Source organism: the organism of the source record quoted next, unplaced genomic scaffold (assembly GCF_019419815.1).
Source record: "Pyrus x bretschneideri cultivar Hongxiangsu unplaced genomic scaffold, Pyrus_bretschneideri_v1 Contig11, whole genome shotgun sequence".
NCBI lineage: Eukaryota > Viridiplantae > Streptophyta > Magnoliopsida > Rosales > Rosaceae > Pyrus > Pyrus x bretschneideri.
Window position 1 is genome coordinate 1235081 of NW_025999402.1, and position 69714 is coordinate 1304794.

At 36.5% G+C, this 69714-nt stretch overlaps 8 protein-coding genes and 1 pseudogene across 9 annotated transcripts; 7 read left to right on the forward strand and 2 right to left on the reverse strand.

The window, feature by feature from the left end:
• Nucleotides 1-9098: 9098 nt before the first annotated feature.
• LOC125473482 lies at nt 9099-20741 on the forward strand. Its single transcript, XM_048576350.1, has 5 exons — nt 9099-9793; nt 10273-10569; nt 19715-19791; nt 19912-20379; nt 20724-20741. Exons 2-5 carry the CDS (start codon nt 10407-10409, stop codon nt 20739-20741), a joined length of 726 nt encoding a protein of 241 aa, XP_048432307.1. The 5' UTR covers nt 9099-9793; nt 10273-10406.
• On the forward strand, nt 11232-14119 carry LOC125472401. Its single transcript, XM_048573770.1, has 2 exons — nt 11232-12731; nt 13039-14119. The coding sequence occupies exons 1-2, from the start codon at nt 12410-12412 to the stop codon at nt 13710-13712; spliced, it is 996 nt and encodes a 331-aa protein (XP_048429727.1). The 5' UTR covers nt 11232-12409; the 3' UTR covers nt 13713-14119.
• Nucleotides 18352-19390, forward strand: LOC125472403 (metallothionein-like protein type 2). Its single transcript, XM_048573776.1, has 3 exons — nt 18352-18518; nt 18627-18707; nt 19011-19390. The coding sequence occupies exons 1-3, from the start codon at nt 18451-18453 to the stop codon at nt 19102-19104; spliced, it is 243 nt and encodes an 80-aa protein (XP_048429733.1). The 5' UTR covers nt 18352-18450; the 3' UTR covers nt 19105-19390.
• Nucleotides 20742-24027: 3286 nt separating the features above from the next.
• LOC125472404 (metallothionein-like protein type 2) lies at nt 24028-25063 on the forward strand. The gene is made up of 3 exons (XM_048573782.1): nt 24028-24192; nt 24301-24381; nt 24682-25063. The coding sequence occupies exons 1-3, from the start codon at nt 24125-24127 to the stop codon at nt 24773-24775; spliced, it is 243 nt and encodes an 80-aa protein (XP_048429739.1). The 5' UTR covers nt 24028-24124; the 3' UTR covers nt 24776-25063.
• A 3317-nt stretch (nt 25064-28380) lies between these two features.
• On the forward strand, nt 28381-29414 carry LOC125472409 (metallothionein-like protein type 2). The gene is made up of 3 exons (XM_048573788.1): nt 28381-28546; nt 28655-28735; nt 29033-29414. The coding sequence occupies exons 1-3, from the start codon at nt 28479-28481 to the stop codon at nt 29124-29126; spliced, it is 243 nt and encodes an 80-aa protein (XP_048429745.1). The 5' UTR covers nt 28381-28478; the 3' UTR covers nt 29127-29414.
• A 712-nt stretch (nt 29415-30126) lies between these two features.
• Nucleotides 30127-34195, reverse strand: LOC103941804 (kinesin-like protein KIN-10B). Its single transcript, XM_048572382.1, has 13 exons — nt 33885-34195; nt 33604-33772; nt 32809-33202; nt 32486-32691; nt 32068-32381; nt 31920-31983; nt 31577-31664; nt 31251-31471; nt 31116-31162; nt 30992-31013; nt 30841-30903; nt 30655-30693; nt 30127-30567 (listed from the first exon to the last, which is right to left on the reverse strand). Exons 1-13 carry the CDS (start codon nt 34106-34108, stop codon nt 30475-30477), a joined length of 1944 nt encoding a protein of 647 aa, XP_048428339.1. The 5' UTR covers nt 34109-34195; the 3' UTR covers nt 30127-30474.
• A 1385-nt stretch (nt 34196-35580) lies between these two features.
• LOC103941806 (mitochondrial import inner membrane translocase subunit Tim9-like) lies at nt 35581-36454 on the forward strand. The gene is made up of 2 exons (XM_009352004.3): nt 35581-35742; nt 36055-36454. Exons 1-2 carry the CDS (start codon nt 35645-35647, stop codon nt 36239-36241), a joined length of 285 nt encoding a protein of 94 aa, XP_009350279.2. The 5' UTR covers nt 35581-35644; the 3' UTR covers nt 36242-36454.
• A 2249-nt stretch (nt 36455-38703) lies between these two features.
• Nucleotides 38704-42802, forward strand: LOC125472410 (annotated as a pseudogene).
• A 1922-nt stretch (nt 42803-44724) lies between these two features.
• Nucleotides 44725-57481, reverse strand: LOC125472415 (E3 ubiquitin-protein ligase PRT6-like). 2 transcript variants are annotated; one of them, XM_048573797.1, is made up of 15 exons: nt 57033-57481; nt 55594-56694; nt 53663-54900; nt 51524-53524; nt 49949-50000; nt 49226-49853; nt 48475-48683; nt 47843-48378; nt 47640-47744; nt 47469-47535; nt 47267-47344; nt 46181-46249; nt 45705-45792; nt 45481-45578; nt 44725-45329 (listed from the first exon to the last, which is right to left on the reverse strand). In XM_048573797.1, the coding sequence occupies exons 1-13, from the start codon at nt 57090-57092 to the stop codon at nt 45718-45720; spliced, it is 6219 nt and encodes a 2072-aa protein (XP_048429754.1). In that variant the 5' UTR covers nt 57093-57481; the 3' UTR covers nt 44725-45329; nt 45481-45578; nt 45705-45717. The 2 variants fall into 2 exon arrangements, with proteins under 2 accessions (XP_048429754.1, XP_048429760.1); XM_048573803.1 differs by having other exon boundaries at nt 45432-45578.
• Between the last annotated feature and the right edge of the window lie 12233 nt (nt 57482-69714).

Here is a 69714-nt window from a genome sequence, read left to right on the forward strand (position 1 = left end):
TTCCCTGTCTTTTCCTTTGCCTTTGCTATTACTCGCATGGCAAAGTAAAAAGAGCACTCAGCCGGCACTTGGAGTCAGTCTTTCGATCTACCCTCTTCAATACGAATTGGAAAGATTGAACAAAGAAACAGTTCATCACCTCCACCTTGTGCTTGCCTGCCATGTGTAAGAATCCTGCTGCCCAGTTCAAGAGTAGCACAAAGGAAAATCAACGATGAGAGGAAACCAAAAGAATCTTCAGCCCAGTTCAAGAGTAAGCCTGTGGAATCACCAAGATCATGCCCATGCATTCAACAAAGGAAGGCCGAGAAAGCACTCCAATTCCAGATTTGCATTCCTAAACTCTTCTTTTGTTGATTTTGTTTATGCCATGTTAGGTTGTTAGATGTTGTTTTGTTTGTTTGTTTGTTATTTGTGTGAGTCTATACTTGAAACATTGAGGACAATGTTTGATTTAAGTGTGGGGGGGGGGGGGGGTAACTAAGTATATTTGATGCAAATTCATGGGATTTTATCACCCATAACTTCAAATGTTGTTCTTTGTTGTTTTAAGGTGTTTTTAAGATGTTTTAGAGTGTTTTGAGTCGTTTTTGTGTGTTTGTGTCGTAGGTCACCTTCCAACACAATGATGAGGATTTGGTTTTTAATTGCATGACTGTTAAAAAGAGTTATAAACATGGAGAAAAGTTTGATTTACTCTTGGTGTATGCTTGGTTATGGTTATAATGTATGACTTCACATGCAATCATAAAAGAAAAATTGGTTTTTGTAACATGCTTGAAGGAAGGAACTCAAACAAACGCTACAACCTTGTGAGGCTTGAGCCTAAACGTTATTTAAAGAGTTAAAATCTGTGCATTATTGTTTTCCAAAGTCGTTGCATGATCTCATTATTCTTTGCTTGGTTACTACTTAGAAGGCGTTTCATCATATAGTTCCAAATGCTAGAACTCATGCCCATTTCATTCAAAGCATGTTATTGATTTGCATAACACATATTCAAGAAGAAGTTGTGTAGTGACCACCACCAAAGCCAAATTGCCATATTTCCCTATTTCATTTGTTTTGTAGGATTTAACCCCGTTGAGCCTTGTGTAGCCTACTTTCTTTGTTAACCCACAATTATCCTCACCTAGCCTAAAGTAGGACCACCCATACCTTTGTTCTTGAAGCATAGTAAAAGCATAAACTCAAGATGAATTCCTTTTGATCATTGCATTGCAGAAAACAAGTGTGGGGGAAGGATTCTTGATATTTGGGTGTGCCAAAAATCTTGAATGAGGCACGGCAAAAGAAAGAAAAGAAAAAAAAAAAAAAAAGAGTTGAAAAGATGTGTTGGGGAATTCTCAAGTGTTATTTGTTGAAGGAAGGGTACAAAACGTTGAATTCGGCCCTAATTGATTGCTTGAACCTTCCCTTTGAGATTAAAAGTTGATTTCTGCATTCTAAGGGGAATTCTAAGTTCAATTTCATTATGGTGCTTACTATTGCTTTAAAGAACGTTTGTTTTCCCTATCCTTTCGTTGTTAGCAAACACCCCAAGCCCCATTACAACCCGTGACTTCAATCTTGAGTGTTATGTGTTTCAATTTGTGGAGTTTGAACTTGGTATGAGCATATGGTGTCACTGGTTCTCGCATCTAAGTAGTAGCATTCCATTCATGAGATCATATCTAAACATGCTTATTAACTCCAGAAATTGCTTTCTTTGTGATACATATATGTGAGTGTTCGTTTTCATGTTTACATCAATCTTCTCACATATGACGAGATTAGGGTGTGTAGTTAGAAAATCTGAGTGAAAATCGAGTGCATATCTTGTAAGGAATTGAGCAAATTCTCTAAGGCATGTTACTACATTCAAAACATGGTTTTAAATGCTTAATTGTGAAATAGTATGTGGTGACTATGATTAAAAATGTACTTAAGTGTGAAGATGACTAAAATATGTGGGAATGATGATTTTTAACATGTCATGTGCATTGGAAATCCCTAAGACGGTTGTTGGAAGGTTTAGGTTGTGTTTTACTTGTTTAATGTCGTTTTGTTTGTTTGTTATTATCTTGTTTTGCTCGAGGACTAGCAAAAGCTAAGTGTGGGGGAATTTGATAGGAGCATATTTAGGCGACTTACTTAGCTTGTTTTCGTGCATCTATGTTGTTAATTCATAGTTGTTTTAGTAGTTTAAGCCATTTTCGTGTGTTTTTAGGTTCATATGGCTAAGGAAGCAAAAAGATGCATTTTGGAGCATTTTGGAGCAAAATTGGGCTTGGAATGGATAGCATATGTTTGGAGCCAAAGTGTTGGACGAATTTGAAAGCCTTGTATGCACTTTGGACATAAAACAAAGGGTCTAGCCCAATCAAACAATCATTTGAGCCATGCAAAACCTCTAGCCCAATCAACAAGTCTTAGCCACATGCATTCACATGCATCACAACCCTAAAACCATCAAGAAACACCCATTCACACACACATGCACTCACATGCATTCACATGCATTTCCACCTTCCTACTTCATCATTTCACCACATTCTCCCTCTTTAACTCACATGCACCCAAACAAAGCCAACCTAGCTAACCCTACATGCATTATTTATTCACTCTTCATCATTGCATTCATCACCAAAGAACTTCCCACCATTGCCGTGCATTCCCCCTAATTCCATCCATCTTCCACACCTTTCCAACCTAGACACACCCTTTAATCATCCCCCCTTTAAGTTATGATTTTATTTCCTAACCCTACATGCATTATTTATTAACTCTTCATCATGCATCCACATTTTAAATAATCAAAAACTTCCCCCAAAGCCGTGCATCCCTTATGCCATTTTCAGATTTCCACCAACTAACCTAGTTGTCACTCACATGCATTCATCATAATTCACCCTAGCTACCATCATTCACACACACATGCATTCACATGCATTTCCAACCTAGCAACACCCCTTTAATCATTCTCCTAGCTATCATTCACATGCTCTCCCATCCATTCTCTCCCTATATAAACCACACACACTTCATTCATTTGTCATTCAATTCATCCCACACCTCATTTCATACACAACACACCACAAACACACCATTTCATCCCTTTGTCGTGGCCTTTTTTGCATTTCCAGCATCATTATCTTCATTTCCACCACTCCCCATCCATCCAAAACACTTCCCAACCATTCCTCCATACAAACACCAAACCAACAACATCCCTTAGACCTTATGCTACAACGAAGAGGAGGAGAAGAGTGCCTAAACGTTCATACAATTCAAGTTTGAGTTGTTGGAATTTTTAGGTGTTGCTTTTCCTCGATTCCAATGTTTAATTTCAATTCTCTTTGCCTTGTACGTATGAGGAACTAAACCCCCCTTTGGCTAGGGGGTATTCGAAATACATGTTTATGCTTGCAATATGATTTGATTACTTCTAATTGTGTTTCATAAGTTGTGAATTCAATTTGTTTAACTATTTGATTGATAACCTATTTATGTATGTTTATTGAGAGTGCATGCTTAATTTTCATGCATGAATATGACGCTAGAATATAAGTGAGTTTCACGTAATAGTTATGAACTTATATTCACAAGTAGTGGAGGTTGCTTATAAACAATCGCGTTAAATAAATTCTTGGCATAAGTTTCATGCAATCATAGTAACGAATGCCTCGTCAACACTTATAGTTTTCAAAGAACTTAATGATTCTTGCTTGTATCTCTATTATGCAACTCATGTAGGGAACTTGTGGGGAATGCTTTGGGTTGTCGTATGCAATCATCCAATTCATTAACTTAAGGAAAACTTGACGGTTAATTTAAGCGTACCTAATTAACCCGGGGTGTTGAGAATTCATGGTTTATTGAAAAGCAATTAGAAATCGTTTTGTATGCAAGTATAACATGTGTGGAGATGAACCCCTTAGCTAGCTTCCCATCCATTCATTTCCGTCAAATTCGTATTTACAATTTGTTTTCTTTGCAATCTATCCACTTTAGTTTAATCTCGTCCAAACCTAAATCTCCCCCCATATTTTGTTTAAGTCTTAGTCTTAATCTTTCTTATTTTTAGTTTTGCATTCTTCGCATCAAATAGTGTTTTAAACTTGTTTTTACGTTTTTGAAGTCAAATCCAAGTGATTAACAATCCCTCCTAATCCCCAGTCCAGAACGATCCCTACTTACATATTTACTACAATTGACAAAAAGAGGGTTTAATTTGTGTGCGTATAATTCTCGCATCATGTACTTAACATACGAAGTTGACCTTGTTGCAAGTGGAGTGGGGAGTTTGAGTTTAGGGTACTTTTTGTTTAAGATGAGATTAATTAGCCTGTATCTTGCATCCAAAATATTGACAACCAAACAAAAAGAATAAAACGACAAGATTTTCCATAACTATATTAGAAATTAAAATAAAAGTTAAGGATTTTGTCATTTGGTGCTAAAGAGCAACTCCATTGGTGTCTTGAGCCCGATGGATCAACGACATAAATAACTCAATAGCCTTAGCAATTTGCTCTAGCCCATGCGGGCAATGGGGCTTAGGGGAAGCCCGAGTAAGAGGCCCAGCTCGAATTGGTGGCCTAAGAGTCTGATGCCACATGATGCAAGGCTGACATCAACCACATTATAAAATTAATTAAAAAAATAAACAATTAATAAAAAATTCCAAAAAAATTTAAAAATTTTAAAAAAATATTAATTAATTTTTCTATAAATATCTTGTCATTATCTTCCACCTTACACCACAATTTTATATTTTCTCAAATACTTTGAGTTGTAATTTTTTATTTAATGAAATGTGGTACAACGAGACTGATTAAAAATCATAAACGAAATTTGAAATAAAACTATTTTTTATTATTTTATAAAATAAAAAATAGTAATATTTTATTGTCTATTGCCATGGCTATTTAGTTTAGGGGTGGAAATGCAAAAAACAGTTACTGTTCACTGTGGGGATTCAATAGTTAGTTGTCCTAGGGGGCCCTTACAACGCTGGAGTTGCTCTTATGGGCGCCTTAGTGAACAGTAATCGTTGGAGAATTTTACCATTTGGTACTAAAGAGCAACTCCACCCCTTAGGGTGCCTTAGACCATCTCCAACTGAAGGGTCTAGAAGGCCAGAGGGCCGAAAATAGCCCGAAAACCGTCTCTAACCGAGGGCTAGGCCAGAGGGCTAGGCCAGAGAGCTTGTGGAATCTGAAAGGGCCCCACAGAATTTGAAAGGGCAAAGGGCTGCTGCAGCCCGGGGCTAGCCAGGAAAAACATTAATCTTGTCGGTTATAACTGACAGGAATGCTTAAAAAGAAATTTGAATCAAACGGCTAGCTGGCACCAGTTACAGTTGGATTCAATTTTTTTTTTTTTTAATTCTCAAAAATTCTAATTTTTTTCCTATAAATACCTAAACCATTCATTCACTATTCCTACACCATTTCAATTCTCATATTTTCTTTCCTTTTTCAAAAATCTATCCTTTAATTTTTTTCAATAATTTTCAAATGGCCTCGTTTGCAATGAAAGGTAAGGTTTGGACCTGAAAAGAAGATGAAGCTCTTTGCAAGGCTTATAGATGGGTGCAGGAAGATAGTGTGAGGGGGAATTGTAAAACAAATGACGGTGTTTAGACTTGCGTGTCCAAAAATACTTAGAGTTCTATGAAGGCATCACTCTAGTGAATATTCGAAATCAAGAGAGTTGTTCTTTAAGATGGAAGAAACATCTTCAGCCAAGTTTGAACAAATGGCATCAAGCATTGTTAGTAGCCGTAAGTAGACATGAAAGCAGCGCTAATTACTACGACGATGTAAGTGTTTTCACAATTTATTTTAAATATTTAATTATATTACATTTAATTTCATAAATTAATTTTCTTTAATTTTTTTCTAGGTACGCCAAGCGAAGGATTTGTATATGGAGAGCAGCTCGAAACCCTTTCAGTTGGAAATTTGTAAAGGGTGGGTGTTATTTGAAGATCCACCACATAAAGCTCATATGCCAGTGTTCGGAACTGCATCCTCAGCTGCAGATATGGATGAAGATGGATCTCCAACCATTCAACAAACAAGGGTAAAAAATCCGTTTTCGGGTGAAGGTTCATACCTAGGGCTATGGGACGAAACAAGGCGCGAAGGTTGAAGGAAAAAGGCAAGGCAAATGATGATTACACCACTCAACATGAAGCAGCGGCCTCATTGCGATTAATGGCGGGGCAAAATGCCCTTGAGGCGGAAGAAAGGAAAAGTAGGCATGAAGAACGGGCCAAACAAATACAAGAAGAGATGGATGATAAGAATATGGAAAGGAACACTTCGAATTACACTCCAATGAGTAAGGCCTATTTTGATAGGAAAAAAAGAAAAAATTATGATCCGGCGGCTGTTATTTACCTATGACTATACTCCTACAATGGCGAATGATGAAGATGATGTTGATTATGGATATTAAATTTAAGTTGTTGTTGGATTTGAATTTAAATTGTTGTAGTTTCTAAATTTAAATAATAAATTATGTTTGGCCTTTTGGCCCTCGGTTGGAGATGGTTTTTTGTGACAGGGTTAAAACGAGTCCTATGGCCCTTTGGCCCTCGGTTAAAGACGGAGGCAAACATAGCCATGTATTGTTCATTAGAATATTAATATCTTTGAGGGCCAAAAGGCTAAAACGAATCATCTGATCAGCCCTTGGTTGGAGATGGTCTTAGTGAATAGAAAGCACACCCATCCCCTCCCTCAGCCCCAACCCTACCCCCGCTGCCGCCCCCGCCAATAAATTATCCAGGCAATTCACATTAAAAAATTATTTTTCAAAAAATAATAACAAAGAAAATTAGAAATTAATATTACTTTATAAAAAGAATATTAATGTTCAGGAACCGTTTCTTTCTGGAATCATCCACTCTCTCCCTCTTTTTCTCCTCAATTCCTCTGTCCTTCATTTCTCCTCCTCTTCCCTCGACTTCGCGCTCACCGATGACAGGTCCTGATACATAAGGCCATGTCCCACGACTGCAGCTCCTGCTACGTATGTCCCCCTCTCCCTCTTTTTCTTATTTTTCTTCGTCCTTCCCTCCCTCGATTCGTCTGTCCCTCCACTTGCTCCGTCCCTCCTCTCTCTCCATCCATTCCTTCACTTCATCTTCAAAGAAGGATTTCTCGACCGTAGAGAAGGCGAAATTGTCCCTTGACCACGTCTCATGTTGCACCTTCTCTTGCAAATTGTTTTTGTCATGATGATGTTACATCACCTTAGGCACAGAGGCAGGCGAGAATGGCCCAATTCCTGAGTCTGGGCAAGTTGGGACCGAATGGCAAGGGAGACTTGGGTGTGATGAAGCAATTTTTGTTGGGATAGGAGGATTGAATCACCCAATTGCAAAAGGGATTTGCAGGGGTGGACTTGCTCTAATACGGACACTTCGTTCCATGGCCATATAATCACACACACACACACACACATGTATATGCATATGCTTATTTTATAGTTCTTATCAAAATTGTTCATGCTTATTTTATATTTGTCCAATTAAATGTCAGTAAATTAATATTCGAATATCCGGACTGACATGTCTGTCATTTGTTTTAAATTTTACCAAATGAAGCTACTGATGTTTAACTTGGGATTTACTCTGAGTTTGATCCAAGTTCATGAATGTTGTTAATCTAGCTCTCATTGTGTTTTAAAGCAGATATATAAAAGTCTGTTTGGTATCCAATTAAAAAAAATTACATCATTTCTCAAAACATTTCTTTAGAATATCTTCTTGAAACAGATTTCTTTAATACTCAAAAACTTGTTTGATATGAGATTTAAAAATTTTAAATTTTAAAACTTAAACTGGACAAAGAGATCCAAAGAGAGTGGATCGCATGAGAAGGAGAAAGATTAGAGAGGATCAAATGAGAGAGAAAGAAGAGAGGTTTGGAGGAGAGAAGAAGATAAGAGGATTGGAGGAGAGATAAAGAAGAAGGAAATGAAAGAAGGAAGAGAGATAAAGAAGAAAAAAGAGATAGACTCGGGGTGACAGGGGAGGAGAGACAGAAAAGAAAGAAATGAGCTTTATGTTTAAAAACTCTAAAAACTCAGTTTTAATGTTTTTAGAGAATATGCTATGTTTTAAGTTAGTCTTGAATTCAGTTTTTGAAAATAGTCATACCAAGCAAGTTTTTAAGGCCTAAATTTTAAAAGAGTTTTTGAATTTAAAAAGTTGGATTCAAGTATAGTACCAAACAGACTCTAAATTTCTTCCGATAACAAACAATAATATGCTTGTTATTAGACTAGTCGATTATGCATTTAGTTGAGACGAGTGATTCCAATTAAATTTAGTAATTTAGTTAGTGTTTGGCTAGTCAAAATCACTTATGTAACAATTCATAATATATGTTCTCAAACCATTTCAGATATACCATATTTTGTTATTAATATATACTCCTATATATATATATTGGAGCAGATCAGATATTAAGATGGATCAATGACACAACTTTTTTTACACAACTTTAAGTTTTTGTGGAACCCACTCAGTAATGTATTTTGACGATCTAAACCGTCTATCTTTTATAATATCATTCATAGATCATCCTTGCAAAAAACTAGAGAAATCTAAACCATTAAGACATTTGTTGATGCATAAAATTAGCGAGACTTTGAAACAACGTAAAGCGTTAAGTTTGTAATCTTCGCAAGGTTGCTCCGGTCACCTAGTTAGGATAATATGTAAAGAGATAAAGATAGGGAAGCAAATACAAGATATACGTGGTTCATCCTAAGTTGAGCTACGTCTATAGGGTCGAGGAGTTCTCATTAATAGTTAAGGGTTTACGCAATACAGTGAGTTTAATGACAAACTTAAGTATAATAGTGGAATTAATTGTAGGAGAACGGTTTCCTTTTATAGTTGGTGAGAGTTTTCAGCTCCCGTCCACGGTCGATGTGGGACTTTAGGAGCTTTATTCTGATTTGACACTTGTTGTGTTGTGATTGGTCTCTTGATTGGAGAGGAATTCATGTGCTTTGTCAAGGGTGCCTCAACATGAACCCTTTAGTGGGTCCTTAAAGGTATGGAGTTGATTGGTATTTAGTAGTTTTGAGATTGGTGAGGTGTGGTACAAACAACAATCATTTGTAGTGAAAAAAATATACGAATATGGTCCTACAAAGAAACCATAAACCCATAATCCAACCGTCTATAATTTTAGATTTGAGTATTTTTGGTACACATGATCTTTGAGGAGTGACATAAAAAATAGACAACTCAGATCGTCACGTCAAATTCAAATTTACTCTCATTGTGTTTCTAACTAATCTACTCTTATGTCAAATTCAAATTTTTTATTTATTTCTATCATATTATTCAATACAAATGAACTGTTACGATTTTTTCCGACCATAGAATTTTATTGATGATTAAAGAGCATTACAATCTTCAAAAGGAACATCCTCAATAATGTAAGTTCGTTAAACCAATAAGTATCGGACATATTGGTCTCGCTGTTAAGTGGTAAAGGGTGAGGGTTAAGGCTTTAAACACTGGCTGATGTGGAGTAGTTGAGGCCATTGGTTCCCAAGTTCCCAACCCGAAAACACAGGAGGAGGGCTGAGTTCCCAATACTTTGGGGATCTTTCTTATAATTTCTCTCCTCGCACCATGTACTTCTCAACCTACGGACAAACAAACAAACAAACAAACAGACGAGCTTCTCTTCAACGTACGTTCATATGGATGGCTGCCGCAAAGAGGTGCATGGATTTTCTTTTAGCTCTCGATCATGAACCATGCATTCGATCAATGGTACGAAATATGGTTAATTATGAATTTGTTATAGTTGTTGTTGAATTGTTTTAATTCCAGAATATTATCCTTCATATCCTTTTCCTTGTCCTCTACTTTTGCTTGAGAATCAGACTCCCATATATTTCCAACGAAAATTTATCTGGGAAATAATAATGCTTCCTCAAAATTAATTTAGATGAGGGAAACAAAGAAAGGAAATGCTGCTCTGATTTGTTCTTGGGGGTAGATTACGGGCATGTTTGAGATTGCTTTTGGAATGGTTATTCTGACAATCAAATAGCGTTTACGAGAGCATTTGATAGTAAAACTTAAAAATACTAGGTGGTTCTCTTCCAAGTGCTTTTCTAGGAAGCATTTGAAGTGTTTCTTCGATGGTTGGATGCATTCGCCATTGTATGTGTTGGGGACTCCATAGATGTCAAGCATTGTGAATTTGATACGTAGTGTACAATATCTGATCCATGTTTTGTTGCCAGTGCAATGGAATTCAGATTCCTTGTCCGGGGTGATTCATGTTTGCTGGTGACTTGAAACATAGGTTTTACGAGCTTGTAGCTGAATCCGTCATTTGTCATTCAAAGTAGAATTGGGGAGGTAAATTTTACCAACCATGGGAAAGAATTTGAGAGACAAAAACCCTAACAATTCATCAGGGAATGAGCATTCACCAGGTTGCGTTTGGGGATTACTTCATATGATGAAGTATCACCACTGGCATTATGTCAAGAAAAGACTTGTGCACAAGAGGCATCGCGGTAATAAACATGCTGTTGGTAAGTAAAATGACTCTATACTATACGAAAGTTTTATTTTCCTGCGTTGGCCATATACGCAAACTTTGCGGATAAAATCTACCTATGTGCATAATAATTGTCCTTGTATAATGCACCGGTGGCCCAAATTTCGTTCATTTTTGTAAGCAGTTCAATGGAAAGGCTGGAACTTATGATTATGCCATGATATGTGATGTAAAATCATATTACATTTTATTAATTTATGTTGGAATTTGTTTTCTTTGGGTCTGCTACGCTGCAGGAGTTGGGATTCCGGGAAGCTGTACTGGAAATGCCTGTATGCCAGAAGACACTGATGCGAAGAGTGACAAATCCAACGTAAGTTTGAGCAAAAGAATTTCTGACAGTGCATTATTGGATATTAATTTCTTTTCGTGTTCAAAAATTGTACTTGAATGAGTGGATAGACAAAAGCAGCATTTGGTTTGATTTTATCAGGGTGAAGAAAAGACGAGGCAGTTCATTCCAGCAGGCATACATTCCGTCAAGGCCCGAATAAAAGCACGGATTGCTGGAGAAATGTCAAAGAATAAGGGTAGGCATAACCGGGCCTCAAGCTGTCCTGTACGATCACAATTGAAACGAACAGAATCCATGCATCGTTTGGAACCACCACCTAACCTGTACCCGATTGCCTGAAATGGTATTGAATGAGACTAGTCCTAGAATTGTTCACCACGGCAATGAAAAATCCTGTGCTACAAGCAATCTGGCATCACTGTCCGCGACATCATATGAACGACCAATTAGTGGCAATAATGATTGTTGTGGAGATAGTTGTCCACTAATCACTAGAGATCGTACCGTGCATGACAAGGTTAATGAGAATAAAAAAGATCACACATTTATTGAAGAAAAGCTGGATGATGACAGAATGCAAGATATGTTCGAGAAGAAGTTGATACACGTAAAAGAACTCAATGCAGATGTTTCCCTACACCATCCAAAGGAGTATTTGGAGGCGTTGGATATAATCAATGTGAACAAGGAGTTATTAGTAAAGATTTTACATGATGCCGGCTCTCCTTTAGCTGCGCACTTCCATAATCAGCAAGCTTTCATTGCTAAAATGGGTTTAACTAAGTCAGAGTCATTCCCTATCAAGCTCAGGCACAAGCATGAATTCACAGGGTCTCCTTAAAAGAGGAAAGCAAGTCGAAAAACAGTAGCAAAACAAAGAAGTTAGCAGGGTCGTCTTCTTTGAAATATGCTGGTGAACGCTCAATTCCATCGATCACTGAGCACAATGCAGATGGGATTCTAAAGCTAAATCAAACAATTGCCGATAGTTCTGCTTCTGGTTCTTCCGAAAATTTGAGGAACCAAGGTGAGAATCAAGTGGCAATTAAACGGTTCAAGGATCTGAGGCAAAAAATAAAGCATGTAATCAAGGAGAGCAGACAAGAGAGACATATGATTGCCATGGATGCCATCCTTCACAAGGTTCCTCATGGCCAAAAGCTTACTAAAGAAATGGAGCAAGAGATCATTAACCATTTGAAGGACCCTGCAATGAACAGAGAAGGTAAAGACAGTCCAGCAAGCAGTTATGATAGCGATCATTCGGTTTCTACCATCAAGAAAAAGCAACAGCACCACATGAGAAGAGCGTCATCACTCAATGCATCGCTAGATAAGTACTGTGAGTTGTACGAGACTAGTTGCAACAGAGAAGCCAAATGCCAAACAACATCCGAGAGATTGAAGTTGAGAAATGAAAGGGTAGGCTCACCATTACGTTCTGTTCCAAAAACGCTGGGGAGGATTTTTTCGTTACCTGAAATTAAATCATATAATTATCAGAACGAGGAATCTTCTGATGTGTTTTCTTCTGGAGCTCCAATTAGGGCTCTTGTGGATGGAAATGCAAGCAGAAGAAGTAGCTTTGATGAACAAAACAGTGTACACCATAGTCATAGGTTCAGAAAATCATATGCAGCTCGCTGCGCCTGTAGAAAGTGAGATTAAAAATTTCGCTGGCGGTGGTGAATTCAAGGCAGTTTCCAGAGATAAGATGGCATCAACATCAGTTGTAAACAGTGAGAAAAGTGCTCCGGTGGATTCAATTGTTAACGATATTGAAAGCTTGATAGAACCATTTCCAATCTCTTTGCCCGAGTTCAACGTTTCCCTCTCTGAAGGTATGTCTTTAATTTTCATTGATAAGTTTTAACTTAAATTACAACATCTCAATCCAGGTGCATGCATTCTTCAAAACTTTTAAGTTTTTGTTGCTCTACGACCGTTATCATCAATGAAAGTTATGAAATTATCAGATTTGCTAGTTTTAAATCTTGGCACTTAATGATCAAGCCAACTTTTCTTAGTGTAGAAAATGTGAATTATGTTTCAAATTTAAGCCATTCCTCATATTTTTCATGCATCGATCACTAATTTGTGAACTTTAAGGCTGAGGATTCATCGTGCTTATGGATATTGGTTTTATAGGAGCAGAAATTGAAGTAAAACCTCGAGATGGAATAGAAAGCTTGGCCAAGCTAGAGCATGATTCTCTTATTGATACACCTAAACCGGTTCACATGGATACGGAGAAGATAGGAAGTCCAATGAAGCACTTGAGGTACGAAATGACTCATGTCTGCGTTGATGAAAGAGACATGGCTGAATTCAATTATGTGCGAGATGTGTTGGAGCAATCCGGATTCAGTGGAAATGAGTCCCTCGGGACATGGCATTTGGATGAGCAGCCTGTTGATCCTTTGATGTATGGAGACACTGAAGGCTGCTTGGTGCATGATCCTGATTGTTCAGGAAACGAAGAAGGCGGGAAATGTGATCACTATCTTTTGTTTGATCTGATCAATGAGGTGCTGATGGAGATATATGGGAGATCATACAACTACTGTCCGATGGCGTTGTCTTCCTTATGTCACATTCCTCTAATGCCGGCAGGGCACCATGTTTTGAAGGAAGTTTGGGCCCTTGTGAGTTGGAACTTGAGCTTGATACCTGAGGTCGATCAATCACTGGATTATGCTCTGAGTCGAGACCTGGACAAGAACGACGGATGGATGAACCTCCAGTTTGATTCGGAGTGCATAGGGATTGAGCTGGAGGACTTAATTTTTGATGAACTTTTAGAGGAAGTTCTCTGTGTTTGAGCTTGTGGATGGATCTGCCAACAGTTATCCGATATGCTGCCGAATTTTAAAAGATGATATATGTTCTAAACTACTGTCAACGTGCACGGAGGGGGGGAATCCGATCTTGGGTGTAGATAATTGAGTGCCTAGCCCTAGCTAATTGGCCTAACCCACATCTACATCTAATATCGTACTATGAACTTCACGAAGAACATAGGGAAAAATATTAGGAAGAGATAGAATTCTTTTGATAATATTCCCCAAATACTTTATGTGAAATATGAAATTTGGTGTATATATTTAAAATTAGTGTTTTTGTGTCCCTCCGTTCTGAATTTTGTGAGGAGATTTGCTTGTAATAGTATACTTTCTACAAGAATCAGACAGAAAATATTATATCAATGGTGTTTGGCATCTTCTATCTACTTGGTCAGCTTTAATGCTTTTCAGCTACGGGTGGTGGGGGGAAGGAAAAGGCTGCAGAGCAAAACCATGCTTGTACTGAGATACATGATGCATTATGCATTGCCTAAAAGATGCAATGGACTTATATAGGCATGGGTACACTGTTACAGTGGCGTCTCGTGCTAATAAAATAAAATTGAACTTCATTAAGCGCACATGACATATATAAAACAAAAACGTCAAAGTGACAATGTATCAAACCAAACAAACGACATGTGAAAAATTAAAACACATAGTTACGCATAATAGGTATGAAATATTACTGCATGTGATGTTTTGAGGATTAGGGCTGTAAATTACCTCAAAATAGTTTGAACTTGCACTGGGTTTTGGTCATGTTTGGTTCAGGGAAGCTCGGCTAGTGAAAGAACCAAGTCAAGCCTAATCCGACTCGATTAAAAAACAAGTCAAATTTGAATATTAGTATGTTCAACTTGTAAAGTTGGCAAGCAGCTTGAGATTGTTTTATGAGGCGACTCGAATTAGGCTTGAGATCAGCTCAATCATTCAAACTTGACAAGTAAGAGTAAAATACGTGTCTTCAACTCTAGATTAAATGTTTTGTAATATAATATATATATATATATATATATATATATTTAATTTCTTATCATATGCATATTTGGAGGTTCAAGTCAAACTAATTCAATTAGCAAAACGAAGACTTTTTTTTTTTTTAAAAAAAAAACGATATTATCTGCATTAAAGGGTAGGAGAGTGGGTAAAGCTTTATAATAAGCTGACAATAATGTGGTTCAAATTCGCCTTTGACGAGAATTGAACCTAAAACCTCTTACTTACAAGTGAAGAAAAATATCTCTAAATTATAGTACTATGTGATAACAAAACAAAAGCTTAAAACAATAGTTTAATATTGTTTTTTCTTTCTTGTGGAATTAGGGGGCAATAGCCGAATAAGACTTCAAGTTGCCGCTCAAAGAACCCTAAAGAGTACTGCAAATTTTGAAAAGCCAAAGTCCATTGGGCGAATTATTCATTGCCAATACTATCATCTACTTCAAAACTTTTTAAGGGTACAAATATTGTAGTAAACTTATGCTCGTATTTGTATAGTAGACTAGTATACAAAACATTATATCTTCCGCTTACTACAATCTACAAAAACTATATCATGATTTTTTATATAGGCCACTGCCAAGTTGTAAAAAAAATTATAAAACAAAATCAACTTATTATAAGAAATGGCTCGAAACAATTTGAGCTCGGTATCGGGCTCAAACTTTTAAGCTTGCTTAAGCTTGACTCGTATGTAAGAGTAAACCAAGTTTAATCTAAGCTCGTAAAGAATTAAACAAGTCAAACTTAAACACATTGATATTCGGTTGAGCTCGATTCGTTTATAACCCTTATGAGAGGATGTGTGTATCCTTCGCCATTCTTTATCAGAAAGGGACTCCAATTGTCCCCCGTCCAAAGCAAACGAACGAATTGCATTTAGAGAGATTTTTTAGTGTTACCGGCACATGAGATGGTATATCACGTGTTATTATACAAATGATGAGATATATGTGTTAAAAAGTGAATAACTTAAAAAATAAAATTTCTCACCATTTACATAAAAGTATATGGTGTATCATCTGTATTCCCGTCGTAATGAAAAAAATTTCTTCCGTGCCTACCACAATATACTGCCCATTACTGAGAAAGAGTGTGGGCCCAACTTTTGTCCACTCTTGTTTGAAGGGCCTTCCCCTTCCCAATGTAAAAATAGAAAACGCACGGGGCACTAACAATGACAGGTCTTTTGGCCCATGTGTTGACTTTACACCCTTAAATCATGTTTTAAACCGCTTAGTACTATGATTTAATAGTAATTCTCTTCATTTGTAAATAAGAAGTTTTAGGTTCGATTCTCGTCAAATATGCATTTAAACCACATTATTACTAATTCATTGTAAGGCTAAACCCACCGTCCTCTCCTTAGTATAAATAATATTGTTTATTAAAAAAAAAATCATGACTTACTACCTTTTTTTTTCTCTCTCTTTTATATACATGAGTATGAGATCTGAATTCGAAACGTCTCTCAATAAGCGAAGTATTACCAGATTAAGAGCTAGTTAATAAAATTTCCGAGTGAGTTTGAAACTGAGAGTGCAATTATATGAAAATGAGGGTGAAAGAAGTACAATCATAGAAGCAGAGACAACCATTCCTTTTATGATCATAGTGATTGAGAGAATATTTGGTACCATGAATTGGTTCGTTCACTTTATGACTCCTTAATGACAAATTTTAATTGATCTTACTTTAGACAAACTTAAAGAAATGATGGGTACATAAGATACTTCCTTGTCCCCTAATTATTTAATCAATTTAATTTAATTTAATTATATTGATTTAATTTTTCACAAGTGATGTCACTTAATACTACGGTCTTGTAGTATTCTTCTTCACTTATAAGTGAGAGATCTTAATTCAATTATTGCCAAATGAGAATTTGAACCGGATTATTATGGCAAGCTCATTATAAATATTAGTCAACTTCCTCATCCCCTTAGTGTAGATATTATCGATTATTCAAAAAAAGAAAACAATTTCATGCCACTTAGTACTACGGATTAGTGGTATTCCTCTTCACTTGTAAGTGCCAGAGACGAACTTGACTTAAATTATTGCTAGCCTATTACGAGGCTTAGCACACTCATTCACCTCCTTGGTATAGATAATATCGTTAGGACAAAAAAAAAAAAAAAAACAATTTCACAAGTGATAGTATAGAAAAGAGAAATATCTAGGATTTTAGGTATCCTTTCGGTGGACGAGGGGACATGTTTCATAACTTCTTCTCGAGAGCCCCCACTTCCCTATTCTATTCGATCTAGACAAGATATTAAATTCCCTGTCATGGTGCAATAATTTAAAGTGTGAGGTTCCCATGCATGTAGATGTCGAGTTGAAGAACCCACCACTAGTTATCTTTTAACATCATAAACTTAAAGACTTTACGCGCAACCGGTTGTTTGTAAGCGTATGCATAGAAGATAGCAAAGTAGGACTCACTAGTCACAAAACATTTGTTTGCATGAAATTTGTATTTAAAAATGGCTACGTATCATGCGAGCCTCACGCGACTACAATGTGAAATACACACTTCCCGCTTCGAGTGCATGAAGAATTTTCTTTTCCTACGTAATCACAGCTGAATCCTACGACATCATAACTTGTAAATGGGTACCAAAATTTGGATTGTCTGCCCTCTCCATCCCATACGATTCTTATCCCTTTTTATTTATGCGGTCACGGTTAAGCCACGTCAATATTTTATATTCTTATTACTTTTTGTCTTATTATTTTTATAAAAAAATCAATATAAAATATTGATATAGCTTAATCGTAACCACAAAATATAGAAAGCGATGAAAAATGTATAAGATAGAGCGGACAGACAATCCAAGTTGCAGAATTTTGTTGTAGTGTCTGAACGTTTCATGACTGGTGAACAGAGATTAGATTGGGTTAGGTAACAAGTCATTCTCATAGACTTAAAATGTCGCACTCGCTTTAATTAATAATGATTAATAATAATTACTTTTGACTAATATAAGCACCCGTTTACCAACATAATCCACATACAAGCATATGTCATTACTGTTTTACTTTTACCGCACCAAAATTACTTTTTTTTTTGAGCAATCCATACTGTTTACTTTAAGGAGGAGGAGAGTGAGCTTAGTCTCACATTATATTAGTAATAATGTGATTCAAATTCTCTACTGACGAGAATCGAACTAAGACCTCTCACTTACAAATAAAAATGACTACTACTAGATCGTAATACTAAGTAGCCCAAAGTTACTATTTTCTCTCTACAATCATTATGGCTTCGCTATATGGTAAAAAAATAAAAATATTTCTAAGTATATATTGTAGAAACTGTGAAGAGACTATTTTTCTTTATTATATTTTTTAAACCACAAGATGTGATTGATAATTGAATTTTATTTATAACGATTTAAAGAATGAATCTAATTTTTAAACGACAATTCATGCATTTTACAAAATACGATCTAAAAGAAGGTATATATATATATATATATATATATATATATATATATATATATATACCCTAAATGCATGGGATAGACATGATGTACGATCGCGCAACGTGGACGGTGGATATCAACCAATCTTTCCTTCCCTGCGCTATAAATTGAGGGTCATGGGCTCCCCTGAATACTCATTCAAAACAGAGTTGTGGTTTTCTGCTTTATTGTTATCAAATCAATCAAACTTTCCCTTCTGAATTTGTTTACCTCCAATCCCAAAAATGTCGTCGTGCTGCGGTGGTAAATGTGGTTGCGGGTCCAGCTGCAGCTGCGGCAGTGGCTGCAACGGGTAATCTTTCTAACTTTCTGTTTGTTTCCCGAGAATCTGGAAAAAGAAAATCCCAGAAAATATATCTACTCTGTTTTTGGTTTTTGATTATGCGGATTCTTATTTCAGGTGTGGGATGGCACCCGATCTGAGCTACATGGAGGGGTCCACCACTGAGACCCTTGTCATGGGAGTTGCTCCTCAGAAGTCGTACGTATCTCATCTCTCAGAAAAATGAAATCCTAAATTATATTTGAAATTTGTAAATTGCAGATGTTGTGGTTATAATCTTGAAAATACGGAGAAACAGAACTGGATGGACGCTAAACAGACAATAAAAATTATAAAACAACAATAAAGGAGTAAAAAATCGTGACTTTTGTACGGCTTATTGGCTGTTTTGCATGATCCAGTTCTTTTTTTTTTTAGATTAGAAGTTTGTAACCGGTTCTATTTACGCTAATCGGGCTAACCATTTGTTGATTAATTTGTAAATTGGGCTCTGATTTGCAGGCACTTTGAGGCATCTGAGATGGGAGTTGCTGCTGAGAACGGATGCAAGTGCGGGGATAGCTGCACCTGCAACCCCTGCAAGTGCGGCAAGTGAGTGACAGATGTCACCTTCTGACGAAGCAAGAGAATTGTGGGGCTTCTATGTTTAGCAGTAGTAATCTATGTGTGTGTCTGGTAATTATGATCCTAATGTACCAAGGTCGTGTTGTTAGAATAAAGTAGCCATGGCTTGCCCTCTGACCTGCAGATCCACTAGGCTAGGATCTGGTGAGGATGATCCCAGGTTATGGCTGCTTGTGTCTGTTTTCTATCATGTGTTGTGTAGAGTTGGATCATGTTGTGTGATGAAATGAATGAAAAACTTGCTTTGTTTACTTTAATTTTTGGAGTCGGTTTACTTTTTAGATTCGAACTCTTAGTCGATCTGATGCGATATTTTTTTTTTGTTTGGGATTCAAGAGGAGAGGAACCACCACCCAATGGTACTTTTACAAAACCGTAGTCACTGGTGCCCTCCACCTTCTCAGTACTATCGAGCCGCAAATCCACTCTCAATCCTTATCGAGGAATTTTTTGCCATTTTTGTAAGCAGTTCAATGGAAAGGCTGGAACTTATGATTATGCCATGATATGTGATGTAAAATCATATTACAGTTTATTAATTTATGTTGGAATTTGTTTTCTTTGGGTCTGCTACGCTGCAGGAGTTGGGATTCCGGGAAGCTGTACTGGAAATGCCTGTATGCCAGAAGACACTGATGCGAAGAGTGACAAATCTAACGTAAGTTTGAGCAAAATAATTTCTGACAGTGCATTATTGGATATTAATTTCTTTTCGTGTTCAAAAATTGTATTTGAATGAGTGGATAGACAAAAGCAGCATTTGGTTTGATTTTATCAGGGTGAAGAAAAGACAAGGCAGTTCATTCCAGCAGGCATACATTCCGTCAAGGCCCGAATAAAAGCACGGATTGCTGGAGAAATGTCAAAGAATGAGGGTAGGCATAACCGGGCTTCAAGCTGTCCTGTACGATCACAATTGAAACGAACAGAATCCATGCATCGTTTGGAACCACCACCTAACCTGTACCCGATTGCTGAAATGGTATTGAGTGAGAATAGTCCTAGAATTGTTCACCACGGCAATGAAAAATCCTGTGCTACAAGCAATCTGGCATCACTGTCCGCGACATCATATGAACGACCAATTAGTGGCAATAATGATTGTTGTGGAGATAGTTGTCCACTAATCACTAGAGATCGTACCGTGCATGACAAGGTTAATGAGAATAAAAAAGATCACACATTTATTGAAGAAAAGCTGGATGATGACAGAATGCAAGATATGTTCGAGAAGAAGTTGATACACGTAAATATATATATATATATATATATATATATATATATTTAATTTCTTATCATATGCATATTTGGAGGTTCAAGTCAAACTAATTCAATTAGCAAAACGAAGACTTTTTTTTTTTTTTTTTAAAAAAAAAAACGATATTATCTGCATTAAAGGGTAGGAGAGTGGGTAAAGCTTTATAATGAGCTAACAATAATGTGGTTCAAATTCGCCTTTGACGAGAATTGAACCTAAAACCTTTTACTTACAAGTGAAGAAAAATATCTCTAAATTATAGTACTATGTGATAACAAAACAAAAGCTTAAAACAATAGTTTAATATTGTTTTTTCTTTCTTGTGGAATTAGGGGGCAATAGCCGAATAAGACTTCAAGTTGCCGCTCAAAGAACCCTAAAGAGTACTGCAAATTTTGAAAAGCCAAAGTCCATTGGGCGAATTATTCATTGCCAATACTATCATCTACTTCAAAACTTTTTAAGGGTACAAATATTGTAGTAAACTTATGCTCGTATTTGTATAGTAGACTAGTATACAAAACATTATATCTTCCTCTTACTACAATCTACAAAAACTATATCATGATTTTTTATATAGGCCACTGCCAAGTTGTAAAAAAAATTATAAAACAAAATCAACTTATTATAAGAAATGGCTCGAAACAATTTGAGCTCGGTATCGGGCTCAAACTTTTAAGCTTGCTTAAGCTTGACTTGTATGTAAGAGTAAACCAAGTTTAATCTAAGCTCGTAAAGAATTAAACAAGTCAAACTTAAACACATTGATATTCGGTTGAGCTCGATTCGTTTATAACCCTTATCAGAGGATGTGTGTATCCTTCGCCATTCTTTATCAGAAAGGGACTCCAATTGTCCCCCGTCCAAAGCAAACGAACGAATTGCATTTAGAGAGATTTTTCAGTGTTACCTGCACACGAGATGGTATATCACGTGTTATTATACAAATGATGAGATATATGTGTTAAAAAGTGAATAACTTAAAAAATAAAATTTCTCACCACTTACATAAAAGTATATGGTGTATCATCTGTATTCCCGTCGTAATGAAAAAAATTTCTTCCGTGCCTACCACAATATACTGCCCATTACTGAGAAAGAGTGTGGGCCCAACTTTTGTCCACTCTTGTTTGAAGGGCCTTCCCCTTCCCAATGTAAAAATAGAAAACGCATGGGGCACTAACAATGACAGGTCTTTTGGCCCATGTGTTGACTTTACACCCTTAAATCATGTTTTAAATCGCTTAGTACTATGATTTAATAGTAATTCTCTTCATTTGTAAATAAGAAGTTTTAGGTTCGATTCTCGTCAAATATGAATTTAAACCACATTATTACTAATCCATTGTAAGGCTAAACCCACCGTCCTCTCCTTAGTATAAATAATATTGTTTGTTAAAAAAAAAACCATGACTTACTACCTTTTTTTTTCTCTCTCTTTTATATACATGAGTATGAGATCTGAAACGTCTCTCAATAAGCGAAGTATTACCAGATTAAGAGCTAGTTAATAAAATTTCCGAGTGAGTTTGAAACTGAGAGTGCAATTATATGAAAATGAGGGTGAAAGAAGTACAATCATAGAAGCAGAGACAACCATTCCTTTTATGATCATAGTGATTGAGAGAATATTTGGTACCATGAATTGGTTCGTTCACTTTATGACTCCTTAATGACAAATTTTAATTGATCTTACTTTAGACAAACTTAAAGAAATGATGGGTACATAAGATACTTCCTTGTCCCCTAATTATTTAATCAATTTAATTTAATTTAATTATATTGATTTAATTTTTCACAAGTGATGTCACTTAATACTACGGTCTTGTAGTATTATTCTTCACTTATAAGTGAGAGATCTTAATTCAATTATTGTCAAATGAGAATTTGAACCGGATTATTATGGCAAGCTCATTATAAATATTAGTCAACTTCCTCATCCCCTTAGTGCAGATATTATCGATTATTCAAAAAAAGAAAACAATTTCATGCCACTTAATACTACGGATTAGTGGTATTCCTCTTCACTTGTAAGTGCCAGAGACGAACTTGACTTAAATTATTGCTAGTCTATTGTGAGGCTTAGCACACTCATTCACCTCCTTAGTATAGATAATATCGTTAGGTCAAAAAAAAAAAAACAATTTCACAAGTGATAGTATAGAAAAGAGAAATATCTAGGATTTTAGGTATCCTTTCGGTGGACGAGGGGACATGTTTCATAACTTCTTCTCGAGAGCCTCCACTTCCCTATTCTATTCGATCTAGACAAGATATTAAATTCCTTGTCATGGTGCAATAATTTAAAGTGTGAGGTTCCCATGCATGTAGATGTCGAGTTGAAGAACCCACCACTAGTTATCTTTTAACATCATAAACTTAAAGACTTTATGTGCAACCGGTTGTTAGTAAGCGTATGCACAAAAGATAGCAAAGTAGGACTCACTAGTCACAAAAAATTTGTTTGCATGAAATTTGTATTTAAAAATGGCTACGTATCATGCGAGCCTCGCGCGACTACAATATGAAATACACACTTCCCGCTACGAGTGCATGAAGAATTTTCTTTTCCTACGTAATCACAGCTGAATCCTACGACATCATAACTTGTAAGTGGGTATCAAAATTTGGGATCTGGATTATCTGCCCTTTCCATCCCATACCATTCTTATCCCCTTTTATTTATGTGGTCACGGTTAAGTCATGTTAACATTTTATATTTTTATTACTTTTTATCTTATTATTTCTATAAAAAAATTAATATAAAATATTAACGTGGCTTAATCGTAATCACAAAATATAGAAAGGAATGAAAAATGTATAAGATGGAGTGGACAGACAATTCAGGTCGCAGAATTTGTTATAGTGTCTGAACGTTTCATGACTGGTGAACAGAGATTAGGTTAGGTTAGGTAACAAGTCATTCTCATAGACTTAAGAGTCAACATAAAATGACGCACTCGCTTTAATTAATAACGATTAATAATAATTGCTTTTGACTAATATAAGCACCCGTTTACCATCATAATCCAAATACAAGCATATGTCATTACTGTTTTACTTTTACCGCACCAAAATTACTTTTTTTTTTTGAGCAATCCATACTGTTTACATTAAGGAAGAGGAGAGTGAGCTTAGCTTCACATTAAATTAGTAATAATGTGATTTAAATTCTCTTTTGACGAGAATTGAATTAAGATCTCTCACTTACAATTGAAAATGACTACTACTAAATCGTAGTACTAAGCAGCCCAAAATTACTATTTTCTCTCTACAATCATTATGGCTTCGCTATACGGTAAAAAAGCAAAAATATTTCTAAGTATATATTGTAGAAACTGTGAGGAGACTATTATTCTTTATTATATTTTTTAAACCACAGGATGTGGCGATTGATAATTGAATTTTATTTATAACAATTTAAAGAATAAATCTAATTTTTAAACGACACGTCATATATTTTACAAAATACAATCTAAAAGAAGGTATATATATATACAATCTAAAAAGAAGGTGTGTGTATATATATACCCTAAATGCATGGGATAGACATGATGTACGATCGCGCAACGTGGACGGTGGATATCAACCAATCTCTCCTTCCCTGCGCTATAAATTGAGGGTCATGGGCTCCCCTGTATACTCATTCAAAACAGAGTTGTGGTTGTCTGCTTTATTGTTATCAAATCAATCAAACTTTCCCTTCTGAATTTGTTTACCTCCAATCCCAAAAATGTCGTCGTGCTGCGGTGGTAAATGTGGTTGCGGGTCCAGCTGCAGCTGCGGCAGTGGCTGCAACGGGTAATCTTTCTAACTTTCTGTTTGTTTCCCGAGAACCTTGAAAAAGAAAATCCCAGAAAATATATCTACTCTGTTTTCGGTTTTTGATTATGCGGGTTCTTATTTCAGGTGTGGGATGGCACCTGATCTGAGCTACATGGAGGGGTCCACCACTGAGACCCTTTTCATGGGAGTTGCTCCTCAGAAGTCGTACGTATCTCATCTCTCAGAAAAATGAAATCCTAAATTATATTTGAAATTTGTAAATTGCAGATGTTGTGGTTATAATCTTGGAAATACGGAGAAACAGAACTGGATGGACGCTAAACAGACAATAAAAATTATAAAACAACAATAGAAGGGTAAAAAATCGTGACTTATGTACGGCTTATTGGCCATTTTGCGTGATCCAGTTCTTTTTTTCAGATTAAAAGTTTGTAATCGGTTTTATTTACGCTAATCGGGCTAACCATTTGTTGATTAATTTGTAAATTGGGCTCTGATTTGCAGGCACTTTGAGGCATCTGAGATGGGAGTTGCTGCTGAGAACGGATGCAAGTGCGGGGATAGCTGCACCTGCAACCCCTGCAAGTGCGGCAAGTGAGTGACAGATGTCACCTTCTGACGAAGCAAGAGAATCGTGGGGCTTCTATGTTTAGCAGTAGTAATCTATGTGTGTGTCTGGTAATTATGATCCCAATGTACCAAGGTCGTGTTGTTAGAATAAAGTAGCCATGGCTTGCCCTCTGACCTGCAGATCCACTAGGCTAGGATCTGGTGAGGATGATTCTAGGTTATGGCTGCTTGTGTCTGTTTTCTATCATGTGTTGTGTAGAGTTGGATCATGTTGTGTGTGATGAAATGAATGAAAAACTTGCTTTGTTTACTTTAATTTTTGGAGTCGGTTTACTTTTTAGATTCGAACTCTTAGTCGATCTGATGCGATAATTTTTTTTTTTGTTTGGGATTCAAGAGGAGAGGAACCACCACCCAATGGTACTTTTACAAAACCGTAGTCACTGGTGCCCTCCACCTTCTCAGTACTATCGAGCCGCAAATCCACTCTCAATCCTTATCGAGGAATTTTTTGCCATTTTTGTAAGCAGTTCAATGGAAAGGCTGGAACTTATGATTATGCCATGATATGTGATGTAAAATCATATTACAGTTTATTAATTTATGTTGGAATTTGTTTTCTTTGGGTCTGCTACGCTGCAGGAGTTGGGATTCCGGGAAGCTGTACTGGAAATGCCTGTATGCCAGAAGACACTGATGCGAAGAGTGACAAATCTAACGTAAGTTTGAGCAAAATAATTTCTGACAGTGCATTATTGGATATTAATTTCTTTTCGTGTTCAAAAATTGTACTTGAATGAGTGGATAGACAAAAGCAGCATTTGGTTTGATTTTATCAGGGTGAAGAAAAGACGAGGCAGTTCATTCCAGCATTTGGTTTGATAATATCTTCCGCTTACTACAATCTACAAAAACTATATCATGATTTTTTATATAGGCCACTGCCAGGTTGCAAAAAAAATTATACAACAAAATCAACTTATTATAAGAAATAGCTCGAAACAATTTGAGCTCGGTATCGAGCTCAAACTTTTAAGCTTGCTTAAGCTTGACTCGTATGTAAGAGTAAGCCAAGTCTAACTTAAGCTCGTAAAGAATTAAACAAGTCAAACTTAAACACATTGATATTCGGTTGAGCTTGATTCGTTTATAACCCTTATGAGAGGATGTGTATATCCTTCGCCATTCCTTATCAGAAAGGGACTCCAATTGTCCCCCGTCCAAAGCAAACGAACGAATTGGTACATCACGTGTCATTATACAAATGATGAGATATGTATGTTAAAAAGTTAATAACTTAAAAAATAAAATTTATCACCACTTATATAAAAGCAAGTTGTGTACTATTCGTATTCCCGTCGTAATGAAAATTTTATCTTGCATTTGAGGCCTACCACAATATACTGCCCATTACTGAGAAAGAGTGTGGGCCCAACTTTTGTCCACTCTTGCTTGAAGGGCCTTCCCCTTCCCAATGTAAAAAAGGAAGACGCATGGGGCACTAACAATGACAGGTCTTTTGGCCCATGTGTTGCACTTTACACCCTTAAATCATGCTTTAAATCGCTTAGTACTACGATTTAATAGTATTTCTCTTCACTTATAAATAAGAAGTCTTATGTTCGATTCTCGTCAAAAATGAATTTAAACCACATTATTACTAACTCATTATGAGGTTAAACCCATCGTCCTCCCTTAGTATAAATAATATTGTTTGTTAAAAAAAAAATCATAACTTAGTACCTTTTTTTCCTCTCCCTTTTATGTACATTAGTATGAGATCTGAATTCGAAACGTCTCTCAATAAGCGAAGTATTACCAGATTAAAAGCTAGTTAATAAAAATTCCGAGTGAGTTTGAAACCGAGAGTGCAATTATATGAAAATGAGGGTGATAGTCAACTTCCTCGTCTCCTTAGTGTAGATATTATCAATTGTTCAAAAAAAAAAAAAATTTCATGCCACTTAGTACTACGGACTAGTGGTATTCGTCTTCACTTGTAAGTGCCAGAGACAAACTTGACTCAAATTATTGCTAGCCTATTATGAGGTTTAGCACACTCCTCCATCCCCTCAGTATATATAATATCGTTGGTTCAAAAAAAAAAAAAAAACAATTTCACAAGTGATAGTATAGAAAAGAGAGATATCTAGGATTTTAGTTATCCTTTCGGTGGACGAGGGGACATGTTTCATAACTTCTTCTCGAGAGCCCCCACTTCCCCATTCTATTCGATCTAGACAAGATATTAAATTCCTTGTCTTGGTGCAATAATTTAAAGTGTGAGGTTCCCATGCATGTAGATGTCGAGTTGAAGAACCCACCGCTTGTTATCTTTTAGCATCATAGACTTAAAACTTTACGTACAACCGGTTGTTTGTAAGCGTATGCATAAAAGATAGCAAAGTAGGACTCACAAGTCACAAAACATTTGTTTGCATGAAATTTGTATTTAAAAATGGCTACGTATCATGCAAGCCTCACGAGACTACAATGTGAAATGCACACTTCCCGCTACGAGTGCATGAAGAATTTTCTTTTCCTACGTAATCACAGCTGAATCCTACGCCATCATAACTTCTAAGTGGGTACCAAAATTTGGGATCTGGATTATCTGCCCTCCCCATCCCATATCATTCTTATCTCCTTCTATTTCTGTGGTCACAATTAAGCCACGTCAACATTTTATATTCTCATTACTTTTTGTCTTATTATTTTTATAAAAAAATTAATATAAAATGTTAACGTAACTTAATCGTAACCACGTAATATAGAAAGAGATGAAAAGGGTACAAGATGAAGTGGACAGACAAACATGGTCGCAGAATTTGTTATCGCGTCTGAACGTTTCAATTTCATGACTGGTGAACAGAGATTAGGTTAGGTTAGGTAACAAGGCATTCTCATAGACTTAAGAGTCAACATAAAATTTCGCACTCGCTTTAATTAATAATGATTAATAATAATTACTTTTGACTAATATAAGCACCCGTTTACCATCATAATCCAAATACAAGCGTATGTCATTACTGTTTTACTTTTACCGAACCAAAGTTACTTTTTTTTTTTTTTTGAGCAATGCATACTGTTTACATTAGGGAAAGGAGAATGAGTTTAGCTTCTTATTAGATTAGTAATTATGTGATTCAAATTCTTTTTTTGCGAGAATCGAACTAAGATCTTTCACTTACAAATGAAGATGACTACTATTAGATCGTAGTACTAACTGACCCAAAGTTACTATTTTCTCTCTACAATCATTATCGCTTGGCTATATGTTAAAAAAGCAAAAATATTTCCAAGTATATATTGTAGAAACAGTGAGGAGACTATTTTTCTTTATTATATTTTTTAAACCATAAAATACGGCAATTGATAATTAAATTTTATTTATAACAATTTAAAGAATGAATTTAACTTTTAAACGGCACATCATATATTTTACAAAATACGATCTAAAAGAAGGTATATATATATATATATATACACACACACACACACAATCTAAAAAGAAGGTGTATATATATACCCTAAATGCATGGGATAGACATGATGTCCGATCGCGCAACGTGGACGGCGGATATCAACCAATCTCTCCTTCCCTGCGCTATAAATTGAGGGTCATGGGCTCCCCTGAATACCCATTCAAAACAGAGTTGTGGTTGTCTGCTTTATTGTTATCAAATCAATCAAACTTTCCCTTCTGAATTTGTTTACCTCCAATCCCAAAAATGTCGTCGTGCTGCGGTGGTAAATGTGGTTGCGGGTCCAGCTGCAGCTGCGGCAGTGGCTGCAACGGGTAATCTTTCTAACTTTCTGTTTGTTTCCCGAGAATCTGGAAAAAGAAAATCCTAGAAAATATATCTACTCTGTTTTCGGTTTTTGATTATGCGGGTTCTTATTTCAGGTGTGGGATGCCACCTGATGTGGGCTACATGGAGGGGTCCACCACTGAGACCCTTGTCATGGGAGTTGCTCCTCAGAAGTCGTACGTATCTCATCTCTCAGAAAAATGAAATCCTAAATTATATTTGAAATTTGTAAATTGCAGATGTTGTGGTTATAATCTTGGAAATACGGAGAAACAGAACTGGATGGACGCTAAACAGATAATAAAAATTATAAAACAACAATAAAGGAGTAAAAAATCGTGACTTTTGTACGGTTCGTTGGCTATTTTGCGTGATCCAGTTTTTTTTTTTTTTTTAATTAAAAGTTTGTAACCGGTTCTCTAATCGGGCTAACCATTTGTTGATGAATTTGTAAATTGGGCTCTGGTTTGCAGGCACTTTGAGGCATCTGAGATGGGAGTTGCTGCTGAGAACGGATGCAAGTGCGGGGATAGCTGCACCTGCAACCCCTGCAAGTGCGGCAAGTGAGTGACAGATGTCACCTTCTGACGAAGCAAGAGAAGCGTGGGGCTTCTATGTTTAGCAGTAGTAATCTATGTGTGTGTCTGGTAATTATGATCCTAATGTACCAAGGTCGTGTTGTTAGAATAAAGTAGCCGTGGCTTGCCCTCTGACCTGCAGATCCACTAGGCTAGGATCTGGTGAGGATGATCCTAGGTTATGGCTGCTTGTGTCTGTTTTCTATCATGTGTTGTGTAGAGTTGGATCATGTTGTGTGTGATGAAATGAATGAAAAACTTGCTTTGTTTACTTTAATTTTTGGAGTCGGTTTACTTTTTAGATTCGAACTCTTAGTCGATCTGATGCGATATTTTTTTTTTTGTTTGGGGTTCAAGAGGAGAGGAACCACCACCCAATGGTACTTTTACAAAACCATAGTCACTGGTGCCCTCCACCTTCTCAATACTATCGAGTCACAAATCCACTCTCAATCGTTATCGATGAATTTTTTGTGTATCCTGGACTTAAGGGCAAAAAGTGCCCCACTTGTGGGGATAGCGCAAGTTGTTCGTTTTCAAGTCAAGCCTAGTGGAAAAGGATCCTCGCCTGATCTATTTTCTAGAAATCCTATAGATTTCGTGATCATGGTTGTTCATCGTACATCGTGCGATCAATTTTCGTTATGTATTATTTATATTTAATTTTAAATTTTAAATTTTAAAATGATTTCTAGGTATTATTTATATTTAATTTTAAATTTTAAAATAATTTATGATCTCACGATGTACGATGAACGGTCATAATCACAGGATTTCTAAGATTTTCAAGGAAAAGAATCTTCCTTTTCCAAGCCCAGTATCCCTATCCCCATCCTTAACCGTCAATAAAAATTCTATGGTGCTTTGGTGTATACGGTATTTGATATGTGTTAATTGTCAGATTTTAATTTCTCTTTTTGATAAAAAAATTAATGATTAAAAGACCTGAAAAACCCGATAGTCCAGAATATTATAGAAAATCGTATATATGAAGAAGAAAACACAAAAGAAGAATTAGATTAGAGTTGTAAATATGACATTACATTTAACTGATTGTGCACTACAAAAAAGGGTCTGATGAACGCTACACAAATCGACACAAACATGTTCTTTTTGTCTTTTACAATCACATGTGCAATCCAAATCAGTAAGGAATCTGATGGGCCAATGTTACAGAGTCTGCTTCACAAGACTATAAATCTCCGTAGGGCTGCCGCCTCTCATCGGGTCAGACCAACGTGCGGTTGGTGGATTACAATACAAGAGGTTTCCCAATGATTTTTGTGAGAGGTGCTTTAGAGTTGGACGTTGTCGGACACCCCTACCCGAGGTCACGCTTACTTGACCTGTAAAATATCTGAGCAGCTGGGTGTTGCCTTTATTTGCTTATCAAGTACCCCTACTGCAGCTTTATTAAACAGGTTGACAATCTGTAGGAAAAAAAATTAATTAGAGCAGATTAGTAATCAGTCATTCATCTTTTAATGGGAATTGTAGTGAAACTCTCTTAGGATCACCTGCTTAGTTGAGAGACCTATTTTCTCCAAATCGTTCAGCTGAAACATGCAACATGCAACATCAGAATTACTCATTTAATGCAATTCAAAATTTCTCTGTATCGTTCCAATTTTATCAGATATCACCCGAAGGGACAAGTGTATTTCGAAATTCATCTATGCCTAAACCTTACGAAACTTGCTTACCGATTTTAAAGGGCTTGTTTCTCTGAGCTCAAGTATGTATTCAGCCATTTTGGCTCCTATTCCCTGGACGATGATGAACACAAGAAAAAGAAAATTTTAGAAGGCAACAAGTTATTTTAAGAACACGGAGATGCAGTGTTACGATACCAACCCTCAACTCTAGCAGCTCTTCCCTGCAGTTGCGAAAACCAGTCGAAATATTAGGTTCATTTTGTATGATTGAGAGTGCAAAATGCAAGAAACGATGAAGTTTCAAATGAGGATAAGGATTTTACCTTTTGGCTGTGTTCAAGAAGTCAATATACTCTTGAAGTAGGAAATTCTGCACAATTATTAAAAACCAAAAACATAGATGAAAACTCACATTATTGAAGCGCTAAGACTTATCGATTTGTATGCAATGAATGTACCTTTATGTTTGATCCGCAAGCAGTGAATTTATCAAGTGGGGTGCCTGTTATTTGGAACATGTTTTTCGTGCAGGTCGCTAAAGAGGGAGTTTTCGGAGTGCAATCTCCATTTGTGACTAGAGGTTCATTGAGGGGCTTTTGATTTATATTGGTGTTGACTGGGGAGAGAGCTTTTCTCAAGGAACTTCCCGGCGAGTTTCCCTCCTGGTTTGATGGCTCACCTACGCATATATACAATGAAATATTACAAATATTCAATTTGTTTAGATTGTTTGAAATTTTAAGTAGCATAGTAAGTAATAAATCCATAGAGAGTGGAAAAGTACCATGTAAACTTGTATTGGATTCGAATATGGATCCACCACCTCCAGCATTGCCCTCTTGTTTATTATCCTTAGCGGCGAATTGGAGGTTCTGGAAAGCAATTCCAACTCATAAATACACATCAAACACAAGATAAACAAACTCAAAAAGAACTTAGCAGCTTCTCATCCCCAAGTGGAGCTGCAAAACTCAAACTTTCAAATAATATGCCATTTCATGAATTGTCGTAAAAAACAAAGTTTCACAATACATGGTAGAGTAAGAATAAGAATGTATCGAATATGCTATAACGTAGTTCTAACTTTATCATTTCCATCTATGTACTCGCTAAAATTTAGTAATTACCTCCAAATTGGAATCAACTACACTTTCATTGTCAAATATGTTCCTCATAGGCATAGTGATTTTCCTGCAAAAAATTTTAACAATCAGACAAAAGTGCCTAGTGCATAGGATGAAGATATACAATTCAACTAGTTGCTAGTTGTTGTACCTTTCTTTTGCAGTACAGGCACTTCTGTTTGTATTAACCTTGGATTTCATAGAACTGAGGTTGATGTTGGGTCTCTTGACATTGGCAATAGAAGAACCACGAGTTTTCCCCAACAAGGGAGAACTGAATGCTTCAATTCTTCGTGCACTCTTCGTCTTTCCTCTTGATTCAAGCCAAGCACGAAGTTTGGCTTCCATGTCAACTTTAACCTTCGGTGTCTCTAGCTTGTGAGCTGAAGGAACAAAGTTGGTAATGTGACGTGACCGAGCTGCCAAGCTGACAGTATGAACAGACTCTTGGTACTCTCCTGGATTCTATTATCAAAGAAAATTGTTTCCAATATAAGTTCCAAAGTAATAATAATAAGAGCAGGCCAGATGAAAGCACTTCTATTCAAATGCGAATTCAAACTACTCACCAAGCAAGTAATCATCAAAGCCTGACTCATCCCACCTAATGAGTCTTGCAAAATACGAGTCAATTTACTCTCTCTATAGGGCACTCGGGATAAGTTGTTGTTCAGTGCATAAATGACATTCGATAATGCAAACAAGGACTGGTTAATCTTCGCACTCTCTTGGAGACGAATCCCTTCGTTGAAAGTTCTTCTATTGTCTTCATTGCCTGGGTGAAATACACATGTAGATTATATAAAAGAAAGACAGACCATAAACAAATCTAATTTCCAATTGATTTTTACTTACGTAAGCTACAGGAAAAAGGTTAGAAGTAAGAAAAGACCTGCTAGATCAATGAGATTCAACTTCCCAGTAACGAAATCCCCAGAACCATCATCATGAGGAGTGGAAACGGCGATCACAAGGACCCCATGGCTCCTACTAGAGACATCATTGAGACCCGTATGTGCAGTTTTCCGCCTCTGAATCCCACAAGAAAAGGCCTCGTAAAACTCAGACATGGACTTTACAGGCACCCGAGAAAGTCCCCTGAGATGAATCTGCCCATCTTTGTCATCCAAAACCGTAATTTCCTTGGCTTTGATCTCTAACAGGTCATAACACCTGTCCATATAGACCTCATAGTATGAAAGCTCTACTGAGCTTCCTGTGCTCAGGCACATAGACAGGATTTTGGACATGGCCAGTGGCATTAAACCCGGCATCTCATCCGTTCCCTGGAACATAAATCACATGCTGAAATTAAGCATTACAGAAGGAAATGCTTCAGAACAACAAGCTACATTTAGTTACTCAAACCTATCATAATTCAGAATTTTCATTTCTTTTCGGGGATAATTACAGATAAAGTTCAGTATTCATTGATCCTAATGCATTTAAGTTCCATAGGCAGAATTATCCAGATTAATGCAATTACTAAAGTTTCATATGTGGGCAGACGCTGGTGTAGCCACATTGGGTAGAGCAGATGTGGTCCCCCTCCGCGCAATTTAATTAGTTTAAAAAATAAAATAGAACATCGATTATATAAAAAGAAAAGATTTTTTTTTTCTTCATATTTCTGGATAATTCAAATTCAAAATTGATTTTTTACCAAAAGAAGCAAAAAAATTCAAACCTGCATAGTGTAAGTCTTTCCACTTCCAGTAGCTCCGTAGGCAAACACCGTCGCATTGCAGCCATGAAAGAGTCCCGGAATCAAAGGGAACACTTCTCTACTGAAGATCCGGCCAACATTGTTGTCCTCTTGGGCAAAGAAGGAGTCCAACCGATAGCACTCGTTTCGGCTACACCTCGAAAGGAAAAATCAGCACCCACCATCAAAACCCAGCTCCCCTAATAAAAAAACCCAAAAATATGCTTCCAATTTATCTGACTGAAAATCAGAAAATTCATCACCTTGTATCTTTATCTTTGAGATAAACGACCACTTCTTCGGCAGAGGAATCGGATTGTTGTTCGACAACAGAGGCGCACGGCGTCTGATCTCCGTTACCTGCAGCGATCTCTCGGAGAAGAAAAGGGCGCACCCGCACGATGACTCTGACCTTCGAAATTGAATTGGGGTTCGCGGATTTTACTGGAGTTGCAGAAGTACTGTCAAGTAATCGACCAACCTCCATTGGAACAAAGGAAAGAGCTCAGCTTGTATTTCAAGAGGGAGAATTGGGAAATTGCAGAACGGTCTGTAACTGAAAGATGAAGACTTTGAGGGAAGAGGAGGTTTGAAACTATTAATCGAACGTTGGGCCTTTTTCAGTTTGAATTTTTGGGATTTAGATCCTCTCCAGATCCCCTCCCTGGGGATCTCGGGGATCAAGACACAACGACCGTTCATCAACGATCGTGCGGCCATAAGTAGATTCTTTTTAGGCAAATCGAGATTGCTTTATTTTTAAAAATATAAAAATCATTTAATTATGACCGCACGATCTTTGATGAACGGTCCTTGTGCTTTGATTCCCGGCATCCCCAGGGAGGGGATCTGGAGAGGATCATAATCCGAATTTTTGGATTAGGGTGCGGACTTGGCCGGTGGGCCTCGTCTGTGGTGGGGCCTATTTCTTACTCTTTGAGAAATGTTTGCCGTTTGGAAACTGCTTTGACAGGATAAGACGATGTATAAAGAAATGTCAAATTATAACAGTTAAATTACGGTTAATGATTGATGTGATAACCTAAGGTTTTATGTAAAATTTTGTAGCTAACTAAATTGTCAAATGTTATTTTTTTATTAATATAAAGCTTTAAATAGTTGTATTTATTAAAAAAATTGTTGAAACAAAATTTTCATTGGTTGAAATATTAGTAGAATAAGGGACTTACTACTAAAATTAATTTAAAAAAGTTTGACATTGATGTCAAATTTGACTCATAATAAAAAAAACTTTCAAATCTAGTCAGCAAATAACATTTTAATTGGAATGTTTTTTTTGTTTTTTTTTTAATTTTTAAAATAAGGTTAGAAATGCTTTTGATTATTTAAAATGAATTCTTGTGTTTTGACCGTCAAACATGATTTGTACCCGCGTAGAGTTAAGTGACATCGAAATATAGGAATTCTATTTCTTTCTGAGCAAGTCGAATAGTCCACTTAATTCAACTATCGGACACAAAAAAATACTGTCTAAATGGTTGTATGGCTCTATTGGTTTAGCCGACCGCAAGTTATAATTTCCTCCCAAATAGGAGCAATTATATTGTACACCCGAACGTAAACTTCATTAGTCCAACCCATCCACACACAGAGGCAGAGCTAGTCCCAACTCATGTCGTATAAGGAAGGCGTACAACATAAGCAATATGGTCATCATTTTTGCATGAAAATTACTTCCATCGATTTCAAATATCAAAAATTAAGTGAAAAATTACTTTGTATCATTAACACCACAGGTTGATAATATAACCGTACCATCAAGTTGCTCTCATGGATTTGCTTTGTCTATGGGCTCTCTCCGTGGACCCGCAACTCGTGAGACATAGCCGCATACGACTGGCACAGGCCCAAATGGCCGCATGGTCAGAATTTCAATTACCCAAAAGTTTGATGACCTGTCAGCAAGGCGGCGTAAATATGTGAAGGGTTTAAGACGGGCCGTAATTGGATATGCATTAAACCCTAAATCCCCAAAATTCTGGGAAATTGAACGAAGACGAAGATGGAGAAGGGCATGCTGTCCGCAGACTTGGAGGGTCTTCCCGAAGAAGACAAGCACAGAATGGCCACCTTGATCGACCAACTCCAGATTCGCGACAGGTTTTCTGATTTTTTTTTTTTTTTTTTTTTGGAATGCAGTGTTTTTGTTTATTTTTCTGTTTTCCTGAAAATATTGAATTTATTCTCAGTAATTTGTAATTAGTGAGGCATGTTCTTGCTGTTGTGCATGATAGATTGAAGTTTTAGAAAAATACCCACAAAATTAAGTTGTTAATTGTTAGCAGGAAAGTTGGAATTAGGATGTGATTCAAATGTACATCTTCAGTTCGGCTCACGGTTTTGATGGTGAGCTGGGCCAAACCGAACCATGCCCGCCCCTGCTGATTTCTGTGACTTTTGTTGAAAATGCAGTCTGAGGATGTACAATTCATTGGTGGAGAGATGCTTTACCGACTGCGTGGACACCTTTCAGCGCAAATCGCTGACGAAGCAAGAGGATACCTGTGTTCGTAGGTGTGCTGAGAAGTTCCTAAAGCACTCGATGCGCGTTGGCATGAGGTTTGCAGAGCTTAATCAAGGAGCAGCTACTCAAGAGTGAGCTAAGCTCTATGTATGACTCATTTTTGGTATGGAAGTCCTGAAAACTGCTCGAATTGGTTTATGGAAGTTGCAATTTGTTTAGCATTGGTTCTTGAATTATGTTTCTTACACTGAATATATTTGTACCTTTTCAAAGAAGAAATATTGTTCGTGAGGTTTTACAGTTAAGCTGGAATTAGACATGAATTAGTATGATTTACGATTTTCCTTTTTTCGTGCGTATCATATCGGATTATCTGGTGGGGTAAAATGTCAAGTGAATTTACAATAAGAAAAAGTGATTAACTGGGTTTGTGTTATTAGCTTGATTAGCTTGCTTTTCAGGAAAGGAAAATACTTGGTTTCGTACTTCTCATTCATGTTTACAATTAAATCTCTGTTTGGTGCATGCAGAAACTATTTCTTGTGTGCATTTTATGAGTCAAATTTGTATACGTGTTAAACTGCGATTGACAGTTGGGAAGGAATGGCTCATTTACCTATATAGAAACTTAGATTGTGTGGTTTTGTTAATTGATAAAGTCCTCAACTGAGAAAAAAATGAGTATACGATTTGGAACTGATAGACCCTGATGCATCCTCTTATTCTTGATACCCAGATCCTTTTTTACCTTTTTAAGTTAGAACTTGACTTTGGTTGGCAGTGATCTCGATAGTGAGCCAACAAAGAGATTTAGATTATTTGAGAAGAGAATTGGTTGGTAAATCATTGACTTCTGAGCTTCTTCTCCTTTGTGCTAAAGATGATAAAGATTACGATATGATTGTGAAAGTCTCTGGAGGACTAGAATAGGTAAACTTGAAGGGAGAGTACCTAACAGTAGACCTGTAAATGAGTCGGGTTTACAGTGACTGAAGGAGTTACTAGTTGGTCTCCCAGGCGTGGAGGTTCCAGCTTGACCTTGATGAGCAATCAGGCAGAAATGTGTTAAGGATAAGTATGATATCTGCCCAGTGTTGGATGCATTATGTAAGGAAGAAGGTGGTTGTTTGTAAACATTCCAAATGATGCTTTGTGGGGAAGCACTAGGATAGAAAGCTGTCAAACGCTTCTGGTTTGGAGTTCAAAAAAATTACATGGAGGTGACAAAAAAATCACTAGGAGAATGTGTTTCTATAGAAAAATCACTTTTGAATTTAAAGCACTTTTAAATTTTTGCTAAACATTCAAAAGTCTGGAGAGGCTTCTTTGGTGTCTATGAGTGGCTTGGATACCATAAATCGTTAGATTCAATGAATGCTAAATGAAGATTGGATGCCCGCTTACATTTTTTTTTTCTTTCGAAAGATGGATAAGCTATGGTGAAAACTTATCTCGACCAATTCTATTATTTTTGTAGGGATTAAGAGAGATCTGTTTCATATCTAATCCATCGTCTGCTGCACTTGAACAAAAAATGTAAATGACATCTGTTTTTTCATTCAATATCCATTAAAATTAGTGAGTTGTCCTATTTGAGGCAATCCTAAACGCAGGCAGATTTTCTGCCCTCTCACTTCCTGTGCCTTCTTGTTTTGTGTGGTTAAACCATGTCAACATTTTATATTGTTTTTTTATAGAGACAAAAGGACAAAAAAAAAAAAATAGCAATATAAAATGTTGATGTGGCTTAACCGTAACTACACAAACAGAAAGGCACAGGAAGTGGGAGGGCAGATAATCTACCTCTATCCTAAAAATTGCTTTTTATGGTTTCCAAAAAAAAAAAAAAAAAATGAAAAACCCCCTTTTTATATGTATATCTTAACTTGCCTTAATTTTATTCACCCCTTTTTATATGCATATCTTAATTCGTCTTAATTTTATTCAATTCAAAAGTTGTAATATAAAAGCTGTGTTCAATTGTAAGTGACTCTTTACCACAGTAGTTAAAAGAAGTTGAGTTCTTGCATGTCGGTATAGGTTTGAATTCCGTCATTGATGGTTAATCTAATAAAATCTATCGTTTGACAAAAAAAAAAAAAAAATTGTAAAAAAAATTAAACATACGTCTTGTTGAGAGTTTTTCCCGCCAACCAACGGTCCAGATCCACAAGATCAATACAATCACCCGGATAAAAACACCATCTCCACCGTCCAACGTCACCCATGATATGACGTTCCAGCCAACATGAATAATTTAATACCCTAAACCGCAATTTAATAATTAAAATGTCCCCTTCCAAACCACGAACCACGAACGCCTTTATTCCCCAATCCAACGGTCCACAAGTCCCCGCGCAACTAACCCCCCATCCAACTGCTCCAAACCCAGTTCAACATTAACAGAGGGCCTCAGAGTGCCGTTTGAGGTTCAAACTTTGGGTTAACGTTCTCAACGCGCCGTCATCCGCCGTTAACCGATAGGGTTTCCTAAACCTCGCAAAAGCCCAAATCTCCTTCGGTAACGGTAATTAACGGAGACGTCGGTGCACATATATTCGTTTAAAAATTTCTAAACTTTTTTTTGTAAGTATTTATATTATTTCCTCTACCCTCTGTCTCTTTCTCTCTCTTCGTTTCAACGGGCGAGGATTTTTCGAAACCAAAAAGCTCTCCTCTTTCTTTCATGTTTCAGAGAAGAAGGGTTCTGAAAATTCTATTGGGTTTAATCGATGAGCTCTAATTCAATTCCCGTCACTTCTTCGCAAGCAGAGGTATAACTCTCTTACTTTTTTCAGAAAATTGTTTTGTGTTTTCGAAAACTCTCGTTCTTGTTTTTGTGTTTTTGCTTTTCAATGGTTTTGCTGGGTTCGATCGAATTTTCACGATTTCTTAGACTTCAAGTTGCTTAGATTTGTGTTGAGTTTTCGATAAAAGCCCTAGAATTGTGTTTAATTTGCAGTTTTTTGATCTGAAGACGAGTTTTTAAGATCCGGGTCTTGCTTGTCTGGGTCTATGGCGGTAGGGTTTTGGAGATTTTGGAGTGAAGTTGGGGTCATTTTTAGGGTTTTAGGTGTTTTCGATCTGGTTTAGGGGTTTCTCGTGGAGGCTTTTGTTTTGTATATTTTTTTTTTTGGTATCTATTTATTGATAGGGATATTGGATTTTGGAGATTATTTATAGGAGGAGATGGCTGGGGCAAAATTAGAGGAGTGTTGCCTTGAGAATAAGCAATCCACGGCTGCTTCAAGCTCGTCTGTATCCCAAGGCAGTGGCAGTGGCAGTGGCAGTGCTATTATCAAGTCCCCAGGGGCTTGCAGCCCAGCATCTGCTTCTCCAACTCAACGGTACCTTCCCTCAATGCTTGACAGCTTTGATTTCGTTATAACTGTAGCGATATTCTCTATTTGAAAACCCTTCTTTTCATTAGCAGGTTCAGATTATGATTTCGGTGTTAATTTTTAGTTCCATGCATCTGCTTTTAGACATTATATAGTTTCCAATGGATATTTGTATCCTTACCGGATCAGAAATCGCTATGCTAGTATAATATTCCGTTTGACCAATTTGGATAGCTTATAATTGTCATCGACAGTGTTGTGGTAGTGAATTGACATATTGGTATTGATCTTTCAGGAGGACTAGTGGTCCTATTAGGCGAGCCAAAGGTGGTTGGACTCCTCAAGAGGTCAGCATTCATTTTGTACTTATGTTCACTTGTTTGTATTATCAGCCTGAAGCATGAATGGTTTTCGTGTTTGTTACTGAACTTACTGGGGGAGAGGTTCATAATTTTCAGTCATTAAATAATTAAAACTCTTAATGCCTGAAAAAGTCGCTGCTTTTAGACTAACTGGTTGTATTACTTATTTTATCAGCACTATCTCCCATTTTCGTATGTTGTTGCTATGATACATGTCGCTTCTGTTTTCTTAGTCACAACCCTTTTCAGGGCATGTTTCTAATTTTCAATAAATGTTGGATTGCCACAGGATGAGACATTACGGGTTGCCGTTGCAGCTTTTAAAGGGAAGAGTTGGAAGAAAATAGGTATGTCTCTCTCTTGAGTATTGTTTCTGATTTATGTTGCTGGTTTTCAAGGCACAAATGCAGCTTTTGGTTAGATTTTGTGTAGTTACATCTTTCAATAGCTATGGTGCTTTTAGGTGGCAGTGATTCTGCTCAGCAAATGTGCTTGACTAGTCTTTTAAATAGTAGAGATCTTGATAAATTAAAAGAAATCCAGTTTTGGTTGAATGCTAAGAATATATATTCTGAGCTCTGAAAATTCTAAGCAAGCACGTCATTGATGTCCCAAGAGGTTGAAACGAGTTACTTTTCATTCAATTGCCTGATTATATATTATACCTCTGTTGTTAATTTTCTGCTGTACCAACATACAGGCAACCAATATAATATATGAATTTTAAATAATGTGTATGCAGCTGAATTTTTTCCTGATAGATCGGAAGTGCAATGTCTGCATCGATGGCAGAAGGTTCTTAATCCAGAACTTGTTAAAGGACCCTGGACTCAAGAGGTTGGAACCTGATATCATATTTTCCTAATATGTTTTTACAGTGTAGGTATGAGCATTCAACTTTGTCTAACTCAACTTTCTCCTTACTCGTTTTATTTGTAGGAGGATGATAAAATAATTGAACTGGTAGCAAAGTATGGACCTACAAAATGGTCGTTGATAGCAAAGTCTTTGCCTGGTCGTATAGGGAAACAATGCCGAGAGAGGTAACCTCCATAAGCTTTTAATTATGTTTGACACCATCACCCTATGGTTATTATTAAGTTCTGATGTTATTGTCATATATGATCTGGAAATCTTGACCACTGTAATGCTGACCTGATTGATCATGTTTTCCTCAAAATGTTTTGCTCTGGAATTAACAATTATGCCATTTATTACTTATATAATTTTGTATAATGCTGATGCTTTATACATTTTAATGTTATTCATTCCATGGCATGTATCTTACAACTAATTTGTTCAGGAAACAAAAACAAATCGTTTGGGTAGTGTATATGCTTGTAACCCAGTTTTTCTCCCTTCAGGTGGCACAATCACTTGAATCCTGATATAAAGAAGGAGGCTTGGACGTTGGAGGAGGAATTAGCTCTTATGAATGCCCACCAGAAGCATGGGAACAAGTGGGCTGAAATAGCGAAGGTTTTACCTGGAAGGTATCTTTCTTGTTTGATTTGTTATTTATAAATGACATTAAGGTGCAAATTAGAGCAGCACTACAGAGATGTAGCCAATTTCAAAGACTACCGCTAATATGTGACATCAAGAACCTTTGAACAGTGGTCTTACAAGTTACATCTAATTTTCGGTTAAAACATTGTGAGAAATGCCAATTTCAGTGACGGATGATATTGTAATGCTGCCTGGAAACGACTGGTACCTAAGAAATTAATTTTTAAATAAAAATATCATCTTATAACTTGGAAACCACTGTTACCAAGTTCATTTTATTTTGTTGTGTGTATGCAGTGCTTACTAAGCCAAATGTTGTATTTAACTTTGTGTTTGCAGGACAGATAACGCAATAAAGAATCATTGGAATAGTTCCTTGAAGAAAAAACTTGAGTTCTATTTGGCTACTGGGAAACTTCCACCACCTCCGAAGTATGGCACCAAAGAGACAAGAACCAGTGCAACTAAAAAATTACTTGTTTGTTCAACTAAAGGATCGGATTCAACTGCTCAAACATCATCTGGAAATGCAGACATGTCTAAGCTAGATGAAGATGGAAAGGATCAGTTTGAGTCTGCCGCCCCACCTCAGGATATGGGTGCTTCACCAAGTGTTCATCCAAATGAATCTGCAGATTCTAAAGGTGTAGAATGTAAGCTGAGATTATCCTTTATGGATCTTAGCTGCTCTAACTCAGACTCAGGGCCAAAGTTTGAGAATTTCAGAGTAAACAGAAAGCCTCAGATTGAGAATTCTGTCATTAACAGCCAGTCAGAGTTGGAGAATTGTGTATTTAACAATCAATTAGACGAAGACAGAGTTAAGACAACATCTGTGCCAGTTGAAACTCCAGGATATGGTTCTTTGTACTATGAGCCGCCACCACCAGAAAGTTGTGCCCAATTCGATTCAGGTTTTTCAAACATGCATCACTTGCAGTATGATTACACCTCTAGTCCAAATTTATCACCTATAAGTTTCTTCACTCCTCCTTCTGCGAATGGCAGTGGTTTATGTAATCAAAGCCCTGAATCAATTTTGAAAATCGCTGCTAAGACCTTCCCCAATACTCCTTCCATTTTGCGAAAGAGAAAGACCATTGGCCAAGAACAATTGCCTGGTAATAAAGTTGCGATAGTGGATCAGTGAATCTGGGATAGTGGATTGTGAATCAGTCAGGGAACAGGAGAGACACAAAAACAGTGCAGAAGTTTCTGGGTCTCAAGATGGAAGTTCATGCGAGAGTCCAACTAATAATGGTATCAGTACAATTGGGTCTAATGGCAAGGCTTTTAATGCATCTCCGCCATACCGGTTAAGAGCTAGGAGGACTGCTGTTTTCAAGTCCGTGGAGAAACAGCTGGAGTTTACATGTGACAGAGTATGATGCTAATTCTAAGTCCGTGGAATTATCTGCAAATGGCAGCTCTGCTGTTATCAAAGACTCAACACATCCAACAAAAATGGGAGTGACCTAGGGCATGCACTGTAAGTTTCAGCTTTTGTTATAATTGTTCTCGAACTTATTTGTCTCTGATCTATCTTCATAAACTATTATCATCAAACTAAATCTTACAACCTTTGGTGTCGTCCTTTGTATAAGTAGTTATAGGATTCACACTTGGTAAACTGTTTTTCTATTTTATTTTTGAAACTTGATCTGACAAAGAAAACTGTCAAGCTCTAAATGCAAGATCTCTATATGACATAGAATTGCTTAGTCAAGTAGTGAATTATGATCGTAGATTATCTGGCCTTTCGATTTTATCGTATCGTTATATTTCTAATTACACACCTTACGAGGTATAGATTATACATACATGCATAGGTGACAACCTTGCAGAAGTAATTGATAGATTTTTGGTTTTCTGATAGAGGAATCAAAGTTGTCATTCCTTTCATTTTGTATTGAATCAGTTAATCATTTCGGAAATATATGCGGAAATCTGTAATATTCTTTTGTTTCCATAAGCAATAAGTAAGCTCGTTAAAGAACTACTGTATTGAAACAGTTAATCATTTTGGAAATATATGCAGAAATCTGTAATATTCTTTTGTTTCCATAAGCGATAAGTAAGCTGGTTAAAGAGCTATTGTTTTTGCAATCCTTGTTGTTTTCTCATTCTATCCACTCTAAATATACCCTTACTGTTAGCCCTTTTGTTTCGTGAATGTGTGTCTGATTTGATCTCCCTCTGTTTCAATTCAGGGACAAAGAAGGGCGATTCTTTTGACGTTGGCTGACACTGTTGAACTGGTGGTATTTCCAAGTCTACAGAGCTTCTGAACAGAGTGATACATCGATTTATCCGACCATTCTCTGGTCTCACATCTTCAATGCCTTACAAGTCAGTTAACTTGCAAATACACCCCTTGTTATTAGTTACACGAGAGCGGTTTTTCGGCACTCCTACTTGACAAAATACAGTGGGCAGGGGCTTCTTTTATGTGTAGAAATAAAAATGATAGGCCTCAAATACTTGTGAAAATATATTGATTATATCAGGATTGTACAGAAAACCCCTCATCAAGGGAGCCATGATGCTTCATGCTTGAAGAATTTCTTAATGAAAGCCTAGCTCCTGTCATTCTTTACCAATATTTACAGTTAGTAATCTTTTATATTTAGTGGTCAAAGTACACTCTTGGAAATCTTAGGGTTGCTCTTTATTGCGCCAATTATTTTTTATTTAGGGTCCTGTTTGATATCCATTTATTTGTTGACCAATAAAATTTAATTTGCAGTTTTCATATAATAATAATTGAAAACAATAGTAGAAAAATACAGTGTGAACGTGTCGTTGACTGACGTTGACCTTACGTACGGCGGCCCTCTTTCCTCTCAGTGTGCTTATGTCAAGTCGTACATTACTCGCATGGCGAATGCTCTGGCTTGTGCTACCTTATCTTTTTCTAAGTGTCTATGAAGTGGAAGAAATCTCACTAACCTTCTCACTTTATAAATTGCTTCTTCTTCGTTTTGTCTGATGGTATATCGTAAGAGGTAGAAAATAGTGAACGTGTGTATTTGCTTTTGATTTAGGGCTACATTGGCGCCGGACCTAAGTTTATGTCCTTTTGAACCCACTATAAATTCCTCAATAAAAAAATTAAAAAAAATTACGAACCTCCATATTTAATCCTTTTGAACCCACATTGATGCCCGACCTAAGTTTATGTCCTTTTGAACCCACTATAAATTCCTCAATAAAAAAAATTACAGACCTCCATATCTAATCCATGATGCTTTATTCGAAGATTGTACTATTTAATCATTAACGAAATGCTATGTTTCAACTTGAAAAATAAAATAAAATGTTACATGAGTTGGTCATACCACGAATACGCTTTCTTTTTTAGCAGGTAGTGTTGGAACTTCTTTTTGGTTAAAAGGCAAATACAATCGACAACTAAAAGCTCTGATTAACATTGGCACATTCGACATATAACCACCTAAAAATGTTATAAAGTGCTTTTATAACTTCTTTTCCGTGTCTTTCGCTGAAAGCGCTAGGGACCATGAGCAGTTCTTTGTATTTTCAAACTTTTAGCTATGGAAGCTTTTAACGGATCAAAGGATTTATCGACACGCCCGACCGGAACAACTAGAAATCTCTATTAACAGCTCCACAAGCCACTCTGCCTCCCCCCTCAGCTCTTTGGAGAAAAAGAATGCTTATAAAACAAATAAATAAATAACACCACAAACAGAGAGAGAGAGCGATGGACCCGGCAGCAGTGGAGGCTTCTCTCCTCAACTGCTAAAGCAAAGCATGCAAATGCCACTACCCATAAATCAGTGGCTCATGAATTATGGTTAAACTTTTATGTACAACCGTTTGATGGACAACCCCCTGGTGAAGATAGTTCGCAGTAGAGACTTCAGACTTCAGCATCATATCGAACTGTACATGCATAAAAAACGGAAGGAACAACCTGCCGCCAATAAACTAGTCTTCCCTTGGGACCAAATTTTCAACCTATGGAGAGGGATACCCAAGCATCTGCCACTGTAGGTAACAAGATATTTTAGTACCAGTACGATTTAACAAGCAAACTAAGAGCAAAGACGTGTGTAGCGGTGATGATAAAGAGAACAAAGTGTTCCATACTTTTCAGAATTTTAATAGTTAACTTATAGCATCACCAGTAGCCACCAACCTCAATGTGCAGTAAACTGAACCGTTGATCCTAGGTCCAGATTTATTTTCGGAAGTGGATATTATCTGCTGCTATCAAGAATCCTTTGCCATCAATCTCTGTCAACATATATGCCACATGAGATGCCAAAATTAGAACATTCAGCATCGTGAATAAAATCTGATTAACATCGAACTTGGTAACATGGTGAACTAACATCCATTAAGTGCATGATTTTTTTATACCTTGAAATCCAAACTAAACCATGAAGAAAGAACCAATAGTAGTTTGTCCAAGAACCTTGGAGCTTCGATCAAGGCCATGAGAAGCAACCTACCATGCAAATCACAAACCATTTATCATAAAACTTAGAACCGAAACAAGAAATATTTTCAATTGGAAGTTTGGAACGTATAAATTAAGGATGCTTCTATATGAACTCGCAGACAAGGCTCAACACATCCCCTTCACTTGAGAAATTTCAACACAAGGTATAGCCACGAATCATGGATGGTGGAGTGAGGCAAAGGGCTCCAAGTGGAGGGTAGGAAAGAGCGTGAGATTGCGCCAAATTTTTTCAGATTTATTTCTCAATTTAGTAATAAGGGTACAATTGGAATAACAAGATTACCACAAACTGTTAGTGACAATGGGTTTCTTCAACATTTACTACATTAAAGAAAACATTATGCAAATTAAGAACGCAGCAAAATATTCTCACCAAGTAAGTTAAAGCTGCATAACGTTCCTTGTTCAAGTACAACGGCTTTCCTCTCTGCATTTCAATATCCTGCAATAACAAAATTTACATTATCATACACAGAAGCATAAATCCCTATAAATCAACGAATGCACTAAAAGCACAAATAAGAACAGGAGCGTCCACAAGTGCTACTTCCAACATCTTCATCTTTTTGTAACCATTTTACATTTTCTTTTTTAGGGTTTTGGGCTGAGGGTAGAGTAAAACTGCAAAGCGACTTTCTGCATTTTATTCAGCAAAACTCTAAGCGATGAAGAAAGGGGGAAATTTCTCTTCTTTATTGACACAACAATATTGCAGGGTTGGAGATTTGGGCTAAACCACACTATGGGGTAGCCATAATTAGGTATTTCCCATAGGAGTTGAACCTAAGACCCACTTACAAGTGGAGAGGAATACCGCTAAACCGCAGTTCCAAGTGGCAGAAGGGGAAAATTCCAAACCGCTTGAAAGGAGCTCTATGAAATGTAGTATCAAATAATCTTTTGCTTCATTCTATACATGTGAAACTCCAAACTGAAAGAGGAGATATGCAACTGTAGTGGGTGGATGGCATAGTAAGAACTTCCTCTAAATACCCATAACTCATTCCTCCTCTTGCCAAAGCAATAAAAATAATGGGCATTTCACAAGTAAGCCCTTGATAGCATAAAAAAGATCAATGACTTGCTAAAAGCTCCTATAACGCAAAATATGCCTAAGTACCCTAGGATCAAACCTGTATGACCTCCGGGATCAGAGCACCTAATTTGTCTACCCTTCTGGAAATGTTCACTAGCATTGCTTTCCTTGCAGGGTTTTCCAGAAATTATCATAAAAATGCACTATCCTTTTGAGAAATACAAATAAGTATTGAAAAAATATTACCCACCATTATCTTCTCAAATGCTTCAAACTGAGAAAATCAAGTGGAGTAAGATGGATGTACAAGGGCTCACCAGAATATGGTATGATTTGTCATTTCAAATTGTTTACAAGGGAAGACAACGAAAGAAATAGAGGAATAAAATTGCTGCGGGATTTACAATAGCAGAAACCAATTACCTCTTCTCCAAAAGCATCCAAGTAGGGTGATGGCCAGGGAGCTTGCCGTGCAGATCTTTGCAGCAGAATTGTTGTCCTCTAGATTCACACCAAAGAAAATTAATCATCTCCGCAAACAAGAATAGAGGTAAAAACAAAATTTAAAGATCTAAAAGATGGGCTTCCAAACATAATTATTAAAAAAAGTAACCACATTGCATACCCTGATCAACAGAAATACCCCAGTACCAGAACCACAGGACACTGCATGAGTTTGGCATTCACTTTCCCTAAGATAAATTTTCAAGTTTAGCAATGATGGAGCAATGGGGCATAAACATGTATTAAATGGAAATCTATCCAATAATAATGACATATATTGGTGATTATATACTTGCAACATGACTTCCAGCTTGGAGAGCATAATCTCCCACAAAGCAAGCACAATACAGGGTCATCAAGAATATCCTCGCAATCAGGACAACGCTGTTTTATATACCTGCAAAAACACAATCTTTCTGAGTAAACTTTAATTCTGGAGAGATCCTTTTAGAAGACAAGAACTCCAGTAACAAACCAAGAAGCAATTCAACTAACCTCTGCAATATGTCCTGGTAAACTCGAGGCAGACGCATCAATTGGAAGGGAACTGCAGGGCTACAGTGCATGCTTCCTTGAAATCTTTGGACCTCCAACTCCTTCCGAAAATGATGGAACCATTTCTGAGCTATTGAACGTACCACTTTATCCTTAAAGATAACATCCAGTGTAGGAACCTTGAACATGCTTTCTATTTCTTGAACATCATTTAGATTCACCAGTGCCACATAAGTGGTGTCCATCATGTCACCAATGGCATGAGATCTATCCAAGACATTATACCTTTCATGGAATGGTAATCGGGAACAAGAGTTCAGCAGCTTCAACAGCAATGCGCACCTCCGCAAATAAGGGAAACTCAGGCTGCAAACTATGTTCTTAATATTACAAGAAGAGCCAATATAGTTTGAAACGAAATATTGCTGGGTGGCTCCAGATTCTTCCATAAGTTTAGATATGTCAGTAACCAGGCAATCATCAATACCTAATCCACTAATGTCACATTGATTTTTCCCACAAAATGTCATTATGCCCTGCATTCACATTTCACCATAATGAATTAGGCCACTAGATGTTTTTAATGCTATCTAAGAATTATGAGAAAAAAGGGAGAAGTACCGCTTACATACCTGAACTACAGAGACAACATAAAATAAGTGCACTAGGGATAACAATGAATCTTCACATGATAAAAATTGGTATGGAAGACAAAAAAGAACCCACATCAATGATGTAAAGGGATCACGAGCAAGGACAGGATCAGAAGCTCGATTCCAGAACTGAATATCAGGATATGATACTGCTAGATCAACATGTTCCAAGATACGCAGCATAGCACCTGCGAAACATAGCATTGATGAGGATTTAACCGAATAAAGTAAAATGCTTCAATGTTTGGTAAAGCATAACACCTAAAATTTTGCACTATGTGAAACTTGAATGCTTAATAGTTCTTTCGTGGCTTTCAATAGGGTCCAAGAATTCAACCAGCCACAACATTCTCCATTATACGAATGAATAATGCTACTTATCCCAGATTTCTCTCAACTTTTTTTTTCCCAATCAGACATGATATATACACCAGATCATTGCATTAAGAAATGCAGAAATGTTTTAGAATCCAATGTGAGAATGCCATGTAAAAAGTTGGGCTCAATAGCAGTATTAATCATCTAAAAATCACTTTCGTAAAATTCATCTTTTGAAAGAAAAAACAAGAATGGACAATAACTCTTAAATCTAACTGTCTTCTTACAGTAGGCACACTATTTGTAATTTTGAACGGTCCGTGACTAGCGAATCAGATAGCAAGAAACAAATATTCACAGAAAGTCACTTGAAACATATGAAATAAATGGCTTTTACTGGTAGCAACAATACCTTGTCCACATGTTTCATTGCCAACGTCTATGGAAACTCCAAATAGTATAGACTCTGTAAAGCTTTGAATTCCTATAAATCTCTGAAGGACATGAAGAGAATTCTTTCTTCTATTTTGGACTATTTTCAGCAACAAGGACAAAATAAATCTACTTGATTCAAGTTCCTTATACAGTGTACTAAGGCCATAGCTTAGAGTTGCATATTTCCCACCAGAACGAGCAGCAATTTCTGTTGATAGTAGAGAGTACTTAATTATGTCCCACATAAGCATTGGGTGGTTGACCCTGGCAGATCCTGATAACTTATCCGGTTTAGACAGAAAATACATCTTACAGAGCAATCGAAAAATTGGTTCAAGGTCTGAGGTCATTCTTCCACATTTCTGAAGGGGGAAACCTTTTAGACTTCCAACCTTCCCATATGCCTCTGCTGCAGATTGCAAGAGAGCCAACCCTTGTTGAAGCTGAAGAGAACTAATTTCGTCACCTGATTTGACCGATTGACCAGTAGCATGCGACGAACTAACACCTGAATACAGAGGCTCCTTAGTGACCTGGAGAAACTCTGGCAAAGCGGGCAAGACAGAATTTGCAAGTCGACGGCATACAGGGCAGAGAAACTCCCCCTATGGGTAAAAGAATAAAAATGCAAAAGGTTAGTAATAGAACCCTCATCTATTCACTGCAGAAGAAAAGAAAAATATGCAGGGAATCCAGGTACCTTGTCGGGATCTGCAATATGTCCCCCTTCAAAAACAATTCTTCTAAGATACCTGCACGAACAGATAAGATGGGATAGGTTAGGCCATTTTCACTAAAATAGTAAAATGTCAACAATCTTCCAGAGCAACGTATATGATATATCTGACTATTTTTCCTTTAGTTGTTGCAATGCATCATAACCACAAATGCAGGAGATTTCATTTTTTAGCAACCATCGATTTGGAAAACTACACCATAGCCCCTTGTAGAACACACCATATAAAGAAAAAAAAAAAAAAAAAAACTGAATGAAAATTGAAAAATCATCAAGGCAAGATTAAAGGTTCACGCAGGCTTCTCAAAGAACAAGGCAATTCCAATTGCAAGGTTAAAAGCAAGGCCAAAGAGATTAAGAAAGATGTATTCTGAAACCATCTTTTCCAAAGTTTCTGCTACTGCCCTTCCAAGTTCATTGAACAAGGTGTAACTGCTTTCACTAGTAGTCAATAAAACAACAGAGAAGGCCTTCCCTCTTAACAAAATATCTTGATAGAATTTCTCATTTTAAAAAGTACAACTTCCACTGTTCATGCGAATAATAAAAAAAAAAATATATAAATCCATAATTAAGATTAAAAAGTGATCAAGAATTCACAACCAAAATTACTAAGGATTGAAGATTTCTCTTATTGAAAGGGAGGACATTTTGCTGCGTGAAAGATCTTTACAATTCTCCTTTCCTAGGCTGTTCAACATATCCAGGTTTCATAATATTTCTAGTGTGGCGAGTTTTGCTGAACATTCTTTGAATTGGGACTTTGGCTTTCGAAGGAATTTGCGTGATGTGGAATTAGACGAGTTGTCATCTTTCTTGACAAGTTTGGATCAGGCTCGCTTTCTCCTTTCAAGGGCTGATGCAAGAATTTGGATACTTGATTCTTCAGGAAGCTTCTCTTTTAAATTTATTGCAACTTCCTTCTCAAAAACGATGCAGATAGGGTTTTTTCAGGCTTATGGCCTGTTTTGGAAATCTAAAGTAATAAAGTGAAGGTTTTTACTTGGTTAGTGGCTCATGGGAAAGTTAACACTTGTGACATACTCCAGTAACGGAGACCTAGTTCATGTCTACAACCTGATTGGTGCATTTTATGCATGATCATTTGTTTCTTCACTGTCCGGTGGCCTTAAATCTATGGTAGAGAAACATAAATTATCAGGAAAGGGGAAGAAAATCAAGGTCTTATGGGGTTGTATAGTTTCAGCTATCCTTTGGGTCATTTGGATGAAAAGAAACAAGCTGATTTTTTAGGACTACGAACTCAGTTGAAGGGAGGATCTTTGGGATAAAGTTTAGTTATCTCTTTGGGCATCGGTTACTACAAAATTTAAACATTTGTCTCTTTCAGAAATTTAGCGTAACTGGATTGCTGCTATTAGTTAGTTTTGTGTTGTTTCGCAGTTTCTAAGTGTCAGGGTGATGTTGGTATTTATCCTGTTTTGTTTGTGCTTTTGCGGACTTCTTGTCCGCTCTTGTATTTTTATTGTTTCTTTGCAATAAAAATTTGTTTCTCCTTCTTAAAAAAAAGGGGTTTACCTTTCCTTCAACGAAGATAAATAACGATCAAGGCATCCCTGATGTACAGCATGTCCACAGGAAGAAAGATAAATTCCATCACAATCTGTCGGGCCAAATCCGTCATGTGCTGAAAGACAAGAAGAATCTACTGTCACCCTTTCATTAGGAGCACTTTCGGAAGATGAAGGATTCTCTGTTGTCTCTCTAGAAAGAGAAGCTATATATTTTCCAAGTAACATAAATTCAGCATGCTTAGTTTCTTCTTGATCCCCTTCAGGAGTTGAAAATCCCTTATCCTCTAAAGGATTAGAATGAAGCATCTTATCACGCATTTCCTTTTGGATGGAGATGTACATATCATCTTCCATTGTCTCAAATGTATATAAAGTATTTTCCCTTTCATCATTTGATTCACGTTGCACTTGGATATTCCTTAATTCATGGAAACTTAATTCATGGAACCGGCCCTTGAGAAAATCTATAAGAGCGTCAACATCCCTAGGTTGTCCATGATAGGCAAATTCGGTGACTGCATTCTGAACCAAATGTCTACAAGGATCAGATGGCACCAGTTGTGGTCCTGAACCACTTGATAAAGTGCTTAATCCGGATTGATCATTAACCTCGTTTGTGGTAATAGAGATGTGCTCCTTGTCTATCCAACGTGGTTGCTCCCATGACAAGGGACCTCTTTCTATGAAACTCAAAAGTCTAGATTTCTGAAGTAAAACCAAGTAGGATATCGGATTTCTGGAACTGGGATCATGACAAAGAGAGCAAACAACTTGTTCAGACTCTTCCAAATCATCTTCAACATTAAGTTCACAAACCTCTTGCTCCGATTTTGAACCCTCGTCCACAGTGGAATTAACACTGGCCATAAACTTGGATTGTTCGGCTCTCATTTTTTCCAATATGGCAGCCTGTCTCTCTCTGGCTTTTGCCTTGCGCTTCTCAGAGTCAGAAATTGAACCTGAGGTCTTAGCGTCAACATTTGGAGAAGATTGCGACACAAGACCAACCACTTCAGGTGCAAGTTGTTGTAATATGGTCAAACATCCAGAATCAATCTCTACAAACTTCTTTAATAAACTTCCAATTAAAGAAGAGAGGTCACAACTTCCAGCTTCCAAACAATTGTTGACATTCTCTTTCTTATACATCCTCATCAAGATAACAAGAAGTGACAGCAAGCTTTGTTGACCAGCACCAAAGTATCGTCCTTCATTGATTTCTTCCCCAGCAAAAGCTAGCATGGGAATTGCATCTCCATCATAACAAGACTTATCACCAGCTTCCTTATGTTGAGAACAAATGTCTAATGCTAACGAAAGTAAGTGCAATGCAGTTAACAGAACACTATCAGGAGCCCGTGACTCACTTGATTTATCAGAAGAAACAGCATAAAACAACACAGCACGGATAATTTTAAGGACTGCTTTACATGTAGCAATTCTAGCTACCCCTTTGAAAGGACAATAAATCTTAGTCCATCTGGGTAGCTGAGTGGTCAATGCAGAAACACCACGAAAACGCAAGTATCTTTCTTCAGCAGCTTGCAGATCCCTCGAGTTCCAACGAGGGTAGTACAAATCCAGTTCTTTCCAAAATGTCCATTGTAGTGAATAAGTCCCCTGATTAAAGCCAGAGGGATTGGAGTACACGGCAATGGATTCCAAAATTCCATGTAGCTGATCAGACTTGGACAGATCACGAGGAAGAGATTTAACCAATTGACTATGAGTGCCATCCACAATGGCTAATTTATGAACCAACTCTCTTTTCAAACTTTCAGCTTTAGTTAGACCACAAAATCGCCTTTCTTTGACTATTTGTATAATAAGAGTGAGCATTTCTTGCACTAGAACAGTCTCATATTCACTAGAGTGCTCAAGGTTCAAAGAAAGGTAACTGGACAGGCCAAAGCGTTCTACAATTCTGTTAACATAAGGATCAGCTGGAGCCAAGGCAGCACAGCATTGAAGTAGAAACAGATCAAGCTCCAAACCCTGTTCAGACCTGCAATATTAACCATATGATAAAGAGTCAATCCTGAAAATAAAAGGAGGAAAAAAAAGAGTGAAAAGAAAAATCAATCATTACAAGAGATGTTTTCCCCCTAAAATGCATGCCACAGATGAAGCAGAAATCACTTACCAGCGAACTGAACGATACCACTCACAAGATAATAGGGCTGCATCCCCATTTTTCCGCCACATTCCCGCATGAACCTCGGCACAAAATACTCTGATCCGAAGGGGATGCTCCATAACAAAGGCAGAAAATCCATACGGGTGGCAGCCTCCCAGAATATTTCCAAAGAAGTCAGTTAAAATAGCTGATGATGAATTTACAGAAGTAATGCTAGCCAGATCTGGCACTTCACCAAAACATCTTCTTAATGCTTTCTGTAAAAGCAAGGAAAGTAAGCGGTGTAAAGGAATGTGAACAGATATATCCTGTGAATTAACATCATATGTTATGTCTGGCCAATCAGACAAACTCAATACACGTAGAGCATCTAAGTCCGTGGCACCATCTACTTCCATAGCACTATCATCAAATCCTGCAGGATTGCAGGCATTGACTGAATCAATGTTGTCAGTAACCATCAAATTATTCTCCTGCCCTGCAATTCTGCCATTCTGGGGGTCAACACTCATATTGCAATCACTATGTAAATGTGATGAACACTGCTTGCCATGATCTTCACTAGAACTGGCAAGTCTACCAAAAATATATTTTCCTTTCCTGATCTTGGATAATGTTCTCTTCAATGCTGAAAAATTGCTAGCAGAGAAATTGCAAGTACTTGGAGAAGATGCATCAAGAAGAGTCCTGGAGGTATTATCACCTCCCAGCCACTTCTCAATTGCCCTCAAGCACTCATATGTTAGCCACATCACAGATGGTGGAATCAACAAATCAGAAAGAGCATCTGATTTATCTTCAGAAACCTTTGACTCACACGCAAATGAACTACTCCCCACTGCACTACATGCAGAACTTTCCTGGGACAGCCGTCCTACTTTTGAATGTCTTAGGCTATCCCTGTCATCCGTATCCTGCTTATATGTTCTGAAAAGAGAGTCTTCATCCATCTTGTCAATAGCTACAGAAAATGCCCCATCCACCAATAAAGAATGAATGTTGGCAATTGAATGACCTAGAACAAACGGCAGATGCATATTCTCATTTTCTTCTTCAATGAGCAGGCCTGTTTCCCTTTTTTGAGGGTTCATGCCTTGCACGAAAGCCAAGAGTCTCATCCAAGTTCTTGAAATATTTTGCTGGTCATGAGTTACATATTTGGGCACTGTAGCATGGCTCATAACAAATCTAATATCTTCAATCACACGAATTGTGATCTCATACAAATTTGAAAACTTGGTAACCTACAAGGAATAACCAACCATTTTACTACATGTGACCAAAACAAATGGGAAAATATGAACTTTTATCAAACAAAAGAAAGCGCATCAGATACTCAATCACAATGATCTGGAAAAACAAAGAAAGGAAAAAAATAACCAGAATAAAAAAAAAATAAAAATAAAAAAAAAAAAAAAAAAAAAACAAACTGAAAGAATTCCAAAAAGGGAGCATAAAAAGTAACCTAGTTAGAACACCATACAAACACGACATGACTTAGGATTATAACATAACTATACAACCTAAGTTGCCAAGTTATCAATTCCATAATGAAGGTGGCAGTGACAAGGAGGCAATGTGCAGAGGAATAATGATAATTTTGCAACCTATAGAGATACATAAATATTATATAATATTAAGTGAGATCAGTGAAGCATTCAAAATACCAACAATTGTCCTTCCCTAACTACATTTTTAAAAGAAAACAATTGAATTAGTGGTAAATTAGTAAAAGATCACATTTGGAACTAAAAAAATTAAGTAAAAACTATAAAAATTGAAGAACCCAATGTATTAAGAATTTTTTTAGAAAATAACAAATTGTAAATTCAACTTTTCAAAAAAAAAATTTTAAATACGAAGACCCAATTGGCACACACGTGGGCATGTGCCAAGGGGTTAGTATAGCCTTAAAGGAAAAAAAATCAATGCATTACCTGTAAACGACCGTCATCTCCAGCACAGGAAATGAAAATATCTTCCAAGCATCCCATCAGCATAGACAGCAGGTTCATTTCTTTCACAAGACGAGGTGTTAAAGTTGGCACCGTGAAGATTTGAACAGAGAATGCAAAGAGCAGTGGATACTTTTTTACAGAAGGGTGGCTTAATTCCTTTCTGGCTTCACCTACAACAGCTGGGTAGTAACTCAAAAATACTTTGGCAAACTCATATTTGAAAACAGGTTCTCCCAGCAGTTTCAGTAGCAACTCATGCAGCCTTTTCATAACAGTGTCATTCAAAAACCTTTCTGCCGTCATAAGAATCCCTAATAGATCCCCTGATGCTAAAACCGTCTTGGATACAAAACTTAGCAAACTCTCACTGTACTTACAGAATTCTAGAAGCATCTCAACCACGAAAAAAGTTAACTCATTTTCAACCTTTCTACGTTCTCCAACTTGGTCACTTGCTCTAGCATTTTCCCGCCAGATAGTTTCACAAAGAACCAGCTTGGTTTTCCATATATCAAAGAGGCAATCAAGAACAGGCCCTACAATGTTTGCAATCTCCTTTGGAAGAGGTTGTATCTGTTCCGCACCTTTATGATTTGAGCAAAAGCCTTTGCGCTTCCATGCTGTAACATCACCACAATCACAACAACCACCACCAGTATAAATAACTGAATAATCATGATCCTTGTGGTTCCCATTCTGAAAGCACGGAACACAAATTGCACATGTTGGATCATTTGCACATGTTCGGCATCTGTAAGCTATATCGTTATGTCCCCAAACAGCTCCACAAATACCACGCTGCCCAACACTCATTTTGGAGAGACTCTTCAGGGCTGACTTAGGTTCACCCTCAAACATCAACCACTGCAACCACGACATGCTTTCGTGGAATTGACTTTTCATGCTTACACCTTGTTTCTTAGTCCCTGGTTTTGCTTCACTTAGAGCCACTTCGTCATCAGCGGGTAGTATAGCGGAAACCAGTTCCGGTATCCGTTGCTTGTTATTCTTAATAAAAGCAACCAACCCACGTTGGTATTCACCAAGAAACTCGTTTGGCACTCCCAGTTGAGCTAGCCTCTGCATAAATTAACAACAAAAACATAAATGTGAACCTTTTTTCTGAGCCATATCAGTAAAATTACGATACGAAACGAAAGTAAAAAAAAGTACATATACATTAAAACCTAATATTTTTCCCAGAAATTTCACTCAATTACTCAAACGAGTATTACGATATCAGCTCTAGGAAATGATCAATAATTCCAAAAAATTTAAATAAAAATAAAAAGGAACAAACTTTCAACAACACTTAAACAATTAATTGCATCCCAACCTCTGTAATTCAACAGATTAACTGCTGAAAAAAATACAGAAAATAATAAAAAATTGGATAATCAAAAGCAGAAAATTCATACCCGCACGATTCGATCACGATGCTTGATGTGCGTGTATTCAGGAGGCAAATCGGCTTCCATAGTATCAGAACTCCAGCACCGAGCAATCCAATCCACGCAGCACAAACAAAGCTTAATCGCAGAGCCTTCACTCCCCAGGATTACTCAACAACCACAATAATTAGTGCAATAAACTCTAATAATTCTTCCTTATTCGACTGCCAAATCGAATTTCGCAAGCCCTAATTCACCATCTGACAGTTGAATATATACAAATAATTGTATTCAATTCTCTCTCTCTTGGCGGTTTATGCAGAAGAACTCGAAGAATCTATACGGAGACAGAGAAAGAGGACTTGGGAATATAAAATTGGATATTTGTCCAGATTGCGTGTAAAATTTTGTTCTTCGCAGTTAATTTTTGGTGTTTGCTTGTTCGGCTGGATTTTTAATTTTTTTAATTTTTAATTGTTTTTTTATACTCTGCAGCGGTTGCTGTGGATGTTCACAAATTCATATCATTTGTGTTTGGATAATCTTCAACTTGTTGATGGGCTGTGGAGTTGCAGGCCAGCCCAATTTGAGGGAATGAAGAGGCAACGGAGTTTGGTGGATAACACTAACAGGTCAGCCCAACTTCGTTCTAGGGGCGTCGGCGGCTGGAAGAGCATTCGCTCATGCACACAATATTATCTCTTTGTTCGTCACTCCGCTAATATTGGTTATAAGAGCATTTTATTTTTAATAGAAAAATGTAAATTTGAGATGCAAAAGTTACTTTTATATTCTTTTTTGTATTTTTGGTAAATGTAATGAAAGTTTTATTTCAATGGGAGGGATGAATTTGATATTCATTTAATTTTCTCTCTTTGATTAGTGAGACACTTCATCAAAATACGTAAAAGAATGTAAAGTTAGGTTTTTATTTATATCTTCCGGAAGATGGAGAGTTTAAAATCTGCCAATGGAGATTTTTTCGACAAAGAAAAGATGTAAAATGTCCATTTCGATTTATCTCCCCTTAAAGAGGCCCTTGTGGAGCAAGGAGAGAACATTCCTAATCCATGTAATAGGAAATAAAATCCTAATTTTTTTACAAAATAAAATCTTCTAAGCAAAGGAAAATAACACAATTCAATTTGTTCTTGGATGTTGACTCACGCCAACACTTCTCCTTAAATTGGAGCATATATGCCACAAAAGTAAAATACCATGATGTAAATCTTCTACCAAATAACCTAAATCTGAAGTCATATGATCATTGAATTAAATTTTGTATTTATTAGTAGAACCGTATTCGTTCATTTTTTTCATTACAAATGAGTGTCTTAATGGTTTTGGAGTTGTCTAATTTTTTGCAAGGATGATGTATGACTGATGAATTAATATATAGATGATTTGAATTGTTGGAAAAAGTTACATAATGAGCACCGAAATGTTTCCCTCAAATGAGTTTATTTGAGGGGTCCCTCAACAAAATGAGACTTATGTGTGTGTGTGTGTGTGTGTGTGTAAGGTACAATGTTACTTACAAATCATTTTGCTTTCTATTAGTTTTTAATTATCTTAATTCAAATCATTTTGCTTTCTATTAGTTTCTAATTATCTTAATTTGATTTTCTTACATTAAATTCATTCACCTGCAAAGCGTGTGACAAATATTTCTTTCAATTCGAATAGGTAATAGAGAGATAATAATTGAGTAAAGAATATAATAACGTCTAAATGCGTCCAAATAATGACCGAGATATATTACCAAATGTGTTTGGAGGAAACATAAACTAGATAAGGGAAGAAACCGAGAACTGATTTCCTCACTTTTTTTTTTTTTTTTTTGTCCCTTTGCACATTTTTTCTAGCCTGTAAATTAAATAAATAAATAAAGAATAAAAAGACAAAAATAAATGGAGGATTGCAGAAAGAAAAAATTGAAGAACGAAAATCATTTCCCAAAACTGAATCCCACACACAAAACTCAATCCAACACACAAAACTCAATCCATTGTTTATTTTCAAAACGATAATCTAAGTCCTTCCACTTTATGTAAAAATAGACCTCAAAACTAACATAACTGCAAACAAATCAAATTTTGATTGCTTTGCCTAGATGCTAGGTTTAGAGGCGCTTGAAGACTTAGATGAAACGGAAAATGGTTCTATTTTCCATTGTTAGACATGAAATTTCAACATTGAATCGATAATTTACTAGAGATACATATTAAATAAAAACAATCATTTGTCAAATTTTTTTGTCAATTTTTATGAATTAATTTTATTATTAGGAGCTTTATTGCTTCTGATTTTGTTAGTCAGTTAACTCTCTCTCTCTCTTGTCCCACTTTGCCTCCATGATGTCCTGTATTAGTCAAGAGAAAAGCACACCAATCCTAACCTCCACACTGGAAAAATTTGAGGTGACTCATGTACATGACCAGCCTTCGACCTCTTTTCATAAACCTAGAGTTCTAGAAAGCTCTAGTACTAAAGAGAAAGAGGAGAGGCACAAGCAACTCATTTAAAGCTTGAAAGATCATATAGCTGTAAAAAAAAAAATATTTGCCACTTAATTATGTGATCATCAGTAGTTTTGTTACATTCTAATACTTTTATATATGTTCTTTTTAGAATGTTGCATTACAACTAAAATGACAGCCTTTTGAGCAAGCATAACCATCTACTCAAAGGAATGAAATCAAGAGATACCAAAAGAGGAAGTTAAACCCTCTTGATCATCATGACCTCCCAGAATTAATGAGGGAACAAAACCTTGAGGAATTTTAAAGTCAACTCATGACTCCCTTAGACATTGGTCATTACTTGGTTAACGCCCAATTCTTATCTAAACCACGTGGAAGTTGTTGATAAACTTTGATGCTGTGGGTGATCCTGTTGTTGGAAAATAAAAAGGAAAGTATTTTAGAGATATGATTTAAATAGGGATTTGATATGATTTGATTTGGTCTAGGTTTCTTTGTCTTGTGGACAAAGGTTTGTTTTGATTTATTTCCTAGTATTGCTCCTTGTAATCTTATAAATACCTCCATATAGAGAAGAACAAAGTGTGTGGAATTATGAAATTCTATGTTTAACTTAGCATCAAGAGCTAAGTTTGATCTTGGGGCTGCAACCTTTAGTTAGTCATATTTTCACCGAAAAAAAAAATGTTTGAAGAATCTTAAGATCAAAAGCCACTATCAAAATATGATGCAACACTGCCCATGTTGCACCATGATCATATGAGTATGCAAATTTCCCCTAACAAATTTGATGGGACAAATTACTCTTCATGGTCCTAATTTGTGAAGCTATATATCACGGGTAAAGTAAAGATGGGATACTTGACACGAAAAACTCCAGAACTTGCTGTTGCTTATTCAAACTTCACTACTTGGATGTCTAAGAATGCCAAGATTATGTCATGGCTTCTTAACTCAATGACTCGAGATATCAGTGCTAGTTACCTACGACTTCCCATAGCCTATGATGATTTAGGATGCGGTGAAAGAGATGTGATGTTGGAAGTGATGGTTCTCAAATTTATGAATTAGGGCTTCAAGCACATAAAACTCATCAACAAGGGAAGTCATTAGCTAGTTATTATTCTACTCTGCAGGTTATTTGGCAAGAACTTGATTTTCTTCAACTAGGTGATATGGAGTGTGCTGTCGATACTATTAAGCTGAAGAAAAGAATTGAAGATGAGCAAGTCTATGACTTCTTAGCTATTCTTCATCTTGGATTTGATCTGATTCGAGTACAAGTTTTGTCACAAAATCCTCTTCTAAATTTGCGAATTGCACATGCTTTTGTTCGGCGTGAGGAACTTCGTCAATCTGCGATGTATGAAGGTCAGCGCTGAGTGCAATATCTCGTCGTCCTCAACATACATATGTGCCTCCTCCAACATGAAAAGATGAAAAGGATTCACTTTATTGTACATATTGCAATTGTCGTACTCGAGAAACTTGCTTTCAACTAAAAGGAAACCCAGATTGGCACCCAAAATCAAAAGCACATGTTGTTACTTCTATTGCGCCATCATCTGATACTTCACCTCAATGCATTGTGCCCATGCTGGAAAAGGTCTTGCAAATCTGGCAATAACAGAGATTGGTCTTGGTAAGCGTGTTTTTCCATCATGAATTTTATAATTTTTATTTTTAGTTTTTAATTTCTTTTTAAGAAGAGGAAAAGAAAAAAAAAAGAAAAAAAGATTGATTATCAGACTTTTGAAAAAAGATGTTAGTTTCAATTGGACTTTCGAAAAGGTTAGCGTTAGTTGCAGTTAGACTTTCGAAAAGAAGCGTTAGTTTTGAGGATTATGATTTGTTTGTCAGGCTTTCAAAAAGAGGTGTTTGTTCTAGTTGGGCATTTGAAAAAATTGGCGCTAGTTCCAGCTGGCTATTCGAAAAGAGGCGTTAGTTCTGATGGATTGTGATTTATTGAGCTTTCGAAAAAATTGGCTTTAGTTTCAACATATCAATGAAGATTTCTTTCTAGGCAAACTCATGATTTCACATCATGAGTTTGAGGAGGGGTGTTGGAAAATAAAAAGAAAAGTATTTTAGAGATATGATTTAAATAGGGATTTGATATGATTTGATTTGGTCTAGTCTAGGCTTCCTTATCTTGTGGACAAAGGTTTGTTTTGATTTATTTCCTAGTATTACTCTTTTGTAATCTTATAAATACCTCCATATGGAGAAGAATAAAGTGTGTGGAATTATGAAATTCTATGTTTAACTGCTGCAAATGATCAAAAATCAAATGATAATGATGATAGTTTGGAATATTTTGTTTAAATATTAGTTTGCTTAATATTTTGTAACTAGTTTTGAAAATTAGGTAAATTGTTTGTTTGACGACTATTGAGTATCAGGTGACCTTGGTAATCATTTGAAATACAAGTGATGATTATGTGTAAATCGACTTACAAGAAATCTAGAATATTTTTCTTTTGGTTATTCTCATTGTGGTGGAAATATGTATGTAAACACTTATATACATACATATTGTGCAATGAGTTGCAAGCATTTAAATTCCAAATACATATACTCATGTATAACACAACTAGTTGAGAACAAACCATTCTACTTTTATGTAAGTAATTTATATCATTTTGAGGTTAATTTGTGGGAATAAATCCATATTAAATTGGAGCTTGCTGGGATGAACTGATTTGGAAGACTAGCGAGAATAGGCGGCTGAACCAACATAACAGGTTTCCAAAGGTGGTGAAAGTGCCAAATCTGCACGCTAATGACGGCATAACTATCAAATTTGGTCAACAAGGTAGTCAGCCTACAGATCAGTTCACACAAGGTGGCGGGCCGCCATGTTAAACACCTAAGGTGGTAGATAGGGAAAATTTAGTCAGCCAAGGTGACGCAAATAGTAGATTCGGTTGCTTAGGGCGACGCAACCTTCAAATTCAATCATCCACATGTGGGCTACCATATGATTTGAGCGCATAAGGCGGCACATCACAAAACATGTGAATGAGGTTGTTGCCACTGCAGTTTAAAACGAACGGGTGAATCCGACCCACCTAAAATCGAAACCACCCCCAAAATCCTAAATCTAGCTCCAAATCAAAGTACAAGGCCATAGAGGAGGAAGATATTGACTTTGGGGTGGAGACTCCAATTAAGTCATTGGAAAATGGTTGTCCACAAAAAGTTGGGGGAGAGAAAGTGCTAGGTAGCATCTTGGAAGGGAGAGGAAGGAGAGACCAAAAAAACACCACAAAGTCGGGAAGGAAGGGGAGGCGGTTGTGGGAGGGGAGAGGCTAGGAGGATAAGGAAGATGTTAGGAGGAGTAGACAAGTTATTGCTGCCAATCCACGTTGGAGCAAGGGTTAGCGACGCTTGAGATTGTAGCTAGGGTTTGGTATTTAGGGGAGAGGGTCTAGGGGAGAGAAAAAGAGTCGGGGAGTTAAAGCCTAGATGGTAATAGTGTTAAAAATAGTAAATATTATGTACAAGGAAACCTTGTGATAATTGGTATTTGGATAACAAAATCGGTAACTACATAAAAATATATGATCTTAAAATCTGATAGTTGTATTTTTTCTTTAACTTAACTTGCTACAAAATCTATCACGACATGGAAAACATTTAAAGAGTATCCAATTGAGATTTTGAAAGATTTTAAAAGAGTTATAAATTTACGGGATTTTAAAGTGGAACTCTATAAACATTTGAATTTTAGGTGAATTTATTCAAAATCTTAAAGGGAGTGACCTGACTTCTTAAAGCCTAAAAGTACTATAAAATCCATAAAATTCTTCAATTTTTAAAATACTTGAAAATCAAATCCTAATTTAATTTATACAGATGGAGTTTTATGGACTACTTTAAAATATTAAACGAACACACCCGGATTTTTATGAAGTTTTATAAACTTTTTTAAAATCTTAATTGATTATATATGGATTTATATGAATTCATTTAAAATCTTGATTGAATACCCCATGATTTGTAGCTTATTCTATTAACACCCCAAAAGTTGTTGAATAAACCTCACATGCTTAATACACCCCACATTTGCTTTTTCAATTAAAATTTATCTTAATACAACCCCACATACTTCCCTATAATACCCCCTCACACCCAACATTTTCAATATACACCTTATATTTTCTATATACACCCCACATTTCTCAAATCTTATAACACTCATTTTTAATTTTTAGGGATTGAATCTATACATTTGAACGTTTAGTTTGCCGAATGATTTGAAAAATGTTTAGATTCATTTGAACGTTTTACGATAATAATAATGATGATTTCAAAGCTACCATGTTGTTTCCATTTTCTTGTGCATATTTTAGTCGAACCAAGTAGACCTGTAAGAAAGCATCTTAGTATAGTGCAAGAAAGCACCTTATGAATGCCATTGAGTTACTCTACAATCAGTTCAGGGGCCATGGCTTGTGAATTATGAGATTCGTAAGTGCTAAGTCTTGAATTATTAGATTGAGCAGGACTTTGAGGGTCCATAGCTTTTGCCCTCACTCTACAAGCAATTCATGATCTCCCAGAAGGACATGGTCATACTATAGTCACTACAACCACTGCCTAGTTGAAAATCACCATTAAAAAAGCCTTGTTTTTTAAAATGTCCTCTCGCCTAGGACTCAATATATTTCAGTTCAATTTCTAAAACATAACTTAGTCACAATCAAGACATATCATTTCGATGGTGGCTACACTATTTAGACCTAGTAATAGATTAAATTGTTCCACACGATCTTGGTCGTTGGCGTAAAGTTGTCGAGTGTTATTTACTGCAAGAGTATGTCAATTTTGTGCAACCGATAGCATGAGATGTCCTTGTGCCAAACGTAGTTGTACAAAACAAAAGGAGTCATAGCTTTCAAAAACAATGTTCCATGCTGCTGCAAAAAAAAAAAAAAAAAAAAAAAAAAAAAAAAAAGAAAAGTCAACTCTTAGTACCTGTATAAAGTGATTGTCATTGACTAAACCAATAACAATCTTAGGAAGACTAGTGGCTTCATCATCTCCTAATACATATAAAGGTAGGAATGAAAGGCATTGCAAACGGGATAACAAAATCATCACTACACAATAACATGAAGCTATAAGATGGCCCATATCTAGCATGCTCATCTAGTATAGATATGGTGTATATGAATCTTCAAAATAGTCAAGTATTTGGTCAATCTCAGCACGCCTCTCTTTCCAACCAAAAGCTTGCTCATATAAGAATGGGCAACCACGTACTTTCGTCAATAAGTCCTTATGTACCTACGGCCATGAATCTTGATCAAATCCATTGCCCAACCTATGATTCTATATCCACAATTACCATCTCCAAGGACATCAATCGCAATAGTAATCTATTGCTTTATTGCCTCAGGGAATTGTCTTGTATATTGATGCGTAAAGGCGGCCGGAGTGCGTAAAAGGGAGTTATAAGTTTGTATAGTAATCAAGGGGTTACTTAGTGAAGTTACAATTAGTAAATCAAACATCACAAGTATAATGATAAGTGCATACCTTTAATTTGCATGATGTTCCCCTTGGTTTCTTTTTAGGGGGTTGTGATTGGCTATCATGACTTGAAAGAGCTTCTGCAATCTCAAAGGCCGATGGCAAACGACAAGTAGAAGTGTCAACTTTACGTGGACGCCCTTTAGTTTTAATTTTTTTTACCTGGTTTTATAAGTGTTGTGGAACTTGGATTCATTAACTCCTCTTTTAATGCATAGTTGTCGTCTAGATTCATTAGTTTGACCCTCAAACCACTTGACAAATAGTTCAGTGAATGCTCTTATTGGAAGAATTTGGGGACTAAAAGTCGGAGGTTCAATGATCATGTCCAACTTTCTCCAACGAGGATGTATACAATCAATTAGAATTGGTTGACTACTACTCCTATACTTTGCAAGTTCATGAGCACATGGGAGTTGGTGTGTATGGCGAAGAGTACAACCACATGATACAACATCATCAACAACTGAGTCAATTCTGTTCAATATATATATATATATGTGTGTGTGTGTGTGTAAATATACACCATAAAGAAACAACAAATCCTCAAATTACCTTTTTGCTTCATACACAATTGTGTTTAACGCTTTAATGGATACAAAACCTCTTAACCCTCTCAACTCTTCTTGCTTCAAGCCATCGATGGATACAAAACTATACAACTGAATATCAATACTAGTCTTATACTTTAATTGGTAAAGGGAGGCATAGTTTTATGCTCTGTTAGTCTTATGCTTTAATCAATAAAGCTTTTAATTTGGACAAAAAATGCCGACTGAAATTTGACAAAAGGTAAGCGTATGTGGGTTTGCTTTCAATTCCACCATTAAAACCCATGTCGTCTGTTTTTAATATTTGATGGTAATTTTAGGTGTTTAATCCTTCATGTAATTCCTATGATCTCTAAAAGATGAATATGAACATATAAATTTAAATAACACAGCAAAAGTAGGATTAAATAATTATCGATGTCGTCGAAATCGCTAAAACAATAAAAAATATGAAGTCTTACCTCATGTGAAACTCTTAAAACATCGATTTCTTGTTCCATTCGTCAAAAATAATTTTTCTCAATCAACATGTTTGTAGTTTCATTAGTTAGGGTTTTGTTCAGCAATGGAAGGTGGGAGTTGTTTTGATAGTTGAAGAAGATAAATAATATGTTAAAAGTAATTTGGGGTGTATTTAGATAATTTTTATTTTTTTAAAACCTAATAAGGTCAAAATTGTAATTGCATAGTGGAGTAAATAAGTCATTTAATATTAAATTTTAATGTGGGGTGAATTCAACATTTTGTGGGGTGCTAATATAAAAAGCCTTGTAAAATCTTTTAAACTCTTCACTAAATACACCTCGCTTAGTTATTTTTTCAAATGCCTCCTCGCTTATGCGTAAAACTTTTAAGAAGCTTGTCTTTAGTTTCTATCAAAACAAAATGATACATTCCATCCTTAAAAAGCATAACAGGGCCAAAGAGAGACAAGAATACACCGTGGGCCTATCCTGAATTTTGACCATTTGTATATCCTTGCATGTTTTCAAGCTCCTCTGTTAGTGAGGTTTTGCATTTTGAAGTTGCCATGGTTTCGACTCGTTATGTTTTACTCCAGCATCTTTCAAATTCCTTTTTTAGCCAAAAGGATAAAAAAAAAAAAAAAAAATTTAACATTGTAATTAGCCTTTTATTAACCATATAAAAACTAAGCCCTTTTTTTTTGTCTGTTTGATATAAAACAAGGCTTATAGGCTAGTCTAGAGGAAATTTTAATTTCTTTTTGGTCAAGGAGAAAGATCCAATTATGTTAAAGGAAAAATTTCATAGTAATAGCTTTACATTATGACTTTAAATTTTTGTTTGTATATAATATTTTTATTTTTATTTATCAAAGATTATATGGGCGTTTTGATATAGACCCCTCATTTTTAGGCTTCTTAGATTAAACATTTGTTCATTTTAACAATTTGATTAAACATTCTCCTACAATTTTGGTGTCATGTGTATTTTAATTAACCCATTGTAATGTACCTAAATTACATATTTTGCCATAGCCTTTAACATATCAGTTTCCCGTATCCAGTTTCTTCAAGCCAAAGGATAGAAGGTTCCTAGATTCTTGCTAACTAATGTCTTAGAGTTTTAATTTGAGAAGAATATTGATTGTTGAATATCAAAAGGATTTGAATTTAAGAAATTAATAATGTTATTTTTCTCCAGTGAATTTTATTTTCCAGAGGCACTTTCTTCCCTCCTGTGAATGTACCTGTAAGTTTTAGAAATCTTCTTTTTGTACTGAGGTCGACGTTGGTATTCAGATTCCCGTTATTGATTTTTATTCAAATTATCAAGTTGGGTGCGTTGATTTTGATTGTTTTTTGAAGTCGACAGTTTTGATCTTTTGTGTGTTGGCTATGATTGATACATTCGTTAGCGTACTGCTACATCTCTTCATGTAGTGTGCTTGAACATGAATATGATATGATGTTTGGTTTTGATAGCTCTTTTGAATTGAAAGGTTTAGATCGCAAATTTTAATTGGTAAACATGTTCGTAGTTTGACACCTAGCTTTTGGTCTGTTTGCAGCCTAGAATTTATGATTCGTGTAGTGTGTTATTTATATGATTCGTGTGGACATCATGCAACCTAGAATTTGTATATGAGTCGTGTGGACATCTTGGTAAACATCCTCTTATAGTGTGCTACTTATATGATTCAAGTGGACATCTTGCAACCTAGAATATATATATATATATATATATATATATATATTATTTGACAAACAATGTTTCAGGTACATCATGGCACCACCAACGGCTAAGAATAGGAGCATGAACTACCGATCTAATCTTCTACAATTTGCTAGTTTGTATGGTACAATTGAAGAATATGTTAAAGTTAGGCATGATATTTATATGAAGACCACCATTTTGGAGACTATACCGAGTATACAGAGATAAGCTTGTGACAACCAAGCACTTTAGTGCTTTGGACAATGATATGAAGATGATAATTGAACAATATGACAAAGACCAAGGGCATTGATGGCTCAGCTTCACTCGGCTGCTAAAAAGATCGATAAGCTCAAATATGAACTCGTCGTTTTGAAGGCGTCTGATGTCTCTACCCCCACTTTTGTGTAGCTGGAAACCGCTCATCAAGAAGTCTTCCACTTGAAGGTTAAGCTTAATGTGACTTAAACAATGTTGGAAGTTGCAAATAAGGAAGTCAGTCGTGTTTCACCGGTGGTCAAGGACCTTGAGCGCGTTAATTCGAATTTACAATTGCTTGTTTTGCCAAGGACGAGGAGCTTATCTTCATGCATGTTGAAATGTCTCATCTCAAGGATGTTGTTAGTAAGCTTGAGTCAAAGGAAGTGGATCTGTAAGGTGAGCTGTCTGCTTGTGAAAACTTGAAAAAAAAAGAAAGGAACTGGATAAGCTGTAGGGTGCTACCCAATGTGTCACCTATCCTGGGATTGCTCTAGCTCAAACTTGCTTAACTTTGGAGTTCCTACGGAACCCAAAGCCAGTGAGCTCCTAAAAGGCATTGTGCTAAGTGGAGATAAGAATATACATATAAGGCTTACAGATCCTTATCCCTGGGCAATGTGGGATTTTACAAGCTGGGCCTTGTGCCAAGCAATCCAACCATTTGGATGTCTCTTGAGCTTATAGATCCATTTGCAGCCCACTAAGTTTTTATTTAGAGGTAGAGGAACAAGAGAGCAAGTTTTTTGTTTAAGTAAGGCATCTATTTCCTCTTTCATGGCCTGTTTCCACTTAACAGATTTCGTAGCTGCAGTAAATAAAGTTGGTTCAGTGCCAATGGAGGACTGAACTTTAGTACTGAAACCTTGTTTCTTCTTAAAGATACTAGACTTGAACCTAGTTTGCATAGGATGACAATTTTGAGAAGCAACCTATCATAGGTTGTAGATCTAGAACTTGAGATGTGGTGATGTCTGGATGTAACTCTAATATATAAGGAGACGCTGCTGATGTAGGAGATATGAAGACAAGATCACCATCTGAGAGAGAACTAGACTAAGTAACTGGAAGTGATGCAATAGGTGGATAAAGGACATATGGTAAGGGAATAGGTATAATGGGAAACTGGTGGAAAGTATTTGAATGAACAATCTGTGGTGATGAGGTAGAATGGTGGAAGGAAGAAGGTTGGTTGTCAAATGTGGGAGACAATGTAAGATATTGTGTTTCATCAAACAACACATGTCTGGAAACAATTAACTTTTGCTTAAAAACATCAAAACAAATCTATCCTTTGTACTGGGCAGCATAACCAAAGAAAATGAATTGTGTTGTCTTAGGATCAAGCTTAGTGGTTCTATAAGGTTCAGAGAAGGATAACATGCACAACCAAACACTCTAAGTGATCTAATCGAGGTGGAGAGTGAAACAACACTTCAAATGGTGATTTCATGTCAAGAATAGGTGTTGGCATTCTATTGATAAGGCAGGTTGCAGTAGCACATGCATAATACCAAAACAGATTTCATAAAGAGGCTTGCTGAAGAAGAGTAATAGTTGTTTCAACAACATGCCTACTCTTTCTTTCAGCTAAGCCATTTTGCTCAGGTGTATGGACAAGAAAGCTGATGAACTATGCCTTTAGATTTAAGAAAGGATTGAAATTGGGTGCTAATGTACTCTCCACCTCCATCACTTTGC

Excerpts from the sequence above, each read along its gene's own strand:
- LOC125472404 (XM_048573782.1), top strand. The coding sequence starts at position 24,125 with ATGTCGTCGTGCTGCGGTGGTAAATGTGGTTGCGGGTCCAGCTGCAGC. Across the intron at positions 24,193-24,300 it reads TGCGGCAGTGGCTGCAACGG|GTGTGGGATGGCACCTGATC; the intron begins GTAATCTTTCTA and ends TTCTTATTTCAG. Across the intron at positions 24,382-24,681 it reads GGAGTTGCTCCTCAGAAGTC|GCACTTTGAGGCATCTGAGA; the intron begins GTACGTATCTCA and ends TCTGATTTGCAG.
- LOC125472415 (XM_048573797.1), bottom strand. The coding sequence starts at position 57,092 with ATGGAAGCCGATTTGCCTCCTGAATACACGCACATCAAGCATCGTGAT. Across the intron at positions 48,379-48,474 it reads ATGTTGTCTCTGTAGTTCAG|GGCATAATGACATTTTGTGG; the intron begins GTATGTAAGCGG and ends ATGTGAATGCAG. Across the intron at positions 45,793-46,180 it reads ATGCAGCTTTAACTTACTTG|GTTGCTTCTCATGGCCTTGA; the intron begins GTGAGAATATTT and ends TTTGCATGGTAG.
- LOC125473482 (XM_048576350.1), top strand. The coding sequence starts at position 10,407 with ATGGGAAAGAATTTGAGAGACAAAAACCCTAACAATTCATCAGGGAAT. Across the intron at positions 10,570-19,714 it reads CGGTAATAAACATGCTGTTG|GAGTTGGGATTCCGGGAAGC; the intron begins GTAAGTAAAATG and ends GCTACGCTGCAG. Across the intron at positions 19,792-19,911 it reads CGAAGAGTGACAAATCTAAC|GGTGAAGAAAAGACAAGGCA; the intron begins GTAAGTTTGAGC and ends TGATTTTATCAG.
- LOC125472403 (XM_048573776.1), top strand. The coding sequence starts at position 18,451 with ATGTCGTCGTGCTGCGGTGGTAAATGTGGTTGCGGGTCCAGCTGCAGC. Across the intron at positions 18,519-18,626 it reads TGCGGCAGTGGCTGCAACGG|GTGTGGGATGGCACCCGATC; the intron begins GTAATCTTTCTA and ends TTCTTATTTCAG. Across the intron at positions 18,708-19,010 it reads GGAGTTGCTCCTCAGAAGTC|GCACTTTGAGGCATCTGAGA; the intron begins GTACGTATCTCA and ends TCTGATTTGCAG.
- LOC125472401 (XM_048573770.1), top strand. The coding sequence starts at position 12,410 with ATGTGTTTTCTTCTGGAGCTCCAATTAGGGCTCTTGTGGATGGAAATG. Across the intron at positions 12,732-13,038 it reads CAACGTTTCCCTCTCTGAAG|GAGCAGAAATTGAAGTAAAA; the intron begins GTATGTCTTTAA and ends TTGGTTTTATAG.
- LOC125472409 (XM_048573788.1), top strand. The coding sequence starts at position 28,479 with ATGTCGTCGTGCTGCGGTGGTAAATGTGGTTGCGGGTCCAGCTGCAGC. Across the intron at positions 28,547-28,654 it reads TGCGGCAGTGGCTGCAACGG|GTGTGGGATGCCACCTGATG; the intron begins GTAATCTTTCTA and ends TTCTTATTTCAG. Across the intron at positions 28,736-29,032 it reads GGAGTTGCTCCTCAGAAGTC|GCACTTTGAGGCATCTGAGA; the intron begins GTACGTATCTCA and ends TCTGGTTTGCAG.
- LOC103941804 (XM_048572382.1), bottom strand. The coding sequence starts at position 34,108 with ATGGAGGTTGGTCGATTACTTGACAGTACTTCTGCAACTCCAGTAAAA. Across the intron at positions 31,665-31,919 it reads TAGTTGATTCCAATTTGGAG|AACCTCCAATTCGCCGCTAA; the intron begins GTAATTACTAAA and ends ATTGCTTTCCAG. Across the intron at positions 31,014-31,115 it reads TTCTTGAACACAGCCAAAAG|GGAAGAGCTGCTAGAGTTGA; the intron begins GTAAAATCCTTA and ends TCGCAACTGCAG.
- LOC103941806 (XM_009352004.3), top strand. The coding sequence starts at position 35,645 with ATGGAGAAGGGCATGCTGTCCGCAGACTTGGAGGGTCTTCCCGAAGAA. Across the intron at positions 35,743-36,054 it reads CAACTCCAGATTCGCGACAG|TCTGAGGATGTACAATTCAT; the intron begins GTTTTCTGATTT and ends TTGAAAATGCAG.